This window comes from Paroedura picta, chromosome 1, assembly GCF_049243985.1.
Source record: "Paroedura picta isolate Pp20150507F chromosome 1, Ppicta_v3.0, whole genome shotgun sequence".
Lineage (NCBI taxonomy): Eukaryota > Metazoa > Chordata > Lepidosauria > Squamata > Gekkonidae > Paroedura > Paroedura picta.
In genome coordinates, this window is record NC_135369.1 from 91,134,961 (window position 1) to 91,207,049 (window position 72,089).

At 42.7% G+C, this 72,089-nt stretch overlaps 1 protein-coding gene across 2 annotated transcripts in view; it reads left to right on the forward strand.

The window, feature by feature from the left end:
• Positions 1 to 837, forward strand: part of C1H6orf118 (chromosome 1 C6orf118 homolog) — an 82,564-nt gene extending 81,727 nt beyond the window's left edge. The window contains exon 10 of one of the 2 annotated variants that reach the window (XM_077347903.1): positions 137 to 837. In XM_077347903.1, coding sequence (XP_077204018.1) covers positions 137 to 182 — 46 coding nt within the window. In that variant the 3' untranslated portion in view covers positions 183 to 837. The remainder of the gene's footprint in view (positions 1 to 136) is intronic. The other variant, XM_077347907.1, reaches the window with a different exon arrangement.
• Positions 838 to 72,089: the final 71,252 nt, after the last annotated feature.

The window sequence follows — 72,089 nt, forward strand, 5'->3', positions numbered from 1 at the left end:
ACTCTTAATTGTCATTCTGACCCTGCTGGTTGGGTAAGTTAGGAGGAGAAGGTAGCACTGCCCCAGGGTCACCTAATGAAGTGATTGAGACCCTAGTATGAAAATCTAATTACTTCACCATTCTTGCTTTTGTCAGGTGGCTGCTAATGATATGCAGCAAGCAACGAAGACTGAGTGAGTAAGCGAAGTAACATGGTAGCAAGTTGCCTGGCTGTTGCTGCTGGCTCTGGTTGAATGTCTCCTTCAAAGGCCCAAACAGCCGTGGAAAGAGCCCTCCTCTCCTCTTGTTTTTTTCGGGCAGAAACCAAGCCTTGAAGACCGGCAAAACTGTTGCAGTTGTCTAGCAACATTCACTGAGGCCATCTGTTTCTTAAAGCTACAGATCATCCTGTTATCATTTTGGAGATTTTTAAATGTATTAAAAAAAAAAGATTTTCAATTTTTACTGCAGGTTATTTTTTTCCCAGGTTTGTCTTGGCTCCAGTCTCTGGGTAATGAACTTAAGACTATACAGTGTGAAACAAAATTTTAGTACTAGGATTTATTAATCAAGTTAGAAACCCAAGGCTTTTAGTATAGCCTTAATAAAATCAATCAATCCATACATACATGCTAATGCCTGCACGTACCAGACACATTTTGGCGTTACCACCTTTATCAATGGTCAGGCGTCAAATAAAACCAGCATATGTAAAATATACAATAAATGCAATAATTGTTGGCTCCTTTACATAAAAAGACATATTTAGGACTATGGACCTCTGAAAGAAAAAGAAGAAGAAAAGCTGTGTTATAATAGAATCACAGAATCATAGAGCTGGAAGAAACCTCCAGGGACATCTAGTTCAACCCTCTGCACCTTGCAGAAACTCACAACTACCTGACTACCCACAGTGACCCCAATTTCATGCCCAAGTGATCCCTCCACCAAATATCTCCAGAATCCAGCCTGGCCTGGAGGAAATTCACCTGCCATCCCACAGTGGCAATTAGCAGTTCCCTGGGTATGCAAGGAAGAGCCACAAAAGACAGACACTGGCTCATCCCTTCCTGCCCACCCACTCACCATCTGCCTAAGTTCATAAAATCAGCATTTCTGTCAGATGACTATCTAGTCTTTACTTTAAAAATTCCAGTAGTATCATATAAATCAATTAGGGAAACTTTTTTTCAAAAAAATTGGTGAACCAGAAGGCCAGATAAAACAATTTGAGGCCTCTAATATTTCAAAAACTAGCACCTATAAAGTTTATAAATATGAAATTATTCCAAATTCCCATATGCTAATTATGTTGTTACACTGCAATTTGATGGCCAGAAATATCATCTTATTTTCAGTGTCCAGAAAGTGTCTTGTAATCAGGAGCCAACCTTTGTCAATTGCTATTGTATGATTATTGTTGTGATATTTGTATTGTTTGATTACAAGTTTAGAAGGTTTATTCTAAGCTTTCAAGGATACATTCATGAAGATATGACATATAAATATTCTAAAGTTATGAACTGTAATGCTCCCAATCCATATAGTTTTGCTTTTAGTCATAATAGGCATTAATATAAAATCAAAGTCCTCTTGTTTCTCCCTCTTAGATTTTTCCAACCTGCGATTGCTCCCATGTCACGCCCATCTCTTAAAATACTGCAGTTGAACAGTTATAAAATACATTGCACTTTTTGAGAAACAGGGTTTTATAAATACAGCTGAGGACCTGGGAGCATATATGAAAGTACTCTTGTCTTTCTCAGGGGTTATAATGAGCTTTTGTTCTGCTTCCAACAGTTTTTAAGATGTGGGAGTGACTTGAAATCGTACTGTGTGTAGCTAAAATGTAATGTTAGTTGCTGAGTAATGGCACTAGTGGTCAAAGGAAATAATTGTTAGTGATGTGCCAGTTGACCTTGTACAGCATGATAATGTTCTTCCAGGGATACAGGTAATAAGGACATGATCTATGTAGTGTTAAGAAGGTTGAGTGGTGCAACTGAATTGTCATCATGAAGATAAAGTATCCTGTTCTGCTAAACTGAATGGGCTTTCAGTGCTGGTGGCTAGTAAGCTCAGGCAAGCACTTTTCCAGGCTGTGAATCTTCTTTAATTACTGTTATTTTGCTTTGTACATTCTTGGTAAAGTAGCTACTGTGGGGAGGCTTGCTGCCTGCCACATTAATACCACCAGGTACATTTCTCATGCATATGAGCACAAACAAAACAAGTCCTTGCAAGTTGCAAAGTGTTGATGTTCAACTGATGATTCATTTACAAATTAATCCCACAAATCATTTAGCAATAACATCAGTCTCCCCAATTTTGCCTTGTGCAGTAAGGGGAACATGTTTTCCTTCACACCTTATTCTCAACTATTTCACTGTTGAGAACCCCCTGAAACATTAGTCAGGCTTTGAGAAACCCTGGAAGTGATGTCAGCAGGCCACAACTTCCTGCCATGCCCCAGAAGTCACATGTCACCAAAACTGACATCACTCAGACACCCTCACCGGATGTGACAGCACCTGGTCACTTCCACAGAACAGGAAGAAGCAACACATAAATATTGTCAGAAGATTTGTGAACAGAACCATACCTGGACTCTGGGCTGGCTACCAGTTTGATCTTTTTCACCAAGGGAGCCTGCAGTGGAAGCCTGCAGAAGTAGGTCCAGGGCAGGTCTATGCCACTCTGTTACCCCCACCTCTCTCCCACACCACATCACCTGATAATTTTTAAATTAAAAATATACAAATTAATGAACTCCCACCCAACTGGTGAAACCCCTCTGGGGCTGTTGTGAAACCTCAGGGTTTTATAAAACCCTGGTTGAGAAAGCCTGCCTTAGAAGAATGGAGAGTCAGTGAAATGTGCTGCTGAGATGATGTATAATCACACGCCTCCTACATTTTTGGCTGCAGCAGCAACTCTCATCTACCTAATGTGTGACAGCATAGGTTTAGCCAGTTGCTGGAAAGAGCAGAGTAGGAACATTTTACCTTCTAGTCTCAGATTGTAGGTTTTGTAATTACTCTGTGCTGTGATGTCAGATGGAAGACTGAATCAATTCAGTTGCTGTTATGAAACTGCTCTGCACAAATAGGCTGAAACAGGCAGGAGGATCAATGCACATTATGGAAAAGAGGAGACTTGGGGAATAGAGTATGGTGGGAGGTAACCTGACTTACATCATGACTGGTGGGCTTATTAGTCTGGGAATGGGGCATGATGATGCCCACAGGCCTTCTAAGAGCATCTTTAATCTATGCTCAGTGTGGTGTAGTGGTTAAGACTGGCAGCCTCTAATCAGTAGCACCAGTTTTGTTTCTCCATTCCTCCACATGCAGTCAGCTGGCTGACCTTTGTCCATTTACAGTTCTTTCAAAGCTTTCTCAGCCTCTCGTACCTTACAAGGGATCTGTTGTGAGTGGAGGAAGGGAAAAGTGATTGTAAGCTGCTTTGAGACTCCCTTAGGGAGTGAAAAGTAGAGTACAAAAACCAGCTTCTTCATAATGGTAAGCAACTTATAGCGAGTTTAGTGTTTTGAAATTTTGGGTCTGGGAGGGTGGAGTTGCTCCAGTAAGATGACTAGTGTAAGATCACTTTTCAAAAAGGGGCCCCTACCCTGAAATAAGGTTGGTAACATTTAGTTAAATATTTTACAGATCAGGCAATCAAGTTTCATTGAGGCCCTTACTTCAGCTCCAATACCGAGTCATATCTTTATTCCAGGTTGGCATGGGGCAGTTTTTGCTTACTGGAACTTATAAATTGAAGCAGTTTACAAATTATAAAGTCACAAACAATCCAGCACAAAAATATAACACAGATCTGAAATACATCAAGACCTTCATCACTTTTAGACCTATTACTACAAACATCAAACAAGCTTCCAGTAAACAGCTATATTAGCCCAGGCAAAATCCAGAGAAAGAGCTTCCATCAGGAGAGTTTCCAGATGTGTTGAAGGCGTCAGTGGTTCACCCTCTACTGAAAAAAAAAGAAAGAAAAAAAGCTTTATCTGTGGGACCTAGACAATTACTGTTCCATCTTGCATTTCTGGGGAATGATCTCACAAAGCCTAAGGGCCCTGTCAGAGTTTTCACAGTTCCACAGGACCTATAAAATGATGCTCTTCCATCAGGCGTTTGGTTGAGCCCTGTGTGGTGGAATATTGACAAGGTCCCTCTTCTGAACATCCTGCTATGAGGTGTGAGGCTTTCGTGGCTACCTATTGGCCATTGAGCTACAAGGGGGGGGGGGAGGTGAGGGGCAGGTGGGTGAGAGTTGGATTTGGTTATTTTATATTATTTTATATTAATGTAAACCACATCGAGCCAGCTGGCTGGGGGTGGTGGTCAACCAACCAACCAGACAGACTGACAAAACGATGTAATATCTTTTTCTAGAACCAATTAAAAATTATCTAATACATGGTATACAGAAGTTGTTTTGGAATTACTTAAATTTAGGTCATAGAAATTTGGCAGCTGGAAGAGAATGAACTAAGAGGAGACAGTGCATATGGAATTTACCCAGAACATGAAGTAAAACTACCCTATTGGTTTTATTTCACTTTATACCTCATGTATCACTTTAAATTTATCTCCAAAATTGTTAATACAAAGACTATCAAGTAATTCCTTTGCTTTTATCCTACAAGGGAATCATATTTGGTATCAAAAAGATACAAAAGAAAGTTGACAGCCTTTGGGATTTCAGTGGAGAGACACCATTTTTCATTTTGCTTGCTTACAGGAAGAAAGTGCAACCTGATGTCAAAGGCATCATATATATCTGCTTGTCAGGTTGCACTGTGTTTATAAATGCTGGCCAGAAAAGTCCTCAAAATCATAGCCTGAAACATCTCCCCTCCCAACATTTTATTTTTAATATACCACTTATTAAAGAGTTAAAGAGTTTTGGAGAACTACTGGCCCTCCCCATTAGAGATACCCCCGAGTATAAAGACTAGTTCCAGGAGAACTGAGGGCAATTCAAAACTAGGACTGTTGATGTTGGATACTGTCTTAAAATGCTGATAGGTTTTAAATATTTTAATTTTCAATGTATTGTTTTAAATGTATTATTGATGTATGTTTTTAGATGAGCAGGCTTGCTGGGAAAGTGGTTTATAAATAAATACATTGTTTTGTCAAATTTTGGTTGGAAATAAAAGATATTAGGTGGATAGTAGTTTGTTTTTGGGTAAAACATTGTTGAAGTTCTCAAGCTCATCCGGACTCCTCACTGGGTTAGATGGCAGAATGTTAAAAATGAGGGGAGAAGGAGAAAACTTGCACGCTGTTATGTGTCACTTGGTTGGTCCTAAGAAAGGGCACTGTGTGGGATTATGTTCTGCTGTTTTGGATTGGACTGTGGAACACGCAGGGCTCCTAACAAGTTTTTTTCTAAGTGTAGAAAGCCTCCAAAGCACATTGATGCCAGGTGTGAACCTCACCAGAATCTTGTAAGGAATTATATTAAAGGAGTTTTATTAAATCACTGATAACATCAGCAACACCTTATACAGTTGCTTCTACTTAGATGAGCATTGACAAAAGAGAGAAAAATTAATAGGAGAAAATGATAGCTCATCCATGGCAGGCTTTTACACAACTGACTTGGTGCTTTTTTTTTTTTTTTTTTTTTTTTTGCTTCTTGGAGACAGCTTCCTGCTACATCATAATAACCACTGGGTGTTGCAAGAGACCAGAAAGTTAAACTTCTGTCTATTCAGGCTGTGGCTGATTATCCAGAGAGTCGTCTCCATTGAATAAAATGGAGGGATGGGGGCACCCTCTTCGGGAGCCCCTAGATATGGACCCCTTGGACCAATAATTTTGAAATTTGGAGGTGAGTCAGGAAAGAGCCTCCTGGAGATACTCTAAAAGTATGGAGAATGTACACAAAACCCCAACTCCCCCAGGCTCTGGGAAAGGTGGGAACCCTGACATTCCCATTATAGTCTTCCATTGACTTCCATGGGCGCTGAAACCGAAGCGGCCAAATCAGGTCCTTCATGATCCCATAAGGGGTGGCGTTCAGAAGCACTATGCATCTATGATTCTAGGCATTGCAGAGACATATGATTTTATATATATATATATATATATATATATATATATATATATATATATATTAGCCGGCATTGCGAGACCTTTGAACTGTATCAGAATATAGAGGAAGGGGATTGGTTGCCTAAATTGATTGACAGGCAGAAGCGTGACACATAAGGCAATTTGCTCTCTTCTGCCACTTCCAGAAGTAGGTGAGGTGGATAAGACATGCAAAAAGGAGGCAGACAAAGGCAAGACAGCCAAAAGGCGATGAGAGCCTGGGAGGCACAATATTATTTAGCGCTTTGCCATTCCAAGAGCAAGATGCTATTTTTACTAATATGCAGAAATGCCCTTAATAATATAAGAATCAATATTATAACCAATGAATAGAGATGGGCAAGAATCTAAAAATCCCAGTTCTATTCAAGGTTTGGGTAGCCCTACAAACTAAACCCTGAATTGAACTGGGAAAGAATTTTCCTGAACCAAACTGGTCTGTTCAGACCTCCTTTCGCCTAGACACAGTCTGCCATGATTGGGAGAAGAAGGGGAACCATCCAGGAAGGGTTCAAAGTTTAAAGGACTGGCAGCCATTTCAATGTAACATCTCATGGGTAGACCTGGCAGTCTTTTAGGTCTAAATGGCTGGTAGCCATTTCATGAATCAATTTTGTTTTCTTCTCATTTCCTGTCAGCTGTTAGGTTTAAATGGCTGTGAGTCATTTCACTAATCCATTTTGCTTCCCCCTGTTTGGGGGAGGAGTTAAGTGGATGGGTTAAATAACTTGCAGCCATTTAAATCTAACAGTGGATGGGTTTATCCACCTCAGTGTTAGGTTTAAATGACTGGCAGCCATTTCATGGGTTAGTTTCACTCCCTCTGAGTGGGGGCAAACAAAACTGACTGCTGAAATGTTTCACAGCCATTTCATCCTAACACAGTGGTTCTCAAACTTCCTAAGGCTGTGACCCCCTATGGGTCGCCGAGGCCTCTGCTGCTGCTAATACCATACCACTGCTGCAACTGCACCGCTGCCACTACCGTGGCTGCCACCACCAAGGCTACTGTGCCTCTGTGATGGCTCTGGCGTGGTGGCAGCATGGCACGGGTGGTGGCAGGAGGGCAGCCCCTGGGAAAAGTGTCAATCGACCCCCCCCCAGGGGTTGTGACCCCCAGGTTGAGAACCGCTGGCCTAACAGGACAGAAGAACTGTCCCCAGAATCTGGCAGTGAGGTAACTCACCATTGCATGCATACCTGGCTGGGAGAGCTCTTTCTGTGGAATGGTTAAACTGCTGGCAGTAATTTCATGGATCAGTTTCATTCCCACACTTTCAAGTGGGAGGAAGCAAAACCAGCCAATGAAATGGCGGGTGTGCTTGTCTGTTAGTCTGTAATGGATGCGGGCCATTTCACCAATCTGTTTCACTTCCCCTCACTTGAAAGTGGGGGATTGTGAAATTGATGAGTTAAATGGCTTGCAGTCTCTTGAACCTTACAGCTTATGCTGTCAGGTTTAAGTGGTCTGAACAGCCAAACTGGACAAAAGTCCGGTAAACGTTCAAGAAAGACAAAATGGGTCATGAACTGGTTTGTGCCCATCCCTACCAATGAGTTTATGAACACAACATCAATTAGAAGAAATATATTAATTGCTTAACAATCCTAGCAATAGATGTAGAGATTGTTTTAATTAATTAGTTAATTGTGATATATTTAGGGTTAATTTACATAATAAAAATATTCTTTACATAATTTATTTCTCAACCGGCTTTCTGAATCTTGGCCTTTGGTCCCACCCTCTGTCCAGATTTGCCACTCCTAGAAATTAAGAACTCTGTGCTGTGTGCTCTCTCTTTCTCTTGTACAATGTGTCTGTGTGGCCATCTATGTGTTTGCCTGTACATTTCTCTTTACTCTTTACAAGGTATTCAGTAGTCTACAATCTGCATTTAATTAACCATTTTCACAAAGATGCTATTGCCTAGCTCCTTTGTTCAGTTTAGAATTTAGCTCTTTAAAAATATAGCAGATTGTACTTTTATGGTGTTTTTTAAAAATATATCTTTATTTACTCCTTATTTATCCCTTGTGAAGGCCCCTCTAAAGACTAGTGACATACAGTCTACCTGCCTTTACAACTGTATTTTCTGCTGTCACAGAGACCTCTGCTTCTCCTCTACTTAAGGAGGTTACGACAGTACTAAATGATTTTTTTTCTGTTCACCTCCGTGCCATTAGTCAGTTATTCAATAAGTCTGAGAAGATGTTTTCTCTTGCGATGCAAAGGGAATGTGGAATCCAATGTCTTCAGCAGAATTGTCACAGCTACTGAATTCATTAAGACAGGTAGGCCTCCATGAAAGGTCAGGAAGACTAACCTTTTCAGCTTTACTGCTCCTTAATCTCATTAGCTGCCTTTTAAAAAGTTACAGTATCTTGTTTCAAGGGATGACACAGGCTAGAGCAGCAACCTAAAAATAGCTGCCAATTTGGCCTCAGACCATCAGAAACAACTTCCTCAATGACAGAATGGCTTTGTGAAGTTCCTGTATATACTATCAAAATGATCAGAAAAAGGCATTAACTAATAATTAGACCAGCTTTGCTGAAGTATAACAAAATCCCAAAGCTACAACACTCTTTGCACAGAATCCACAGAGACTCAACTTCAAAGATGACATAACTACCATCCATAAACAGTATCATTCCCAAAATGTTGTGTAAACTCCACATCCAGTAATTATTAAGGAGAAGTTGAGTTAAACTGCATGTTACATGGGAGTCCCATGACTGCCTTTTCTAGCATTCTATTTAGAAATGAAATGTATTTGAAGGAAGCTGCCAATTTGATCTGCGTAGTGACACTGAGAAAGGGATATTTAGTGCTTTCCCCTTAAGTCATTTTCATGATGGAAATAGTGCTTCCGTAACTACTGCTTACCACACAGGGGAATTTCTTCACAGGGGAAACAGCTGCCAGAAGGAAGAGCCTTTTATAAGAAAAAATATCATGGGGAAAGAATTAAGCACCTTCTTCCCCAGTGCCATGGCTCCGTAAAAGTAGCAGCTATCTGCAGCTGCATTTCATTATAAGAGAAAACAGAGCAGCCTGTGTCAAACTCACACAAAGGAAAATGGTAAGGAGTCGGTAAGACCCGAGCGAGAGTTATTAATCCCAGGCATTCCCTGTCTGAATTTTGCCTATCATCACCACACAGACAGAGAACTGAAAATTCAGAATTGCAGACATCAAAGTGCACCAAAATACACAAACACTGCAACTACTCATAGAGTCCAGCCCTCAACAAGACACCGCATGGTAAGAAATGTGGACCAGGGCTTAACTTCCACAAGATGCTTGGAGGCTGGGGAAATCAATCCACCTGAGTGTGGGACGTGCAGTCCTAATTGTCTGTTTACTCTCCCTCCACCTGAAGAGAAAGCCCATAGCCCTCCACTTCCACAATTATCCAACCCAGATGGATGATCTCCAGTGACAACTGGACTGAGGTGGGTCAGCATTTCTGATGTTACTCAATCTCACAGCAGTGTTTGATATGGTAGACCAGGAGTTTTTTGCTTGTCAAACCTCCTTCCTCCATGGTTGAGGTCAGAGGTCACAATCAGGGAGAATCAGTCACACTACTGCCACTCACTTGTGGAGTTCCATAGGATATGGTTGTCTCACCAACGTCCTTTAACATCTTTATGTGTCCTCTTGCTCAGCTAGTCCAGAGCTTTGGGCTTGAGTATCACCAATATGCAGGTGACATCTAGCTCTATCTCCTGATGGATGATCAGCTAGATGCCCCTCCAAGTGCATTAGTCCAGTGTCTGAAAGCTGTGATGAAGTGGCTCAAAGCAAGCTGACTCAAACCAAACCCTTCAAACATGGAAATCCTCTGGCTGGGAACAAAGGAACCAGATCAGGATGCATGCCTTCCCAGGCTGGACAGGGTGCAGCTTACAGTTGCACAGTCAGCCAGGATCCCAAGAGTGATTTTTGATGCCTTTTTAATTATGGAGGCTCAAGTCAAGAAGGTAGCACAGCTGGCATTTTTCCACCTGTGCGAAGCAAAGCTACTAGTGCCCTACCTGGCCCCCAAACCTCTAGAAATTGTGATCCATGCAACGGTCACCTCCAGACTTGATTACTGTAATTTGTTGTATATGGGCCTGCCTTTGACCCTGCACCAGAAATTACAGCTTGTTCAAAACGCAGCTGCTTAGGTTCTCACATGAGCACCATGGAAATCCCATATAAGATCTGTTTTGTAGAAGCTATATAGGTTCCTGGTTTAATTCCAGATCCAGTTCAAAGTCTTGATTCTAACCTTTAAGGATTTATGTGGTATGGGCCCTGTGTATCTGAGGGACCACCTCTCTGAATTCATTCCCAAGAGAGCACTTTGATCTAGTAACACCAACCAGTTAAGGATCCCTGGCCCTAAAGAAGTATGCCTGGTTTAAACCAGAGCCAGGATCTTCTTGGCCCTGGCTCTCAGGGTAGAATGAGCTCCCTGGGAGATCAGAGCCCTAATGGAACCCCTCCTCCTTTCTCCCCTCCTCCACGGTGTGGCCTTGCCCCCGGGCTCAGAAGCACACCCAGAAGCACACAATTTGGCCACAAATTGTGAACTGTTTGGAAGAAACCAAATAGTCTTACAAAGCCCAAGCGGACAGGAAGAGGGTGGCTGCTCCCTCCTGGGCTGTGGGGGACTTTGCCTATTTGTCCACAAAGAAGCCTTCCCGCAAGTTGGGACCTAAGTTTGTGGGTCCCTTTACTGTCAAGCGCCTAATCAATGCTGTGACTGTAGAATTGGATCGGCCTAAGACTTATAGACATGTTCATCCTGTTTTTCATTCCAGCTTGCTGAAAAAAGCCCCGCCTCCAGATGATTGGCACCCTGCTCCTGCTGCTCCCATCCCTGTTTTTGTGGACAAGGACACACACTGCGAAGTGAACTAGATGTTGAACTCTCGATGTCATAGGGGGAAACTGCAGTATTTGGTGGACTGGAAGGAATTTCCCATGGGAGACGGAGAGTGGGTGGAGTCGGGACATGTGTGGGCTCCTAGACTCGTTAGGGAATTCCACTGTAAATTTCCTCAATGTCCCAGACCAGTGGATGGTGGGTGAAAGGGGGGGAGACCCTCTTGGAAGGGCGGAATGTCAGGATCAGCCCCCTGATCTCTGCCATGATTTGAGATTGACCAGAGAAACTCCATGTTGGTTTGGTGTGCTTGCAGAATCTTTGTAACCTTTTTTATAACCCTGAGCTATTTCACACTACATTGTGTATTCTCTCCTGCTGTGACACTTCCTTGCAAACGTTGCCCTCTACTTTGTTATCTACAAAGAAGGTTACTGATTTCACCAAGGATGGCTGGAGCCAGAGACGGTCTGGCAGGAAACCCAGGAAGGCACCTGGCAGTGGGGGTCATTCCACCCAGGGAAAGAGGGGACATTTGGGCGGGAAGAATGCATTGATAACTGCTTGCTTGCCGTGTATCGATTAGATTCGACTTCAGACGTTAGAGTGTTCAGAACTACTTCCAATAAAACTTTCTATTAACCCAGAAGCCTAGTTGTGAGTCTGTCTGCTTTTAACATACTGCAGGTGTACACTTGGGAATAATCTATTGCATGGATTATGTAAATTAGATGGGTCTTTCCCATGCTATTGGTGCCTTCTCTCCATACAGGGGAGGCCAGCATTACTGATCCTGGTCACATGGACACAATTGTCAGGTGAGCATTCCTATAGCAGGGAAACAGGTCATACAGAAGCTGTTCTCTCACTGCACTTGTAAATAAGATCTGAGATTCTTACAGCCTTCACAACATCTTGGTTCAGTATCTGCTCTTCATACTTAGTCTAGATCTCCGAGATTTGGGAAACATACACTGTTGCTGATGTTGCCCTATCTCCCAGTCATCGCCAGTTTTGCTTCCATTGGATGTAATCATGCTCTGAAGGCATTGATGAGCACACATCCAGAACTTTGACATCATGTGATAGAAAATCCTGATCCCAAAGCTCTTATGGAACATGCAGCGATTGTTTTGATACAGGTCTATCAGCATCCTCTGAATGGACAGTCTGTCCCCTGATATGTTCACTTGATTACCGTTTTATTACAATAAACTTTTACTGCATCTCTAGGCCATAGAGTCCATGGCAGCTGGTATCCTTTTTAGCATAGCAGGCTAGCAAACAACCCTTAGTCTTGTCCAACAAATCTTCCTTTTCCATTTCTGTGTCAAGTGATGCAGCTCTCCTAAATCAGATAATGAAAGCCGCTGCTATTAATTACAACCTGCCATAAAAATGAGCAAATGTAATAGACTTCAGTCTTCATTTTACACATTTGCTGTGGCTGGGCTGTATATCACTGTAGACTTGAGGAATGATCTTACAAGCAACTAGAAATGAAAATCAAATGACAAACTTAACAGTGTACCTTTTGTGCTAATGCTGGATGGATGTGAAACACAGATTTGATCAATGATACCATATGTATTTAAGAGACCTCCCTGCCCATAATCCTGATCCAATTAAATGGGACCCCAGTTCTACAATGTGTGTAACTGAGATGACTCACAGTCTGGCAGGTACAGAAGAGAGTAATAAAGGTCCTGCCATTGCTCTTTTATTAATCCTGGCATTTTTTTACAACATACTATAATTCCCTGAGCTGATTTTTATCCATTTTTTTTAACATCAGGCACTGGGTTGGACTCAACAGACACAGTGGAATGATCACTGGACTTCAAACATAAAAATATACATTACCATCTTTCCCTTTTAGTGCTTCAGATGGAAATCATGAAATACAATTTTATACTGTGTTTTCTTCTTAATACATTGCCTTTAGATCTTCCTATGACTTTTCAATGAGCTTTGGTGAATAAAAACTCTAAATGTATCTTATAAGGAGCTTTAGCATGGCAGGAGCCCTTCCTGTATCTTAAATATTCGGGGGTCACCAGCATTGTTTTGTAAACCCAATGCTTTCACTCCTCGAATGCTTTCTCCACCAAATGTGTGTATGTGTATGTGTGCATGCATCCATACATATTCAGTGACAGTGGCTTTTACTTATTCAAGGGACTCTAAAATATGCAGAAAAATATGGCTCTGCTAATTAACCAGAAGAGAAAAACATACCTTACCAAATGAACAACAAATAAAGAAGCAAAGGAAAGATAGGAAATTGCTGGGCAGGGGAACTGTTCTGGGAACACAGAAGACACAAATTTCTCTTTTTGGCTTGAAAGACCATGGTTTTATAGATATGCACATGCAAAGGTGCATAATGTAGGCAAAACCAAACCAAAACCCTCCCCTTTCCTGCAGCCAGCCAACCACAGGGAATGAAGGGAAAAACCAGCAGCAGTCCCGCCTGTGGAGACTGAGCAACATCCAGGTCAAACATCCCCTACCCATCAGGTCTGCTGGCACCCAGGGAAGAGATGTGCAGAAGCCCTATGGGTATCAGCCTCTCTTGGAGCTCTCCCTAGGCACCTGAAATGCAAACAGCAATCTCCCAGCTGGGGAGATGCCACTGTCATGCATACCCAGCCTCTTATGGAGGCTCCCAACCTGGAAGCCCCATGGGATCCACCCATGACCAAACCTCCAGCTGTTACAAAAAGTAACAAATCGAAGAACAAACACATCTTGCATGGAGTAAGGACAAACTAATAAAAACCTTGACTGACATATGTTAAAGGATAGGAGGGCAGGGAAAAATCCCAATGGCATAGGAAAGTAAGAGGTCACTTGCCAGGATTGGCTGCTCTTTTAAAGCTGGCCCAGGGAGTGTGACCCCACCCTTGTCCCATGCCACACTCCACTGTGATGATACATTGTTCCTACTGAGCTGCTGAAGCATGGGAAGAAGATTCTCCTTTGGGCCATGCCAGATGTCACTCCACCTGAGCAGTGGTGGGCTGTTCTGCTAATGGTGGCAATCACGCTTAACATTTCAAGCCCTTGAGTTCTTATAGAACAGTGGTCCCCAACCTTTTTATTACCAGGGACCGGTCAGCGCTTGACAATTTTACTGAGGCTCGGGGGGGGGGGGATAGTCTTTTGCCGAGGGACATCGCCACCGCCTGAGCCCCTGCTTCGCTTGCTTTCCCACCGGAACCCCTGACTTCCTGTCGCCCGCTGTGCAGTGCCACGCCAAGGGGGAGCTCTAGCCATGGCGGCTGATGGAGAGCACCTTAGGTGAGCCGTCAGCAGAGTGGCAGGGCGCTCCCAAGGCAGCAGTGCCGGGGAGGAGTAGCCGCGGCCTGGTGCCGACTGACTCACAGACAAGTCCCGGTCCCCAGACCAGGGGTTGGGGACCACTGTTATAGAATATGCACCTTATAGATATGCAACTAAGGGGTACAAGGGCGATTTCCAAATTGTTCCATTTCCCTTTCCTGCCCTCACCTTCTTTATCTGAAGCTCAATATTGGAATCCATCATTTCTAGGAAGCATCACCCTAGGTTTGATCCAGTTTGCTTCTTAGGGTGTTTCAATTCCTTGCTCTGGAGAAGGTGAGGTCAGGGCTCTCCATAGATCTTGGGCAGGAGACTGACCTACTGAGGAATCATCTATACCCATCACAGTGAAGGTCACAAAGCTGGGCACCCCCTAGGTCCACCAATGTAATATCATCTGCAAATGCAAATGGTCTCAAATGCAAAGTCTAATTACTATCAAGCCTCTAGGTGAACTTGATGACTTTTACTGATTGTGCCTCAATGTCCCTTACCAGCCTGCCTGTGTCATGTGTGAAGTTTCTAGCCTTTGTATCCACCCAGGATTTCCCCTGCTTGGATGAAATGATCTTTTGTTCCTCTCCAAGGAAGACCTTCCTTAATCCAGCCAGAGCCAGGACATTCGCCGATGCTCATCTGTGACCAGGACAAGTTGCAGATTTTCATTGACCCTGAGTAGAGAATTTCCAAGCAGCTCACTTCCTACCTGCTCACCCAAGAGTCTTACTTCCTGCCTGGGCATTTTCCCCTGCTATGTTCACAAGCCTTCCTGCTGCCTATGCTCACAATCTGCTGCGATCCCCACAGCCCATTCCTTGATGGCACTAGGCAGTGCATGCACCTGGATAAATAGATGGCAAAAAACCCACGCATGAACTGGCAAATCAATAGCATGTTTGGGGAATTGGAAGCAGTGAGCTGCACTCAAAGCCCTGGGTTCTAGCAGCTGAAGCTCAGTCCTTCAAAGATGGAGGTCCTATGGTTGGGTAGGAAGGGTCCAAGCGTTTGTCCAACCTGCACACTATCCCAGAGGAGATCAGGACCCTAACATAACTAAACCAGTCCAGCAGGGCCTGCAAAAGGGAGCTCCTCCACCAGGCATTAGGTTGAGATTGACAGAAACTAAACAGCATTTACTGGGCCCCCAAACCTCCCTCTTTGAACCCATGCAATGGATCTGACCAACCACAGGCCTGTTAGATTGTTTGCCCTGTTAAAATGTTATCTCCTCTGTTTGTTGTTATTATTGATATTATTATTATTGTTACCTTCATTTGTTATACTGTCCAACAAACAAACAAACAAACCTTAAATCTGTGTGTCAAGCTATTTTCAAATACCAGGTAAGCACCCATGAACTACAACATATTTTATTTTACCTAATTACATGGTACTGGCTACTTTAAATGTTTATATTTGTTAAAGGACATCTCAGAGTGCACATTAATTGTTTAAATCCTGTGTGAATCAGTTCTTAACCTGAATTGGTTTAGAACAGTTTTACCCAAAACTTGCTGGTGCTGGGTTTTATTTTTTTTTGGAGGAGGGTGGGTGGGCTGTGAATTGACAATGGCAATAGAAAGCCTTATAAAATTGAAACATTATATTCTTTCTACCAAAAGGATGTTGGGCTCACATAAATTTCACCCATTTATTGGTACTTTATTTCTGAGACAGTGTTGCACAAATGCAAAATCTGTACACTTGCCAGGAAATAATCGGGTTTTTCTAAGAAGGCAGCAAGCCACTCTTACAAGCAACCCCAGACTTTTGCTTCTAATTATCTTTTTTGTCACATGGGTGCATCTTTACAAGCTCTGTGCACCCAGGCCTATTGGAATTAAGTGATAAAGCCTACCTAGGGACATGCATGTCAAAATGTGGTGGTTGTGTTTGGAGAAAACACAAAGAAGCAAACACAACAGCAGAAAAAGGGTCAGTCAGAGCAGCAGAGAAACAGCAGATGCTAAAGAGCTAATCTCAGATGAACGCTCTGTATAAAAGGAAGAGTTGCTTAAACCAGTGGTCCCCAATCTTTTTATCACCGGGGACCGGTCAATGCTTGACAATTTTACTGAGGCCCGGGGGGGGGTAGTCTTTTGCTGAGGGATGTTGCCACGGCCTGAGCCCCTGCTCCACTTGCTTTCCCGCCGGTGCTCCTGACTTCCCGCTGCCCACTGGGCAGTGCCATGCTGAGGGGGAGCCCCAGCCATGGTAGCCGCTGGAGAGCATCAAAGGTGAGGCGGTGGCAGAGTGGCAGGGCAGCCCCCGAGGCAGCAGCTGGGGAGGAGGACGAGGAGGAGCCGCGGCCAGTACCGACTGATCCACGGACTGGTACCGGTTCCCAGACCGGGGGTTGGGGACCACTGGCTTAAACATCTCACAATTACATTTTACTAGTGCTATTTTGTGTTAAAATAGTTTAACTGCTCCCAACATGATTATTTAATATTCATTCAATTCATTTTCATCAAGCCAAGAATGCAGATCCTTCAGATAGCCCATGCAAAACCTATGCTGGGCATAGATAAGACTCAAGATAGGCTGCAAGCCAGGTTCTACTGGAAAGAACATGCAGGACTTTTGCAAGACCTTTCCAGTGGGTCAGTTAGTGGGGAAGGCCAGAGACAAAGCTAAGGGATCTCTGCAACCCAGCCATACCTCTAGTGGCAGAGCCATTCTCAAAAATTGGCTGGAATTTGTAGGAGAGGACAGCAATGGGTTATGCTACCTGAAAGAGACTTCCTGAAGGAGACATGGAAGGGCAGAGAGTCCACTGAGGACAGAGATGTCATCACTTACTTGCAAGAGCTACAAGAATATCTACAGGAGCTACAAACTACTGCTGCAGACAGCCTGAGATGGTTCATAGTATGAACTGTGGCACATGGATACTTTAGCCTCTGGAAAAGCAAGATGGGATTGCTGTACGGTTCTGAGAGGAATAAATTTTCCAGAAATTTCCCAAGCCAGAGTTGGCAACCTTTCAAGGAACACAATAGTTAGTGAGCTATAACAAGGGAAGCTAAATTTTAGTATATGAATATTTTGGTTTTATTGTCTTTAGATCTTTAGAAGTTTAATGAAGTTCTTCAAATGTTGTCCTTATCAATATGTCAAGTTGCCAACATGGCCAAGTCCACCTGTATTTATTTATTAGATTTCTATTCTGCCCTTTCCTGAAAACTATTTACAACAAGAAAGCAGCAATTGCATATAAAATATGTAATATATAAGATAATATAATTTATTAACAATATAATATAGAGAAGTGAGTGCATGGATGAATTCCAGGAAGGCCAATATGACAAGATCCACAAACACCTAGTTTTTTAAATCCACAAACACCTTGTTTCTTTAAATGAAACAAAGTCTTCTGGGCCAGATGAACTGCATTCAAGGGTACTAAAAAGGGTACATCTCTGAACCTCTGTCCGTTATTTTTGATACTTCTTGGAGAACAGGTGAGGAGCCAGACAATTGGAGGCGGGCAAATGTTGTCCCCATCTTCAAGAAAGGGAAAAAGGAGGATCCGGGTAATTAACAACTCATCAGCTTGACATCTGTAGCTGGCAACATTTTGGAACAAATACTCAAACACTCGGTCCTTGAGCAGCTGGAACTGAAAGCTGTGATTTCTAAGACTCAGCACGGGTTTTGCAAGAACAAGTCATGTCAGACCAACCTTATCTCTCTTTTTGAAAAAGTAACTACATTGCTGGATCCGGGGAATGCCATGGACAGTTTATCTGGATTTCAGTAAAGCTTTTGATAAGGTTCCACATGATATTCTTGTTCACAAGTTGGTAAAATGCGGTATGGATCCTAATTCTGTCAGGTGAATCAATAACTGGTTGACAAATCGTACCCAGAGGGTACTTGTTAATGGTTCAGCATCTTCTTGGAAAAGAGTGACAAGTGGAGTACCCCAAGGATCTGTCCTGGGGCCTGTGTTGTTCAACATATTTATAAATGATTTGGATAAGGGATTAGAGGGGATACTTATTAAATTTGCAGATGAGGGGTAGCAAACACAACTGAAGACAGCAACAGAATACAGGATGATCTTGATGGGTTTGAGAAGTGGGCTAAACTGAATAAAATGAAGTTCAATAGGGACAAATGTAAAGTTCTGCATTTAGGTAAGAAAAACCAAATACACCAATATAGGGTGGGGGAGACTTATCTTGGCAGTAGCATGTGCGAAAAGGATCTAGGAGTCTTAGTAGACCATACATTGAACATGAGTCAGCAGTGTGACTCAGTGGCTAAGAAGGCAAATGCGATTTTGGGCTGTATCAAACAGAGTATCGTGTCCAGATTCCGGGAGGTGATGGTATCACTTTACTCTGCTCTGGTTTGGCCTCACTTGGAGTACTGTGTTCAGTTTTGGGCAACCCAATTGAAGAGGGATGTAGACAAACTGGAGCATGTCCAGAGGAGGGCAACAAAGATGATGAGGGGTTTGGAGACCAAGACATATGAAGAAAGGTTGGGGGAGCTTGGTCCGTTTAGCCTAGAGAGGAGACGACTGAGAGGGGATCTGATAACCATCTTTAAGTATTTAAAAGGGTGCTATAGGGAGGATGGAGCAGAATTGTTCTCTCTTGCCCCAGAGGGACACACCAGAACGAATGGGATGAAATTAATTCAGAAGAAATTCCATCTAAACATCCAGAAGAAGTTCATGACAGTTAGAGCGGTTTCTCAGTGGAACAGGCTTCCTCAGGAGGTGGTGGGTTTTCCATCTTTGGAAATTTTTAAACAGAGGCTAGATAGCCATCTGACAGAGAGGCTGATTCTGTGAAGGCAAAGGGGTGGCAGGTTACAGTAGATGAGCAATAGGAATGTGAGTGTCCTGCATAGTGTAGGGGGTTGTACTAGATGACCCATGAAGTCCCTTCCAACTCTATGATTCTATGATTCTAAGGCCTCTCTGAACAGGTCTGACTTGCAAATCTTGTGGAAGACCTGAAGGGTTTGAACCTCATCTGGAAGGCCAAGGTAGAAAAGGTTGGTGTAGAAGAGCAGTGCCTTCTAATCTGGCAAACTGGATTTGATTCCCCACTCCCTCTCATGCAGCCAGCTGGGTGACCCTGGCCCCGCCATAGCACTGATAAAGCTGTGGTGTCTGTTGTGGATGGAAAGGAAAGGGAAGGTGATTGTAAGTTGATTTGAGACTCCTGGTAGAAAAGCGGCATATAAAACCCAACTCTTTTTCATCTTCATCTTAATCTTCTTCTTCTCCTTGTGACAGCCAAGCAGACCACTTAGGGGCCCAGTACCACCAACATGTGTGATGATGAATACTGAGTATAGCAGGGATTATAGTGAGAAAGCTCATATACCTCATATACCTTGATCCAAGACCATGTAGGGCTTTTATAGTAAGTTCCAGCACCTTGAAGTTGATCTGGAAAATGATAAGTCACCAGCGTAGCTGCTGCAGCACAGGATGGATGTAAGCAGCCCAAGTGACACCAGCCAACAATCTGGTGGCTCCATACTCAACTATCAGAACAGCCTCAAACTACAGTAATCTACATTATAAGTGACCATGTTCACTGTAGGAAGGTCAGAACAAGATAGGCAGAGGTAAAATCCAGCCCTCAGGTAGGCTCACTGCAGATGGTAAAAGGCACTCCGCGTGAGTTTATCAAATTTCCAGACTCCTGGTGGGGTCCATCAATATAAATGGAACCCCACCAAGAGCAGGGAGTTGTATGTTGCCAACAGATCCATGCCAAGCAAGCTATACAACCTCAGTCTTAAAAAGATTTAGCTTCAGCCAGTTTTCACTCAACAAGTCTACCACAGTATCTTGACACTGGGATAGTCCAGGGAGAGGAGATTCCCATGATCATCCGCATACTGTGTTCATCTGCATACTGATCGCACCCCACATCACAACACCTTAGGAGATTAACCAGAAGGTGCATATAGATGTTGAATAACATCAGCAACAGGTTCACACCCTGAGGAACACCACAAACAAGTGGTGTACTAGGTAAACTGTCACTGAACAACCTTCTGTAAATGTCCCTGTAGGAATAAGGAAAACCACTTGTAGTTCCAGGGAGGTGATGCAGTCAATCAATATCAGGTAGACAACCATATCAAATGCTGCTGACAGATCTAGTAAAATCAGCATTGATGATCCACCATAGCCCAGTTGATGTCAAAGATCCTCAACCAGTGCGACAATTGTGGTCTCCGTCTCATTCCCAGGTCTGAAGCCAGACTGGTATGTGAAAATTTCATTCACTGCCCTCTCAATTACCTTCCTCAGAAGCAACAAATTTGAGACTAGGTGATAATTGGATAGCTCTTCTGTTATAGAAAGCACATTCCCTGAGAGTGAAAAAAAGCTTATGTGGTTTACCATCTTCATCTTGTTGATAATGTTCCTTCTAATCTTCATTTCCTTCTAATCGTTCGTTCTTTGCTACCTAGTTTACTATCACCCAGTTGGCTTTCAAGAAATGTGGAAAAGTAGGGAACACAGGGCAAATGATTCAGGTTTTCATATTCCAGGTCCAATATCTTGTTTCTATGTTTTCAGACCAACCAACCGACTGCTTCAGTCACACAAGCAAAACCATGATGGACCCACAGTCATGTCTGCCATTCTGTCCTGTAGAGCAGTGACCCCCAACCTTTTCCAGGCTGGGGACTGCTAGCAGGGGTGGGGGAAGAGGGCAGCCTGGAGCTGTTGCGCATGTGCGTTTGCGCCCCCGCTGGGGGCACAGCAAGTCTACCCCGAGGAGGGCCAAACCGGAGCCCGGAAGCAGCACCTGATGCTCCCAGCTGGGAAAGCAGGAGGGTGCTAGGACTGGGAAGAGGCAGAGGAGCAGCCCCGCTGTGGGAACTGTAACCTAGCCAATTAACAACAGGCTGCTGCCTTCCACGCCCTCGCCCATTCTGCCTCGCTGTCTGTCTGTCTGTCTGTCTGTCTGTCGCTCACGCTCATTCACCAGCAGCTGGCACCTCAGCCCCCAGAGAGAGAGAGAGAGAGAGAGAGACCCCCGCCCGCAATGCGCCCAGGCACCACGCGGCATTGCCCCACTTTGGATCCTTGCCTGTCCCCCAGGTTGGATGGCTGTCCGGTGGCAACTCCACCAAGGTGATGGCTTCAGGTGCCAGCCATCTCCCCCAAGGGCCCCGGGCTCATGGCAGGCGGGCAGACAGGCGGTGAGAGAACTTGCATGCGGCTGACCCTCCAGCTGCCACAGCCCCTTCCCCACTCACACTCCCCGAGCAAGTCCAATCGATCCAGGGCTGAAGAAGACATGCCCGGTCCGCGGCCTGCCTGCTCGGAAAACGAAGGCTGGCCGTGAGCTCAAGCGAGTGCAGGTCTGGGAGGTGAAGGAGAGCCAGTGCGCTTCCCTCCTCTGTTTCTCCCACACACACCCTCCCCACAAAAAGAAGGGGGGAGAAGCTGGCAAACAATAGGGGGAAGGAGTAGGGGAGGGAGTTGAGCCTGGAGAGGAAGGGACAAACAAAGTCGGTGAGCCAGCCGGCTCCTTGCCTCTGCTGGCAGCCCAGCTCCAGCACTGCTGCCGCCCCCACCCACCCACCCACCCTTTCTCCCAGGCCAAAGGTGCTCCCGCATTGGCAAAGCATCCCTGCAGCTAGGGAGCCACGTTCCTCCCAGAGTGCCTCCGGGACCACCGCCACCCCCCCTTCCCTGCGTGAAGACTGGAAAGCTGGCTGCCCAGCAGGGAAGCATCACGTCCAGCCCGACACGCAGAAAGGCCAGGGCATTGGCTGGGGCTTGTTGCCTTGGGCACTGCTGAGGGCCACGCCTCCCCCCCCACAGTGAGAAGCTTGCCAGGCCACAAGCGAATCGGATGCTTCGGCGGCCACTTCACTTGCGGCCTAGCGAGCTTCTCACTTGGGGGGGGGGGCAGGGAGAGGGAGGTTTGGCCACCTCCGGCCTGCTACCAAGACTTTTGCAGCCTGGTAGCGGGTCACGGCCCAGGGGTTGACGACCCCCGCTGTAGACGACAAGAATGCATAAACACATGGCCCCTCTCTAGACTGAGTGTGCACTTTACAGCATAACCCAAGCCAGACATTCAGGGGGCAACCCAATCTCCTGGCTTATGAACAAGTGCACAAAAAAGTTCCATCTCTTCCCAGTAGTTTGGCAGATGATGATAAACAGTCTTTTTCCTGCCAGTATGTAGCATATGAGTCAGTGCTACAGAAAGCACATGCACAAATCAGCCTGTAAGGTCAGCATTGACAGGGCCTGGCTACTTAAGAGGCACATCAGCTTACAGCTCCTCATTTCTCAAAGAAAAGAAAGAATTGGATTCCAGTCTATGGTCTCTTTTTGTGTGTGTGTATGTGGGGTGTGCGGAGATAACAGTTTCTTTTGTTTCTGCAAACTCTTATGTGCTAACATGAGCTCCTCTCCCTCTGGAGAGTTGCCTCTTTCTAGGTTTTTTTCCCCTCCACATGAGCAAAGATGCATCTAAGAGGATTGGGAGCCAGTGCCAAAATGTGCTAAGCCTTGTAAAGTGGACCCTCTGGCCTTATCCAGCTCTGTACTGTGATACATATGCATGTTGAATGGAAGGTGACAGAAAGAGGGAGCTTGGGCCAGAAACAGACCAATTTTCACCTTCATGGTCTAAAAGGCAAAAGAGATTAGAAGAATTAAAAGGATGAAAGTAAGCTTTTGGGCAGTGTTAGACAGGCTACTTCTGCAGCGCCAGGGTGCCATTCTATTTCACCTCAAGGAGGTGCTGCTGGTGGATTTTGTATCAATTCTAAGGAAAGGCAACTTCCCAAGAGGAGTGGATATGGCTGAGAAAGAAGCTGTTGTCAAAGACCAGGAAGCATAACTATGCCTGAGGAGTGAGAAGAAAACTGGTAGGACAAATGTGTTCATGTTTTTCCTGACATCCCCTCCTACAATTCTCTTCCAAATACTGTGCACTCTTTCATTCTTCCAATTCTTTCTCCATCCCCTCTCCCTTCATTCCTGTTTGCATTAGCTGTAATGGAATTTGATACTGCATGAATAAGCATGAGCTGTATGAAAGGGTGGTATAAAAATTAAATGAATGAATGAATGAATGAATGAATGAATGAACGAATGAATGAATAAATAAATAAATAAATAATATGGCTGATCCATTGGATACGGTGGTGAATTCTGCTGGTTGTGAAAAACAGTTGGAGTAGAATGGTTATCAGTCTTGCAACTTAGACATGTGCCACTCTAGCGAGAGGCAATCAGATGTGTAATGCAGGACCTCTGTTTGGATACCCAAATGATTGTGAAAATGCTTGACAATCTCTCACTCCATTTTTGAGAAGAATCAGGCATCTGCATGGAGCACCACTTTCACATGTGACATTTTATTTTCATGGTAATGGGGACAGCCTTCTCTGTTGTGACATGAAGAATCTTGTAGTCTGAACTGGGTTTACAATTTTATTGCTTTGCAGGCATTATGGTTTCATAGTTCTTGGTGATCTAGCCTTCTCTTGGCTACCGGAATGTCTCTCTTCATTGTTTCTGCACTACAGTTTCAGACCTGCCAGATTTCTATTAGGTGAGCACTCTCCTCTCCCAGTAAAGACTCGGGACAACCATGTATGGGTTGAACTAGGGTTTTATTACATGGATTCTCTGCATCATTGCAGAATTTATCATTTAACTTTTGAGGAAGGATGCAACTGAAGCATCTCACAGCTACCTCCAGTCTGAAGAATCCCACTTTGGCTTCAAATCTAGTCAGTGTTAATAACAGTTGTCTTTATCCTAAAATCTGAATGACTCTCACTAGAGTGTCACATGTCTAAATTGCTGTGCAGAGCTGGACAGAATCAATAGCCATCTACTCCAATAGCCATCTACTATATGTTTATCATAACCAGTAGGATTCAAATCTCTAGGAATTTCCTAGGCTATGGTAGACAAGCCTGTATGACATTTATCCTAAACTGCCAATAGGCTAGAATTCCTCCAGTGCTGCCAATAGGTTCTCATTCATTTTTGAACAGAGGCTGGCACAATGGCACCCATGGCTCAAACTGCCATTACTGGTTTTGAGGAAAAGAAGAAGGCTTGGTTTTTATGCCCTGCTTGTCATTATCTGAGGAAGTCTCGGGATGGCTTACAATATCCTTCCCTTCCTCTCTCCACAACAGACAACTCTAATCGGACTGTTACTAGCCCAACCCTGCTGACTCTATATGGATGAGCAGGGAATCAAACCCAGCTCACCAGATTAGAAGCTGCTTCTCTTAATTACTAAACCAAGCTGGCTTTTGTATTCTTTAGTATAGTGGGATTCATTTGAAGTCATAGAATTGCACCTGGCTATAGAAGGGCCTCCTTCTTTGCCAGGTTTTCGTAAGTTATTGAGATTCTTGGCATGAGAATTCCTTTCTTTAGATCTAAAGGGGGGAGGAAGAATTACAAAGTAGACATCACACTGGCCATCTTTTTGCTGTTAGTCATAAATAAAATAGCACCTCCCTAAGGGCAATGGTGGAGACTATATGGGCAGATGCAATATTTACTACATATTCTTTATGCCTTTGTTCTGTTTGCTTAACCAAATGGGAAGTGATCAATTTGCAATGCAGACTCAGCCAGAGAAGATAAAGAAATAGAACCTCTTTCATGTTTCCCAAAGTGGAAAGGCTTGAAAAATAAAACAAGAAAAGTGGCATCTTTCATTTCCACCCACTTCTCTGCTTGTTGCTCACCTCCTTTGCATAAAAGAAACCATAATGCTTTTAAACATGAACATTAAGATTTCTATAGTAGTTTCAAGAACTTTACCTTGAAGAATTTATATAATCAGTTTTCCTTCACTTGCTTTTGATGTACTATTAGCTTGCTTTAATATGAATAATATATTACAGTGTCTTTTCATTATACATGAATGCAGCAGCTTTCAGCATGCTACATACAGGGAATTTACTTCACTCTGTTTTTGTGATTTATATATTTACACTAAAACAACAACCAGTCTCTTTCCATTAGGGCCACTTTTTCACTCAAAATGTTTGCCAGCCATTTTGTGTCCTGAGCAGGGGAAGGCACAGTTCGCAGTATCTTGAGTTTAAAGGAAAAGCAGCATGGGAGGAAACACTCTGGAAGAAAGTGGTAAACCATGATTCCTTTCCTTCTACAGTGCTCTTCATTTCCCTAAGAAAAATATGGTTTTGACAGCTACAAAACAGAACCTTTGAAAGTGATCCTAGGAATTCCTAAGGGCACTGGCCATTCATGGCCATTGAAGAGCACGTGCTCCAGTTCTTGTGTTATTATGTAAACCGGCCTGAAACCCCAGGGAGGTTTTTTCCCCTCCACATATATAATAAATATAATAAATAAATAAATAACTGCAAAACAGATGCAGAACTCCAAACAAACTGCAGAGTTGCCCAAATCCTTTACATACTTATCCTAATTATTTGCCTCGAATACTCCATGATGCTAAAGGGAATGGCACAATTTTTTGTAGTTCCCTGAATTGTTTTAACAGTTTTTTCGCTGGCTGCTGTTTTGCATTGCTATTTTTTTTTACTCTATATCATGAAACTTACTAGGCATTACCTATTATAGCTTACTCAAAGGATCTCTCCTGAAATTGTATGTTTCTGAAATTTTGCAAATATTTACTATTGGACATTTCAATATTCCAGACTTCTGCTCTGATTTGCTTTTCCCAACAAATACCCCTCTTACCCTTTCTCCTTTGGTCAATACCATTCATAATTTTCCATTGAGGGGTAATTTCCTCTTCTCTCTTGATTATAACTCTGACGGTGTTTAGCTAATGTAAGAATGTTCAGGCAGATTCTGCACCGGTGGTGCTGCCGCTGGACAGGCTCTGTTGGCCCCCGCTTTGAAAAAGGGAACGTGGATTCTTCCACATTCCCTTCACATGGGGCAAATGAGGGCCTGATCCACAGCCAGCCTGGGAGGGGGACAGCCCGGTGGCAGCATCATGTGGAAGCAGGGATTAGCCCCACTTCCATGTGAGCTCCCTCCTGGCTTTTTCCGCCCTTGTGGAATCGGTCTCACTGAGGATTTTTTCTGGGTTCTTCCTTCAGATAAATCATTGCTATTCAAAATCAGTCCTCAGAAAGCACAATGTAACTTTGAAAACAGTCACTGATGTGTCAAGGAAGGCACTGCAAGCTGTGTCTGTGTAATTTTTCTTCTATTCCTTGAATTGCAGCCAGCAACAAATCCTTCAGCTCCAAGCAGAAGTGACACAAAGGAGCCAAGTGTCATAATGGGATAGTAACAGCCCTCATTTCCTTCTCCTTGTTCATGTTCAAGCCAGGTTTCCCCTCTACCAGTCCCAGCTCCTCTCCTTCTGACATTCCATCATTTCAGCTTATCTGTGTCCCAGGAAATTGTATCCTTGTGCTTTATTACAGCAAACAGAAATATTTCCAGGATATGTACAGCTGTGCTCTTGAACCTGTGACATTTAAAGGGCAGTAGAATACTAATGAGACTAATAAAATAGAAAAACGGCTTTACCTAAGTCGGGATGAGAGCAAAGTCATTTTGACAACAGTACTCAGAAGGGACTAGAGAGAAGGAGGTAGTGAGGACACAGATAAGAAGAGAAATCATCAGAGTAAAAGAGAATTACAGCATACATGCACAGCGTTTTTGATGGCACAGAACAAACAGGAGGGGCGAATAAACTCCTTCTCACTTTTGAAATGGATTGTTTGTTTCTCTCTCTCTCTTTTTAAATGAAGGTGCTTCCACAAGCAGTTTTCTCATTAAAAGGGGACTTGGACCAGTCAAACAGTGAGTGTCAAAAGGAATCCATGTGCATTACAATCCCTCTTTCTATAAAAATATAAGAGCCCTGCGGATCAGGTAAAAGGTCTGGCTATCCTGTACAGAGTGGGATTTATGTACAAGCAAAAGAAACTACAGCTTAGGGCCTCCGATCATGAGGAGCCTCTAAATCAAAAAAATAATTGCAAAACATTACAAATTTTTTGGTAATGCTACGGGGCCTCTTAGACATGTCATGTCGTGTGGTCTCAGCATATCCTAATCCAGCCCTGATCCTATTTCCTACAGATGTCTAGAAGCAGTGGAAGAAAACAACAGCCCAACCACTGCTGCCCCAGAATCTTGTATTCACTGGCATACTGTTTTGACCAGGGGCTCTGTCCTTCAGCTATCGTGTATCATAGCTGTTGGTAGCCATATCCTTCATGAATTCATCTAAACCCATTCTTTAAAGGACAAGATGTATAATTAGGGATGTGCATTTCGGACCACTTTGGGCAGTAGTATCTCTACATCCCCCTACTCCCCGCCCCTCACTCATACCTTCTTATGAAAACTGGGCCCTGAGAAAGGGTTATTAGCTTTAAAAAGGGTCCCAGAAAACAATAACATAGAAGAGAGTGAGTGATTGTAAACACAAATGAATAGCTTTATTGTATGCCAAATAAAATAAAAAAGTTAAACTGTAAAGAACAAACACTGAATATCTGAGAACTAATTCCCAAAATAATCACACATGTGATACCCCCACCAAGAGGGTATGTTTGATGAAAAGAAAAAGGAAAGAAACTGGGAAATTACAGTGAAGGGACATAGAACCTGAAATCCTGGGCTTGAGATCGAGAGAGTTGTAGGGGTGCTCAGATAGTAGTGGAAAACCTGGCACACTTTTAACTGAGCTGGGATGGTCCTTTTATGGAGAAGAGTCCCATAGCTGGACACAGGAACCTACTTTCTGAGGAACATGATAAACTTTTTTCAAAGTTTGAATCTCACCAGCTGGTTTAAAGTTAACTGCTGTCAAATTTTGGACAGGAAAAGTGGGGGAAACATTTTGATTAGGCTGATGTAAGCCAAATCTGCATGCGCACAAAGGCAACATGATTGACATGCACAGAATAACACACCATTGTTTTACAAGGGTCCTCTGGCATAGTTGGTGTGAGTGTATCTATTAATTATGCCCAAAGTTCAACCAAACAGTATAGGTAGTGTGTGTGTGTGTGTATGGGGGGGGGGGGACTACTGTGCAAGCACCAAGCAGTTTGTGAGGCCTTGAGATGTTTGCCACACGAGTAAACTAATCCTGGGCTTAGCTCAGTTGTTCCCATTGAATGCAGTAAACTCTTCTGGCAAACTCATTAGCAGTGAAATTCACAGCATTCCTTCTTTTGGGGGCACCTGCCTGAAATGAGACTAGATGGACCATTGATCTGATTCAGCAAGGCTGCTGTGTTCTGATTATGGCAGGTTTCCCCCTCATCCTGTGTGTATATGCTTGCTTGAATTATTTTTAACTGTATGAATAAGGTTTTAAGAAATGCAGGGCTTTGGTAATTATCACGTGAGTTTCAAAAGAATACAATAATAATTTTGCTCTTTCTCCTGGCAGTTTTGGGTGATGTAGCTATCACTTCCTATTTCAGACACCTGTTGAGCTTGCCTTCTTTCTCTGCCTGGAGACTAAAAATGAGAGAATCCAAATGTTCTAGTATCTTGGGATCTCAGAATCTGAACTATCCGTTATATTTTTGGCCCACAAGGCCATACTTCCAATCAAGAATCCTTTCTTTTCGTTCTTTCTCTTTACATTCCCCATAGTATGGTTTGTTAAGCATGATTGTAGGATTAGCAAAAAAAGGTGAGGACAAATTCCACTAGGGGGCGGTTAAGGATAACTAATCTCTGCCAAGGTCCTGGTGTGATCCATGTGAGCTTTAAGAATTGCTTAGATTGGACACCTATGGATTTTTCTGGCTGGTTCTGGTTGCTAGCAAACAGTTATCCTTGCTTCAGCATGGCCTTCAGTCATCTCAGCAAAGAGAGAGAAAGAAGAGAAAAATAGCTGTTTTTTATACCCAGCTTTTCACTTTCTGAAGGCGTCCCTAAGGCCCTTTATGCACAGCCGCCGAAACGGCGATTTCGGGTTCACATGGAAAACGTGGAGGGGGAAGACACGAAGCAAACCGCTTATGCACGGGACAGGACACAATGGCGGCAAAACCCAGAGTAACCGATTATGCACGTGGTGACCCCGGCGCCACTTCTGGTTGTGCCCTGGTTGCCCGGAAGCTCCGCTTTCTTCCCTGTTTCGCTAACGCTGCTTTTTTGGTGACATGCACCGAATCTGCTGCCAGTTGCAGCCGGCGCCATGCATTATCGGTGATTTTAGGCGACGCCATTCCACCCTGAATACGGACCTTCCCCTTCGTGCATAATGGGCCTAAGTAGCTTACAAACACCTTTTCCTTCCTCTCTCCACAACAGATGCCCTGTGAGGTAGGTGGGACTGAGAGAGCTCTAAGAGAACTGCTCTGCAAGAACAACCCAAAAAGAAATGTGACTGGCCCAAGCCTCCTCTTGCTGCAGCCAAAGGGTTTAGGGCAGGATGCATAGTGCTCATTTTTGAATAACAGGCCATGGAAGAACTTAGATGGACAGATGCTTGTCTTTATTCATGTAGAAGGACATATATGCACAACGAGTATTCCATGTGCAATGCTGAGACAGATCTGGATGTACATTTCTGTCTGTGCTGCAATGTGCATCCAAGCTCTAATGCATGGCATCTAGGAAGGAGGGGTGCATCTTAGCATCCAGAAGCACCAGATGTATGTGACTAGCTGCCACAGCTACAGCTGGGCAGGGGCAAGCAATTGACATTCCCATGGCCATCCTGGGACTTTCATAGTTGAGCAGGGATGTGAACTTGGGCTTTCTGCTTCCAAACTGAACTCTCTAACTACAGACCTTCAAGATCAAGACAATTAGCGATAAAACAAAACCAATTATGAGGGCCTTTGAAAACTTCAATGTGTATAGTGACAGGGGAGGTGATTTTTTCCACTAGTAGGCACACTCAGAAAACACACACACACACACACACACACACACACATGCTATTTCATTCTCTCATCCAGAGCCACAGATATTTATTTAGAAAATGTATATGCTGCCTCTTCAGAGACTTGCTTGAGGTTGCTCACAAATGAAGCTCTACAACAAAAGCAAGCAAGCCATCAAAACTTTATAAAATAATTCACATGCAATAACGATAATACAATAGTCCTCAGGCTAGATGGAGGCTACAACACAACTTTAAAAACTGATGGAACCCCCTCAGTTAAAAGCCTGGGTAAAAATAAATGTTTTGGTCTGGTGGCTAGAAGAAAGTATGGTGGGTAGGTACTAGGTAAGTCTTTAGGGAGAAGGCATTCTAAAGGCAAGGTGCTGGGAAATGCACTGTTTCTGGGCATTGTGATCTGATTTATACAGGCACAGAAAGCAGGGCTTGAAAAGAGGATCTTTACTAGCAGACTGGACAATGTGGAAGGGAATGATCTTTCATGCAACCCAGCCATTTTAGGACTTTAAATCAGCCCTTTGAATTGTGCATGGAAACACACAAGCAGCCAGTGCAGATCTTTTCATACAGGGGTGATATCTTCCTTGCTTCCAGCCCCCAATAATTGCCTGGACAATCTAATAGGTGGCTAGATTGTACTTTTCTAGGAATAGCCGGCATATCAGCTGAAGGTGATAAAAAATGCTGTATGCCACAGGGGGAACCTGAGCTAGGATCAAACTGCACCCCCAAGAGCTGCCCTTTCAGAGGCAGTGTAAACCTCTACAGGGTAGGCTGATTATTGAGTTCTGCAGCACAGATGGTCTCTTTCCATTTGGGCTTCAAATAAACGGATGAGAAATCAGCAGAAACTTCTATAAACCCATCTCTGTAGAAGCATTGTTTATGTTTTTCATGTTAAATGTTAGCACTCCAAATGAATACACTGAATAAAAATAAGAAGGTAAAACAGCTTTCCAGATTTGCTGTTTTGACTTCAAGTTTGGTGGTTCAGGTCAGTTCTTTTAAGAGGCACAAAATTGTGGCTGCTGATTAAACTAGGGGATGAAATTTCTGAGCACGAATGTGTTCAATGTACAGACAAATGTCAACAGGAAAAAAATAGCATCAATATGGATACCAGATACCTCAGGGTCTGAGGACTATGTCACTTTTTATTCTAACCAGCACTTCTGTTGAATTATTTTATTTCATTATAATGATGATCCAGACTGATACTTCTTGAGCTGTAAACTAGTAGATAGGAACTCAAAGAGACAGGAAAGGAAGGGATTTGTTTCACAGTTTTGGAAATACAAAGCTTTTTGCAGTCAGTTTTGGGATTTCTGTTCTCCAAATCATTTTGGCCAAAGTTTGCTAACTTGCTGTTTCACCTGAATTTCATCCCATAATTGCTAAGTCTTCTTATATGACACTGATAAGATGATTTTCCCCTTCATTATTATCATCTTATCAGAATTGTTCATAGTCAGAAAACATGTAGAAAAAAAAGTTTCTCTCCCTAGCCTGCATTTTTGTGGGTTGATCATTCTTTTGTTCTACTGACAACATAGTTCATCATCAAGTGTTATAAATGAAGAGATAAGACCTATTGAAAGGAAAGGGAATCACCACACAGTTTAGAAATGTTGCATTCACAGGAAGGAACTGTGCACTCACTTAGATATTATTATATGCATTTGAACAAATGATTTAATCATTCAAGAGTCATGATCAATCAATTAGGAAAATGCTAAGGGTTAAACATTTCAGGAACAATCAGATCACTAAAGTTGGGGCAAGTGACAAATTCCAACAGATTTTTTGTGTGTGTGGTGGGGAGTGGGATAAAAGGAAGGAAGGAAGAACAGTGAATAGTAAGGAACAGGAAATACTAAAGAACCAGAAATATTAGCAGATGTGCAGGTATCCATTTGCAGTACCTATGAGGGAGGTGCAGACACATGTGGAACCTTACTGAATACTGGTGGGTAAACTGTTGGTGTTTTATCCTGAGTCATTGCATAGGGGCAGCTTTGAATCAGATGCAGGCTAATAAAGTAAATGATATCAGACTTAAGGTGTCCCCCATTCTGGATGAGGTTGTACTCCCCTTGAAGGAACAGGTCTGTAGGTTGGGGGGACTCTTGGAACCCAGGCCTACTACTAGATTCTGCACCAGTTCAAGTGTTTGGAAACTGGAACTGGTGCAGAATGCTATAGCCAGGATGTTGACTGGAGGAGTGAGTCACAGGGACTATATCATTCTAGCAGGCCCATCTACACTAACTCATCATCTGTTTCCAGGCACAAGTCAAGGTGCTGCTGGTGACCTTTAAAGTTCTATATGGCCTAACCCTAACCCTAACCCTTAGGGAAGTAGCAGAGCTGTCAAGGATTATAAATATCATAAACTTGAGTATGAGGAAAAGAGCTACAAAAAAAGACTCTTTAAACTTCCAACCATTTATAAACTTTGGTTAACAAAAATTCAACCTTGATTAGTACAAACATCATTGTTTTGGTTTGACCTAGTATGTCCCCTCTATTCTTGCAATGTTGGATTGTTTCCCTGTAATGATACATAGAAAAATAAATGTAACAAAATTAATAAAATAAAATAAAGTCAAGCTCTCCCTTTTGAATAGGAGCTGTTGTGTCACAAATTAAAAAGCTTTTAGTAATCCCTTTGATGGGAGAGAATCAGTTCTCCAGGCGATGGGATTCATTCATGCACTTTTGTTCTCCTCTCTTTTCCTCCTTTAGATGCAGTTTCTGGTTTAGCAACTCCAGCAACGTAAAAAACGAAAAGGTATCTATGAACAAATGGAATCTCGCCTTACAGTTCCAAACTGTCAAAGTTTCCTGTTTTTGAGGTGCTTTGAGATTCAGTCCCGAAACCATTCCACAGCCTAATTATTATAATTCTCTTGGAGCTTAATTATTGGGAGCTGATGCTGGTGCACACAAGCTTAGTTGGCAATCTGGCTGCATGCAGCTGGGTAGCAGCATTGTACTTGGCAGTGTCACACACAAAAAAGAATCCACTTGGTGAAGTCATCTCAAATAATTATGCTTTAAATATGCACTCTTTCTGCCAAACCATGTGCTACTGAAACACAGAATCCAGATGCCATGGATTTTCTATTCACTTTGGCTTCAAATCTGCCATGTGCAAGAAGAGGTACATTATAAAATTTACCCCTTGTCTTTTCCAGTGCAGGAAAGCTTTAATTAGACATAAATGAGTTTGATCAATGAATCATTAACTTCCATTAAACTTTAAGTAGATTTCCTGACCCGGCTACTTCATTCTGAATTTAATCTGGTACACACTTGATAATTAGAATAAAGAGGATGAAAGCTGGAGGCTATCCTTCTCAGTCTTTCACACAAAATGGAGTTGAGTCAGCTAATAAGTTTAGTTATAGTCAGCTTATAAGGGCAGGAATGGGTTGTAAAGTGTAATTTTCCTAGCAAAAACTGATTGTGAAGTGGATTGTCTCATTGTTTGCTTTCACAATTAGGTCTGGAATAGCCCATCTCAAAGCTTTAAAATGTCTAGCCAACCATATCCCTGCCCATGCAACAGTTACTGTTTCAGGTTATGTGGCAAAGTTTTCAGTGAGTAGCAGATTTTCATGTCTGGTCGATGGCTAGCTTATCTTCAGTGGGAAGATTTTGTTAGATTTTAGATGTTGACACACTTGAAACTTCAGGCAGGCAGTACTGACATTTTTCAACCTTATTTTTTAGTCCCTATACTTATAGCTTTCCCCACTAAGGGCTTGGGGGGGGGGCACTAGATTTTCTTCACCTATTAGCCTTGCCTTCATGAGAAATTCTTTCCGCACAATGACCAATGTTGCCAATTGGTTTCACAAAGTGGAAACGCTATTTTAAATAGTGGAATCTCGGCGTTCCGCATACCTGCCTTTGTAATGGAATCCAGTAGCATTTCAAACAGGGGGCTGTGTTGTGCTTGGGGACTTAGGGGAGCTTTAAAGCAGTTCTGTGGAGGGACTGTAGCCAGAGAAGTCTCGCTGGGTGAATGAAGCCTCGCTGGTCCGTTGCTTTCCCCGCTCGCTCCGAGGAAATAAAAATGGCGATCGCTTCACCGGAAGTTCGGAGGAGAGAGCCAGGGGGAGGGACTTTGTTGCAGCTGCTACATTGAGAACGCACAGGTCTTTTTCACAAGTGTTGCAGGTTGTTGGCAGGAGTGTAGTGATTTTCTGAGGGCGAATCCACTTTTCTGGATTCACCGGAAAGTGCTACAATGAAGCAATTTTAGTGCTAGTGTTGCAGGACTGTTGCAGATTGTGTGCGACATCATGCGGAATGGCAAATTAGTAGCGTTTACCATTTGCAAGCCTTCTGCTACATTGAACTCGTGCGGAATGGCTCTTGGTATCTGACTCACAAATTATTGCTGATGGTTAGTCAACTGTCACCAGGCTTCTTGATGGAAATTCTAGTTGCCAAAGGTAGCTACCCTGCCATTATTCATATGATCACATATTCTCTTTAACTGTAAAACAGGGGACTATGTACAGCACCATTCACATTGCTGAGGGCAACCCCAGGTTTGCAGAAAAGAAAGGAAATACAAATAAATGCCCTTAACAGGGGCAGAAACAAAAAAATGAGCCAACATACTGTCAAACTAAAAGAATCCTGATAGTTCAAAGACAGAGCATAGATTCAAGTTCTCTCTCCCTGGCAACTTTTTAGAAAGGGAAGAAAGTAAATGAGTCTTGGAAAGTATGTTGCAATGTACCACTGATTTAAGAAAGGAAATTTGTCAGCAGAATTCCTGCATACTTTTTACAAGTCTTTAGTCATTTATTCAGAGGTTTAGAAACACCTTGAATAATCATCATTCATTAGACAATCTGTAGATAAAGTTGAGTTACTGGTGATCCTTTGCACTTGTTCTTTATCATCAGGATATGAAGGGGCAGATAAAAAGAAAAGAAAGTGACTTTTGCAGAATTAGTCTTTCAGATTATTCAGTATATTGTTCTAAGAATGACATTTTTAAAGGCATATAGCAGCTGGAGTTAGTAGAAGTACTTTAATTAAAAAAGAGCAGATAAGCCAGTGGTAAAAATAACAAGACTTTTCTCCTGCCATGATACTTACAATGACTAGGAAAGACAATGGAGGGGCAGTTAATGGGGGAAAATGTAATAAAGAAGAGGCAGCGTCCCACACCATCTCCAACCATGTTAAAATATCTCCAGACAAGACAAAATAGTAGCGCCTGAATATTTTGTCCTGCAACTGTGCTGGAAGGTCTAAAATGTGCCATAAAACAACACACACACACACACACATCCCTTTAGGACACTGGGGTAAATACAAGGATAAAACGAAATCCCAGAAAAGAGTGATCTGCCCACAGTGATCCATATTACATTGCACCCAAGTTAGATTGCTTTAATGAGTTCCATTTGAAAATGGTCCAAAAATGTTAATTGATCCAAAAACTACTGGCAGGATTGATTATAGAGATCTGCTCTGGTTCCCCATCTGTTTCCAAGCACAATTCAAAGTTTTGGTTCTTACATTTAAGATCCTGGAGAGCTTGGAATGAGGGTACCTGAAAGACCCTCTCTTCCTATACTATCCATACTGTCAGCTAAGATCTGCCTTTAAGCCCTGCTGTGCCTCTGCTTGGAGAGGTAACATTGATGGTGAACAGAGAGAGTTCATTCTCTGTGGTGGCACCTTGCCTCTGGAATGCCCTGTCCTCAAGGCTCATTTGGCATTTTTACTTTAAATAGGGGTTTTATCTTATAGCTTTTTAATGGTCTGCTTCTGTTTTATACGGAGCACTATGGCCTAATGGAAGAATCTCTGCTTTGCCTGCAGGTTCAATCCATAGCATCTCCAGTGTTTTTTTTTTTAACAGGACCAGGTGATGTGAAAGACACCTTCATGAGACCCTACAGGGTAGCTGCCAGTCTGAGGATACAATATCGACCTTGACAGACCAGTCAGTAGAAGGCAACATCATGCATGGCCATTTATATACTGCTTATTATTATAATTTGTTGTTGTTGTTAGGTGCGAAGTCGTGTCCAACCCAAGGCAACCCCATGGACAATGATCCTCCAAGCCTTCCTGTCCTCTACCATTCCCTGGAGCCCATTTAAGTTTGCACCTACTGCTTCAGTGACTCCATCCAGCCACCTCATTCTCTGTCGTCCCCTTCTTCTTTTGCCCTCGATCACTCCCAGCATTAGGCTCTTCTCCAGGGAGTCCTTCCTTCTCATGAGGTGGCCAAAGTATTTGAGTTTCATCTTCAGGATCTGGCCTTCTAAGGAGCAGTCAGGGCTGATCTCCTCTAGGAATGACTGGTCCAAGGGACTCGCAAGAGTCTTCTCCAGCACCAGAGTTCAAAAGCCTCGATTCTTTGACGCTCGGCCTTCCTTATGGTCCAATTTTCACAGCCCTACATTGCAACTGGGAAGACCATAGCCTTGACTAAACGCACTTTTGTTGGCAGGGTGATGTCTCTGCTTTTTAGGATGCTGTCTAGATTTGCCATAGCTTTCCTCCCCAGGAGCAAGCGTCTTTTAATTTCTTTGCTGCAGTCCCCATCTGCAGTGATCTTGGAGCCCAGGAAAATAAAATCTTTCACTATCTCCATTTCTTCCCCATCTATTTGCCAGGAACTGAGAGGGCTGGATGCCATGATCTTTGTTTTCTTGATGTTGAGTTTCAAGCCAACTTTTGGACTCTCCTCCTTCACCCGCATCAACAGGCTCTTTAGTTCCTCTTCACTTTCTGCCATTAGAGTGGTATCATCTGCATATCTGAGGTTGTTGATATTTCTTCCTGCAATCTTGATCCCAATTTGTGACTCCTCTAATCCCGCCTTTCTTATGATGTGCTTTGCATACAAGTTAAATAGGCAAGGTGACAGTATACAGCCTTGCCGAACTCCTTTCTCAATTTTGAACCAATCAGTGATTCCATGTTCAGTTCTCACTGTTGCTTCTTGACCTGCATATAAGTTTCTCAAGAGACAAATAAGATGCTCCGGTATTCCCATTTCTTTAAGAACTTGCCACAATTTGTTGTGCTCCACACAATCAAAGGCTTTAGCATAGTCAATGAAGCAGAAGTAGACGTTCTTCTGGAACTTCCTAGCTTTCTCCATGATCCAGCGTATGTTGGCAATTTGATCTCTAGTTCTTCTGCCTCTTCGAAATCCTGCCTGTACTTCTGGAAGTTCTCGGTCCACATATTGCTGGAGCCTAGCTTGTAGGATTTTGACCATAACTTTGCTAGCATGAGAAATGAGTGCAATGGTGCGGTAGTTTGAATATTCTTTGTCATTGCCCTTCTTTGGGATTGGAATATAAACTGACCTTTTCCAATCTTGTGGCCATTGTTGAGTTTTCCAAATTTGCTGGCATGTTGAGTAGAGCACTTTTACTGCATAGTCTTTTAAGATTTTGAATAGTTCAACTATTATTATACCCAGTGGCTTTTTTTTAAAGGCAACTTCCAGGCCAAGATCTACTATATAGTGAAAAACAGGACACAATGGTTTTACTAATAATAAACAGGTTTAGAAGTGAATAGATTATATAAGAGAAAATGAAATCTGTGGAAATACCTTGTATGCTATTAGTACCCCTCTCACTTGTAGTTCTCCACAAGCCATACAGAACTTTGGTGATTGGTGCTAACAGGAAGTAGAAATGTACCCCAATGAGTCCTGCTTCATTAGACCATCTTTGTCTATGTGTATGTGTGTGTGCAAAAGTGAAGCTTGTAGTACAGCTCTAATGATTTCCATACCTGTTGAAAAGGATTGCATTTCCTATGGTACATTTCTAATAAGGGAATGAAAAGACTACTGGGAGCTGTCAGTCAGCCAAAACCTTCTGAAGCCTTGAAGCATTACTCTGAAAAGATGTTCCGTTCAGCCTGCAGTGATACTACAAGTGTCAGCTTGTCACATTTTATTTCCATTCATACAATGCAGGGGAAACAACAGACCTGAAAGGGACGGCACATTTGCCCACCATCCTGTAACACCCCCTTCAGCAAGCATAGTAGCGGCAGCACCATCTGCATTGGCGCAGGAGGTGATGGGAGAGGAAGTGACCCTGTCATCCTGCTGCCAAAGGAAGGAAATTGGAATGTTTACACTCTGTCAAAGCTCCCTTTTCTTGAACTTACCACCAGACCTGGAGCTGCTGCACCTGCTCTTGTCTGCAATGAGGGAAATATAAAGTAGAACTGCTGGATAGACATGGAAAGGGAAGGCAGCTGCTGCCTGGCCACCCCTCCCCCAATCACTGCTTCTCCAGGGATCAAGCCCCAAATAACATTCTGAATGCTTTGGCACCAAGCAAGCTCTTATCCATGGGGGTGGTATAGTCTGTTGCACAAATCCAAAACATTTTGACACATGGATAGTTGACCAAATAACCAAACGCGTTTCAACACTCCTTGGGGTCCTTCTTCAGTGGTCTAATATTTAAATACACTCATGTGATGTAATGGGGGCTCTAAAGTGGTAAACAATATGAATGGAGAGGCTCCCACACTAATGAAAAATATCTCCCTACGTTCCATGAGAGGGCATCTACAAGGGTGGCATTTTGAAGAATAAATATTTCAGTTGGAGGGCCCCAAGAGATATATTTGGATACTTTTCATTAGTGTGGGGAAAATTTGTGATGAAGCTAAAAGAACATCTTAGAAGACACTTATGAATATTTATGAAATGGCAGTGAAGGCCATGAAGAATCAATACTCCTTGGGGTCTCTATTGCCTCCACTAGATCTGACCCAACACAACTTTTCAAAACAATTCAATCATTAATGTTGCTTATGAGCAGACCAGAAAACTTTGATTTGGCCATTAGCTGTGAGACTTTTGCAAGCTTTTTTAGCAGAGAAAATCTTGTTGCTCTACCCTGCTGGACATAAAACAATTCTGCAGGGTCTGCAAGATCCAAAGGCCAGACCAGGGGGGTTGGCCTGCTACCTTTCTCCCCCCCACCACATCTCCCAATGACTGGGCCAGGTAGGGAAGTCCACCAGGGTGGTGGGCTGCCTCCATTTTGTCCCCTCCTCCATTTCTCCCAAAGGCTAAGCTGGGTAGGGAAGGCAATGGAGGGTGGGCTGCCTCTTTCCCACCCTTCCAACTTCTAAAGGACAGGCTGGGCAGGGAAGGTAATGGGGGAAGGACTCCCTCTTTCCTATCCCATATCTCCCAAAGGCCAGGCTTGGCAGGGAAGGTCACGGGGGGGGCTGTCTCCTTGCCCACATCTCCCAAAGGCCAAGCTGGGTGGGGAAGGCTGTTGGATCCCCCCAACCCCTCTGAGGAGAGGAGAGGTTCTGTTAGTAAGGACTCCTTGGAGGAAAAGCTTTGCCAGGAGCTCTCAGCTTCACCTGAGCCTCAGCTGGATGAGAGCTTAGCCCAGCCAGATGTTCAACAGACAGAGAACTCTGGCCAGCAGGAGAGAATTGAACTGCAGACAAACCAGGGCTTAGATTCTAAAATTGTTGCAGGAACTCCTCATTCCTCTGCCCAGCATTCAGCTGCAGCTCCCTGCCTTGTCAGCCCACCTGGCTCATCTGAGCCAATTAATACATTTCAGTTATATGGTAGAAGAGAGGTCCAGCCTAAAAAGCACCACACCACGTTAGCAAAACAGTTGCTGACTGTAGAACAGTGGTCTACAACCTTTCTGTTGCCGTGGACCGCTGCCACATGGGGGGGAGGGCAACCCGGGCCTCACACATGCATGGCAGCCCTGGTGCAAATGCGCATGCACGGACCTGCCACACATGTGTGTTTGCGTCCTGCGGGGCTGCAAACATGCACACGGCAGCCCCACCGGATGCAAACGTGCATGCGCTGCAAATCCGCACATGCGCGTTTACGCTGCTGGCATGCCGGCAGCTGCGCTTCACTCTCCCTCCCCTCCCAAAGCAAGAAGCTTGCTGGGCTGCAAACTAATCGGCCACTTTGGCAGCTGATTTGCTCGCGGCCTGGCGAGCTTCTTGCTGCAGGGGCCTTCACGGCCCGGCACCGGGCTGCAGCCCCGGGGTTGGGGACCACTACTGTAGAAGACTGGGAGTCACTGCAGAGTGAGGGCTGAGAGGCTGCTGACAGCCTATATTAACTTGAGACTGGGTGGCCTGGGTTGTGAACACAAATTTGCAGATACCTGTGGCCTGATCCTTCTGCTGATGAAGAAGAGTTGGTTCTTATATGCTGCTTTTCTCTACTCAAATGAGTCTCAGTGGCTTACATTTGCCTTCCTTTCCTCTCCCCACAACAGACACCCTGTGAGGTAGGTGAGGCTGAGAGAGCCCTGCTTGGCCAGAACAGCTTTATCAGTGCTGTGGCGAGCCCAAGTTCACCCAGCTTAGACTTCCTGAAGGAACCCTTGACACACTGGACTGAGTTAAGATATTCATTGCATTCTGTCTGTCCATTAGCATTCTGTTCTTGAAATAGTGATTGTCCCTGCTTTCCTGTCAGCTCATCTGTGCTTCCTTCCAGGAAAGAGCTGAAACCTTAGACCAACACAGGAGGCAAAGGAAGCAGCTGGATTACTTCTCTTGCCTGGGGGAGATGGAGGGTGGGGAGAGGCTGAGAATGGGAAAATATACCAGCAGCAGGACCTTTCAGAGAGGCGAGTGCCTCTTCTTCCTGGAGGCACCAGCAGAAGAGGAAAAGGAGAACAGATGCCCCACAAATGGCACTCAATAGGAAGTGCTCACTCCCTATTGGCAGAACCTCCCTAGAGAGGACCAATCAGGTAGGGAGTGAGTTGTCTTCATGCTAGTTGAACTTTATTATGTTTAGTGATAACACAGGATTTTATATCTGTAATAATTTCAATAATTTTAACAATTACAAGTTACTGTTTTTAAACTTGTGACTGTGCCATATGTTGTAAATTGCCCTAAGCCCACGAGGGAAGAGCAGTATAAAAATACAATAAGTTAATACAGTCTTCATTACAAGTAGGGAATGGCTCTGATAACACAAAAGGGCAAGCATGGTATCAGGAATTTTGCCTATTACATCATATAATATCCACACTAATCAGATTAGGACACAGATTATCAAATCTTCCTTTCCAATTTCTGTGTTTATGAGAAGTCCAGAAGGTTGCAAGCCCTCTTTCTTTAAACGTACTTATCACATCTCATCATGTTAATTCATCTTGTGTGTGTTTTTTGTGGTCTGATGATTTGTGAATTGTGAACAAATCTAAAACAGATTGCTTCACAGATACAGGTCCTCTGGAAGACTTTTTTTGTGTGACCTGTCCTCAATAAATTTAGCTCTTAGTTTAACAATATGCACACTGTATCTTTATAGATTGAAGTGGGTAGCTGTGTTGATCCAAAGCAGCAGAACGAAGTTTGAGTCAGTGGCCCCTTTAAGACCAATAAAATTGTATTCAAGGTCTGAGCTTTTGTGTGCACATACACTTGTTTAGATATAGTGAAACAAGACATCCTCAAACATTACATACAGGCTGGGGGGGAGGGCGGTTAGTTGCCAAGAAGGGCTAGTTAGAGTCCATAAGGACTTGGATCCTAACTACCTGCCAGCAGAAGCTACTGTGCTTACCTCTCCCAAGGAGTCCCTTCTGATACCTGGAAAAAAGATCCCCAGTATCACATAGATTAATAGCTATATGTATTTTGTGCATGTGTGTGCATGTAAATTTGCCATTCCCCTTGTTCTGTCAGTGTAATGACAGTGTCAGAAGAAGTTGAAAGAGTGATTTCATCCCCTTCCACTTCAGCCCCTTGATATGAAAGATTATTATTAATCCAGGTAGGTAAAACAGATATCTACTTTTCAGGTCCCAGAAGCAGCTGGAAGACATGTATATTTCTACTATTGGCAGTAGTTAGGATACACTGTGGGTTAATACCATTTTCTACCATTTTCTCTATAAATACAGTATATCAAGATTACCATGGTGCATCCTACCCTCCAGTGCAACTGAACTAGATCAAGAAAATAAGTCTCATCCAGAAAACAGGCACTTGTTGGGACAGTCATCATCTTGTGCAGAAATGTATGGGTCCACTGATACCTAGAGAGCCCATGTAACAGGACACTTTCCTCCCATTGTTTCAGCCAATGAGGCCAGTCTTGGCTGGCATTATTTAATTGCCCACAACAGCTCCAGCGCCAGACCCTCCTAGTATCTTTTTTTGCACATAGGAAATTATAGCCACAAGGTACAATGGAAGCATCTGGTTTGTACATATATATATATATATATATATATATATATATATATATATATATATATATATATATATATATATATATATATATATATATATATATATATATATATATATATATATATATATATATATATATATATATATATATATATATATATATATATATATATATATATATATATATATATATATATATATATATATATATATATATACTATTTAAAGCACTGCATACAGAGAGTGTCATAATGTACACTAACACTGAAGAGTCTCCCTCTGCTTAAAAGTTTGAAAGTTCTTTTGCTTTTTACTGTCTAATTAGGAGGTAATTGTGTGCAATTAGGCCCTCTTTTTGATCACCAATATGTTAACAATAGAAACTCTACTTTTGAGGGGATGCAGTTTATTTGATGAAGCATGGTAGACGAAGGTAAAGACCATTATATCAGAAGAGCCAGCTGTTTCTTTCCATTATTGACATTAATTAGTGCTTTGCATGACATTCTCTGCAAAAACTGAATGTAGCTGGGTTAGACAGTCCAACTGTATCTTCTTCCATTTGCTTAGCAAACATTTGCTTCCATTGTTTTCAGTAATCTGAAGCATGGACAGTTTATTAACTTATTTATTTTTTAAAAATCTTAACCACCTTTCTTCTTAAAGGGCAGTCTAGACAAAGTTCACTTAACAGCAGCTAAAATGAAAGAACATTAATCAGTCAGTCAGTCAGTAACCTTTTATTGGCATAAAAAGAACATTAATCAAAGCAAAAAATATAAACCAAGTGAAAACAAAATATGTGACTTTAACCTAGAAATTCCTCACAAGCAAGGTTCAATCAGTTCCTTGTTACTGAACCAAATTCTGATACCCCCTTCCATAAACTGCACTATCATGTGTGCCCACATTTATACATCAAGATAATACACCCAAGAGTGTTCTGATTTTCCTACTGACCAGGCTATCACTCGTCAAAATATTCCTGTGTCTGGAAGAGAAATTGCAAAAGGTCCTTAACCCTTGGCATCCATTACCAGACTAGCAGAGAACTTCAGAAGTGTAAGGAAATCATGAGAGCCATAAATCTCCAGGAAAGGAACGGACAAGTTCATGTTCTTCATTGGGACAGTCCAAACAACTAACAATACCAAGCCCCTCCCCCCACATGCCCCTTGGGCTGAATCTCTGCTCTGCAACCCTATCATTACCTTTAAATCGTGAAAATGCCTTGCACCCTCAAATAGCTGAAGGCTGTACAGCAGGCCAGAGTCTGCACTTACTTTGTTTATTCCATTGTCAATCCTGTTGAATTCAGATCGCTTTGAACTCAATTCTTCCTCTCCCCCCTCCTCCCCATTGAAACATGAAAGTCTTCTGCACATGGTTAGGGAGGCTCAGAAGGGGGGAGGAAGCCAAGCCTCTTTCTTTCTTTTCTTGAAGGGGGGGGGGAGAGGAGCCAGGCAGGGAGCCTCTTTCTTTTCTTGGAGGGAAAGGGGAGAGGATCGAAAAAGGCAGAGGAGGGAGGAAAAATCCAGGACCAACAGAAATTGAGAGAAATTAGGGGCTTCTCCTTTATGGCAAGCATGTCACATGACCAGGTGTAGCCTATCAGAGGTTCTCTACCACGGAGCTTTCTTTCCCAAATGGATATTGAGGATTAAAAGCAATCTGAGATATCGCTCAATAAAGGTAGGGTCACTCCGGATCAATCCTGCTTGCTGCAGAAGGAAATTTTAAATCGCCCAAAATCCAAACGGAAATCGCATTCTGTGTAGAGGGCAGGGACTGAATCGATCTGGGGTTGGAATAAAAGCTCCATGCAGTTTACACCCAGGTAAGATTAAAGAACACTAACCTGTGTGCCCCATGCCAGAGATGGAAATAAAAGAACCATCCTCTCCAACAATCCCCTACCCTTCTTCGCAGATGCTGCACTCTTGTCCCAGCACCCTGATGGTAACCAGGAGGCAAGCAAGCTACCTGCAGGGACTCAAACTACCACCATGGCAGCCAACTGGGGAAAGAGCACGTGGGCCACACTGGGTTGGTAATAATTTTTTGGGTTACTTTCTCCATAACCAACTTGCTCTCCTTTTGCTCCTCTGACAAACTTGTCCTCTCAACTGACCTGCATTTCTGTGCATCATGCTGAGGAAAGAGCAGGAAGTCTCTTTTTTGATGCTGCCTCAGCCCAGGAACTTAAGGGAAGAGAGAAGATCCCCTTCTTCTGACAATGACACATGAGAGGCTTTTGAAAGTTCAAAAATAAATAAAATATTTAATTCAATGTAGAGGGGGAAAGGTTAGGCACAACCAGGGGTAAAATGTCTGAGGCGAATCAATAATAACTTTGAGGTAAGTTTGTAAATTCACAAACTCCAGTTAATGTGTTTTTAGTGAGTAAGAGTTTTAAGCTTTTCACAAAGTCTTGGAAACGTTGAGATGAGAAGCTGTCTTCTAAAGACTCCAGTTCCTTTTCTTGAGTTTACCTGACTATTCGGGTTTCAGACGGCATATACTACCAACTATTCCAAATCCTCCTGTTAACTGTTGAACTATGCAAGATCTGTAGTGTGCATGATTTAAAAGCATATGAAGAATATCTTACATGAGGCATCAGAGAATCATAGAATATTTAAAAAAATATCTCATCCAGCAATGTGATTGGCTCATTTGGAGAGTTCCTGCTCCTTTGAGCACACTTCTTAATAAACAATCCATTAATCATGCAGCTGGTGCTTAGATCCTCTTTACATAGATAAACTCTGCCAACATTAACCAAACAGGAATCACTCCACTAGAACTTCTGTCTCTTTTTCTGGCCCAAATGGGAGTCTTCAGCAATTCTCCTTTCCTCCTTGTCAACCTTCCCAGTCGTCAGTCAGTGTTAAACTGAATTCTTTTCAGCAGTCAGTTCCCAACTCTTTCTTCTTAACTGATGCTATCCAATGAAATCTGTTTGAGAGCCTTGTCACTCAAAGGCTTTCCGGCTTTGTGAGGCACTCACTAGCTTTTAAAGTACAGTCCATCACAGCATATTATTCCCATTCTGCAATCGTATTGATTGTAGCAATTTACACATTATAATCTTCTTTGAATTGTAGTGCGAAATCAAGTATTTAAGTGTCTGAATTTTTCCAATCACTTTTGAAATTCAAACCTGAGAGCTAATTTTAAAACTTGAAGTATTAAGCCCAGTTGTCCATGTACCACAAACATTTTAATATGATGTAGAATTCCATCTTATAGTAACTTGGAATTAGTAAAAATATGCCTTAGGATTTTTCAGAGAATTTGATTGAGAATTTCCCCCTGCCTTTCATTTCAGCTTTACATTCCATTCAGCAGAAACCATTGTGCATGCTTTGGTTTCCAGTTTTCATGAACAATTAACAATATCAATTTGTGTTTGTTCAAGCACACCAATAGCTAAATTCTGTTTGCAGCTGTTCAATGGTCTATTTCAGTTTTATCAATGATGAATGTCAAGTGGTATTTTTATGACTGATAGGTTAGGTATTTGAGGGTGTTTTGTATGTGCACACTTCTTTCTGCCCAGAATATATTTTGATTTCAATGCCATCGAGTGTAGGAATAGAGAAGATTTCAAGTATATAATTTATGTCAAAGAATAACTATTTTTTCTGAGAGTAATTAAAGACATTTTATATTTGCTAATTAGAGAGAAAATCTCTTTTTATCTTCAAAAATGGCAAGCCTTTACAATTGTCGGCAATTATATATAGTGCAAGAAAGTAAAAAGTATGGTTGTAAGGATAATTTTGTTCACAAAAATGTCATAGTTGTTACTAAGTTGTTGGAAATGGGGGAAGAAAATTGAGTACCACTGTAGTAGCACTGTGTGGTACTGCCCCATTGCCTTTAAATGTGAACAACGCTCTCTCTCTTGAGTGTTGTCAACACCAACTTGAGTGTTGTCAACAAAGAAGTATGATAAATAAATAAATAAATAAATGCACCATGGTCTCAAGTCATGTCAGATTTTTTTCTATTGCATATAGCCATAGGTCAGGACATGTCTTCAATTTCTAAATAAAAAAGGAATGCTGGCAGGGGCTGGGACTAAGATTGGCTGCTGTGCTAGAGACTCCATACAAGAACAGATACCATACTCCCCTCCCCAAGACTCTCTCCTTAAAGACAGGAATACAGGGACAGGGAAATACTAATGAGTCTCAGTCACCTGGAAGTGTAGGTGCATGTGCCTGTGATATAAAAGTACCAACATCGAGATGGTGAGTCTAAATGCTCTGGGATCCTTGAATTAGAGCAGGGTAGCGATTTAATGCTGGGAGCGGCTGAGGGCAAAAGAAGAAGGGAACGATAGAGAATGAGGTGGCTGGATGGAGTCACTGAAGCAGTAGGTGCAAACTTAAATGGACTCCGGGGAATGGTAGAGGACAGGAAGGCCTGGAGGATCATTGTCCATGGGGTCACGATGGGTCGGACACAACTTTGCACCTAACAAAGTGATTTATCAGGCACTGCCCTCAGGCAAGCGTATTTGCTCAAATGCTGCTTTTGTGCATTTTTAAAAATATTTTAGTACTCCAAAGGAAATGGTTGCATAATCCACTGTATATCTATTTAGGAATGATATCAATTTAAAAGAACATCCTCTCCCTTCATATTTCCAGCTATCTACTTTGGGTTTAGGTGCAAACTGAAATGTTTAACCTGCCCAGACATTTGGTTATACTTGATGGATGTTTTATTCTATGAGTTCTAGACACTGCTGTTGGATTTGCTATTCTTTGGAAGAGTGTATTATATATTTCTTTCTATTTCCTGGTGGGTTCTATTAAATACGTTGATCTGGAATAGCCCCAAATGAAGTTATTTAAGAAATAAATGTTTATTTACAAAGAATGGGTAAATGTACTATGGATTTGGATAATTAAAGCTTAGGGCAATGTTGCTGTCAAGTTCGGCAAACCAAGGGTTTCCTTTGCACTAGCCCGCAGAGGTTGCCCTCCCATGTTTCTCCTTGGCTAATGCTATATGTTACTTGACATTCCTTCCACTTAGCCCCCTGTTGTGTCCTTTGGCCTCTGTGTCTCCATTCCCTTCCCTTGTGTCATTCTCAAAGTCTGGCACTGTGTCAGTTTTTTTGGTTGCTTTCCTTGGTGCCATATTTCATATGCTTGGTCATGTGGGAGCTGCAGAGAAGGCCTGGCTCTTCCCTGTTGTTGGGCTCTCTTTTTGCCCTCAAAGCCCCTTCTCCTGCCTTATTGCTCTATCAGCCTGGCTCTGATACCTCCTCAGACACCTTTCCCTCCCATGGGGTCATTTTTGCTTCTCCATTGGTGGTGGCACTTCCCATGCTTTCCCAGCTAGTTAGGTCGGATATTTCTCTTGGGCACCTGATGCTGCTGTTTTGCAACTGTTGCCATTAGACATGAAGGAAAGAACCATGTACATGCTGTCCAACAGCTTTGACTGCTATATCTTATAGTGAACCCTGTAGCTCATCTGGAAAAATGCTATATAAAGTAGCAACAATACATACCTCCCTTCACCAGAACAGTAGTCAATGTCTTGTACATGGCAAGGGCAGATACTATTGAGAAAAAGAGGGCATGCTTATATCTATAACAGATTTATACCCTCCTGGAGCTGGAAGGGAGGATTTGTGAATAATTGCTCCTTTATGCTAAGAGTCTTCTCTGATGGTGTTGTGAACACATGTGTCTATTCCGTGGCTTTTATGAACAAGCCAGTAGATGGTCTTTGCTTTTTATGTGTTCTAATGCAAGGACTGCAAGTTTGAGAAATGCCAAGTAGCGCTCCCATACCTATGATAGGATTCTGGTTGCTGTAGGCATTATAGTGGCGTATGGAGGTTTCGTATAGCAAATCAATGAGCCCACTTATTAGATTCTTTGCCCCATTGATCTTGCTTGGATTTGAACCCTGGGCCTTCAGGCAAACATCCATAGTGTCTATACTAATCCTATGAGCTACTGAGTTTTTAAAAAATGGTTTGTTTTGGGCAGTTTTTGTTCTAACACACTAGTGGGAATTACTGGGAATAATACTGCTAACTTTTAAGACTCCAAAAGTATAGATGAAAAATACAACAATCTGAACATTCATCTACCAAACCTGGTGACTACTTGGAGCTTGCCAATGATCTTCTTTGTTTCAGAGAACCTTTATGATTCAGAATTAGAGTAACTGTTTTTACCAAGTTACATCATTACCACTGTGTATTGTTTTTCTGGGGCTTTGTTTTGTCATTCCTTGCCAGGTTTTAGGAATATCCTTTGTTAATTAACCTTGTTGGGTCTTGGTGGGTTAGTAGAAATGGAGCACAGGATAATTTCTACAGAAGGGATCCATTTGTACAATCATACATATGTCAGTCCTTGGAAACATATTGAGTCATTGAGCTTCACAGAGAGAAAAGTTGCTTGGGGTGATTAGGAACAAAGACACAGCTGGAGAGGAAAAGAGTTAACATTGTTTCTCTGCTCCAAATGTCTCCCCTCACTAAGAAGATTTGGATTTTTAGTAAAAAGGCATCATGTCACATTAACACATTAATGTGTAATTCATAGTTAGCCCAAGAGAGAAAGATTTGTCAAAGATCAGATATTCAGAAGACATTTGATGCTAAATAAATAAATGTGGACACACATACACAGCCAGCTCATTGTATGAATTGGGTCCCTATTTAGCCTGGTCCAGTCTAGCCTGATCTCATTAGATCTTGGAAATTAAGTATGGTTGGCACTGGCTAGTAATTGGAGCAGAGGCTTCTATGGAATACTAAGGCCATGGCACAGAGGCAAATCACCTCTGAACATCTCCTGCCTTGAAAATCATACAAGATTGCAGTAAGTAACCCGTGAGTTGATGGCACTTTCCAACACCATTTAATATTGCTCAAGAAAGTGGTAAAATAACAGTAGGGATGTATGATTAGTGGTATAATGGTGGGGGTCTGCTATAGACTGCCAGACCAGGAAGAAGACTTGGATCAGATCCTCCTAGACTAACGTTCTCAGAGAAATGGGACCTAGTGGTCATGGAAAATTTCAAATACCCAGATATCAGTTAGAAGACCAGCTCTGCTACAAATTAAAAGTCCAATACATGCTTGAATTGTTTTGCTGACAACCAAAAGTGGAAGGGGCAACTCAGAGGGGTCTGCTGTTATAGACTTGATTCTCACCAATAGGGAAGAACTGGTTGATGAGGGAAAAGTTGAGGGCACGGTTGGTAGTAGTGACCATGTGATTTTGGGGAAGAGAAAAGTTGTACATAGTCACACATACAGGCAGGACTTCAGGAGAGCAAATTTTAACAAACCTAAAGTTATGTTGGGTACAATCCCATGTTAAAAAAAATGTAAGGAGATGAAAGTTCAAGAAGGTTGGGAGCAGGGTTGTGCACAGCGGCGTCCAAATCAGCCATTTCACTGGCACTCGTGCCTCTTCCCCTCCCCTCCCCCCACAGAGCACGGTAATGGTTGCATTGGTCTGGAACGGCCGATTCGGATGCCGCCACACACAGCCCTGCTTGGGAACTTCTCAAATTTGAAATACTGAATGCACAGTCACAGGCTGTGAGAAGGAAAACTGGGAGAAGCCTAAAGAAACCAGGGTGTCTCCATAGAGAGCTTTCTCTATATGTCTCCATAGCTTTCAAAAGAATTGAGTAATAAAAAAATAATAAAAAAAGAGTCGTTTAGGACAGGGGTCCTCAATCCCCGGTCCACAGCCCGGTACCAGGCCGCAAAGACCATGGTACTGGACCGCCAGCGGCCGCGCCTTCCTCCCCCCCCCCCGCAGCGAGAGGGGGGGAAGAAGCAGGCACGGCTGCCGGCACGCCAGCGACGCAAACGCACATGTGCGGAGCTGCCGCGCATGTGTGTTTGCACCCCCTGCTGGCGAAAACGCACACGCGCGGCAGCTCTGCGCATGCACGTTAGCGCCACCTAGTGGCGAAAATGCACATGTGCGACAACTGCGTGTGCGCGTTTGCAAGCAGCGGCGGTGGCTGGGCCGCCGGCTCTCTCCCACCCTCGGAGGCGGTCCCCAACTACTAGAAGGTTGGGGATCGCTGGTTTAGGAAATTGAAGGAAGACCTTATAAACAAATAACCAATGTTTGTAGGGAGAGTGTGAGAAAAGCTAAAGCTCAGTATGAGCTTAGGCTAGCAAGAAATGCTAAAAACAACAAAAAAAGGGTTATTTAGGTGTATTCAAAGTAAGAAAAAGAATAGGGACATGGTAGGACCATTGTGGGAATAAGAAAGTGACATTGTAACAGGTGATGAAGAGAGGACTGAATTGCTCAATTCCTACTTCTCAAATCTTCTCTTCTGAGGGGAATCATGCTGAATGTGGTAAAAAAACTTCATGTGATGAGGGATGGGAGTTGTGGCCTAGGATCACCGTAGGGGTAGTCCATAAATGAAACCAAATCATCTGGGCAAGATGAATTGCATCCATAGGCGCTAAAAGAACTTGCAGATGTAATTTCTGAGGCTCTGTCCATTATTTTGACAAATCTTGGAGAACAGGTAAAGTGTCAGAAGACTAGAGGTGGGCAAATGTTGTCCCCATCTTCGAGAAGGGAAAAAAGAGGATCCAGGTAACTACCGACCCATCAGCTTGACATCTATAGCTGGCAAAATTTTAGAACAAATCATCAGACAGTTGGTCCTTGAGCAGCTAGAGCAGATGGCTGTAATCCCTAAGTCAGTATGGCTTTCCCAAGAACAAGTCATGTCAGACTAACTTTATCTCTCTTTTTTAGAGAAAGTTATTACCTTGCTAGATCAGAGGAATGTTGTGGACATAGTTTACCTTGATCTGAGTAAGGCTTTTGATAAGATCCCACATGATATTCTTATTGACAAGTTGGTAAAATGTGGTATGGATCCTATTACTGTTAGGTGGATCAAGAACTGGTTGACAGATCATACTGAAAGGGAGCTTGTAAATGGTTTGTCAAATTATTGGGGAATGACAAGTGGAGTGCCTCAGGGATCTATCCTGGGTCCTGTGTTGTACAGCATATTTATAAATGATTTGGATGAAGGAATAGAGGGGGAACTTATTAAATCTGATTACACTAAACTGGGAGGGGTAACAACATACCAGAAGACAGAATCAGGGGCTTTTCGCACACCTTCAAAATCGCACAATGGTTGCCAATTGAAAACGCTACTGATTTGCCATTATGCACAACGTCGTTGACAATCTGCCACACACCTGAAACCGATCCACAAAAAGTGCTTCCTTGTAGCGCTTTCAGGGAAATCCCCAAAAGTGGATTCACCCTCCGGAAAGCGCTACACTCCTGCAACCAATCTGCAACACTAGCGGGAAAGTTCTGTGCGTTACCATTGTTGTGGTTTCTACAAAGTCCCTCCCCCTGGCTCTCTCCTCTGATCTTCCGGCGAAGCGATCGCCATTTTTTTTTCTCCGAGTGAGCGAAGTTCAACCCACCAGCAAGCCTGTTTAGAGGCTTCCCCGGCTTCAGTCCCTCCCAGAGCTGTTTATTCACTAAGTACAAACAACAGACAAGCCCGTTTGCTGATGTATTTTCCCTTTATTTTTTACACTGTTTTCGGCCGAAAATCGGGCCTGTGAGGGGGGGGGGGTTTCACTTGGGGGGAACGTGGCAACGATGAAACGACAGCTCAAACACACCTGCCAGCTGATGGGTCTCTCCGGTGCAACGAATCAACACATATTCATTGCAATGGGTGTGTTTTTTTTTTAAAAAAACCTTTCTTAAAGGGAAAGGGGCTGTTTGGGAGCATGCTAACGGCTGCCCATTGGCTGCTTGACGGCCAGGGGCGGGACGAGCTTGGCAATAGCGCTTCCTGTCTAGCAATTTTTGCTGAGACCGGAAGCTTGTGGGAAACGATAGAAACGCAACTGGATTCCACTACAAAGTCAGGTATGCATAATGACGAATTGCACTATTTTAAATGGCGATTTTTCGTTCAGCAAACAATTTGCTACAAGGATCCCGGTGCGGAAAGCCCCTCAGAATACACGAAGATCTTGACAGGTTGGAAAACTGGACTAAAATTTTTTTAAAAAGAAATTCAGTCATGATAAATGTAAAGTTCTTCATTTAGGTAGAAAAAATCATATACATCACTGTAGGATGGCGAGACTTCTTGGCAGTAGTATGTGTGAAAAGGATCTGGGGGTCTTAGTAGACCAGACACTAAATATGAGTCAGCAGTGTGACCCAATGACTAAAAAGGCAAACAGGATTTTGGGCTGCATTAAAAGAAGTATAGTGTCCAGATCACGTAATGTAATTTTAGTGCTTTACTACGCTCTAGTAAGACCTAACTTGGAGTACTGGAGAAAGATATAGAGGGCTGTTCAAAGGAGGGCTATGAAGATGTTGAGGGGTTTGGAGACCAAATTGTCTGAGGAAATATTGAGGGAGCTTGGTCTGTTTAGCCTGGAGAGAAGATGACTATGAGGTGATAAGATAACCATCTTCAAATACTTGAAGGGCTGTCATAGAGAAGATAGAGCAGAGTTGTTTTCTGTTGCCCCAGAATGTTGGACAAGAACCAATAGGTTGAAATTAATTCGAAAGAAATTTTGGCTAAACTTCTGGAAGAAGTTCCTGACAATTAGAGCGGTTCTTCAGTGGAATAGGCTTCCTCAGGAGGTGGTGAGTTTTTCTTTGGAAGTTTTAAAGCAGAGGCTAGATAGTTATTAGACAAAAATGATGATTTTATGAACTTAGGCAGAATTTGAGTGGGTGGGCAAGTAGTTGTGAGTTCTTGCATTGTGCTGGGGGTTGGACTAGATGACCCTTGAGGTCCCTTCCAACTATATGATTCTATGATCTGGAAGAAGTTTCTGACAGTTAGAGCAGTTCCTCAGTGGAACAGGCTTCCTCGGGAGGTGGTGAGTGCTCTTTCTCTGGCAGTTTTAAAGCAGAGGCTAGATAGTCATCTGACAGAAATGCTGCATTTATGAACCATGGTAGATTGTGAGTGGGTGGGCAGGAAGGGATGTGCCAGAGTTTGTCTCTTGTGGTCCTTCCTTGCATACCCTGGGAACTGCTGATTGCCACTGTGGGATGAAAGGTGAATTTCCTCCAGGCCAGGCTGTATTCTGGAGGTTTTTGGTGGTGGGGAGATCACTTGGGGTCACTGTGGGTAGGTAGGTAGTTGTGATTTCCTTCATTGTGCAGGGGGCTGGAATAGATTACCCTGGAGATCCTTTCCAACTCTATGATTCTATGATGCATATGCAGAAGAAAGGGGCTTTCATATAAAAAGACTTGTGTTGCAGACTTTGTCTGTACCATATAGTTGTACTATATGGAAAACAGCATCCAACTCTTCACTCCTCTTGCTCCCACTTCACCTTCATTGCAGCTGAGTTATGGCAACCCCATAGAGTCATAGACACCCTGTTATTTATTGATGGTCTCCCATCTAAATACTAACCAGAATTTATCCTTCTTAGCTACCCAGCTTTGATGAAACAAGGCTACCCTGGGCTATCAAGGTACACATCTCTCCTGTTCTAGAAAGCATATTATTGGATTCTTGAGGCCTAGAAGGTCAGTAACTGTAAAGGTCTTAATTTGTTCTACACTGAAAACTGTGACTTCAGATTTCACAGGATGAACATAACTCATGAGCAAGGAATCAATATTTTCACGCTCACCGTTAGGCAAAATTGGGTTTCATATTGGTAAGCAGATCAAATTAATGCTTAGATCTGTAGTTTTGTAACTACTAACACTGCAACTTTAATTGCTCCTAGAATCTGAGATTAATCACTCTGAATTTGTCATATAAACAGTATACCTGAAAGTAATGGGTCAATTCCTTGATGCATGAAAATGGTTGACACAAATATTTTCTCCTTTTTTTCTTGAGAATTGAATCTACTGTAGGCTATATATGCATTGATATATTTTTTTTCTCCCAGAAGCATAAAGATATGTGAGAAAACAAGCCTGCATCTAAGGGGGGAAATAAACATCACAAGGAAATTGATGGGAAATTTCTCACTGCAGGGAAGAAAGACTTTTGCAGATGTTTGTTCTAGCTTGCAATTTTTTAAAGACTTGACAATGAATGTGGCTCTCTCCATATGCTGCTTTTGCTGTGCAGCTGCTATTGCTTATTTTCTATTAATTAGACTTATTTTAATAGACCAATTAAATAAAGCTCTTCACACCTACACCACTGCCATTCTGCACCGGTCAGCTCTTCTTCCTTAAACAGTTTGATTCATTTTTGATATATAAGGGAATCCAACATGCTCTTTAACAGGGACAAAATATATTGATTATTTTCCTGTGTGCTTTGGAACAAGACAGTTTCAGTAATTTTATTTATGATTTGCTAAAGGCAAAGATACTAGGATTATAAATTCATTTTCCGCTTAGTACTTCAGCATGCGTAGAATGTTTTAGGCTCCCAAGCCTACATTATGGGGAGATGCTAGTCATCCTATGTTTCCCTCTGTACATACTTGCCCAATAATGTAAAAGTCACATTATCTTGTTTTGCTGAACTTTGCTCTGCTTTATTGCCTTGCAGTGGGGTTGGGGGAATGATCACTTGAGGATGTTACATCACTCTCTCGCCATTGTAGTTTTTTTATTTAGAAGATTTCTATACTGCCTCTTCAAGAGACCCACTCAAGGCAGTTGACAAAACAAAAGAACTGGAGATATGTAAGTCACACTCCCTATAATGTGTAGTAGGGAGCCATGGCCCCTATGTTGATCAAGGGCAGCTTTATGACAACTGTACTCAAGCATATGTCTTAGAATACTTTCTGTAGCTACCTACTCAGCCCCAGAACAAATTTAGAGTACAGTGGCACCTTTAAGATCAACATATGAACTTTCATGTGCACACACACACACACTTCCTCAGGTACAATATTGTATTTGAAGACGTGTGTATGTGCACACAAAAGCTAAATTCCTTGAATAAAACTTTGTTGGTCTTAAAGTTACCACTGGACTCTAAATTTGTTCTGCTGCTTCAGACCAACACAGCTACCTGCTTGAATCTATGCAGCCCCAGGTAAATAGGGACTAGCAAAAAGCTCATGCTCCACTTTGAAGGGAAGTGGTAGTCCGACCCATCCCAAGAATCTCTGTATGAAAAAAAGACAGTGAGTGTTATTACTGACAGGCTTCAGTACCTACGAAATCAAAATATTATGGTGGAAGAGCAAGGCAAAGTGGAAAAAGAATCAAACAAGAGTATAAGAAGGACGGTCTAATAATTAAACCAAAACAGAGAGAAACAGACCTATCCAATGGCAATACAATCAATATATTCATAAAAGAAAGAAAAGTGTCCTTTTTTGTAGTTTTCCTTATTTCTTTATTCTGTAGGACTTCTTATATATAATAATAATATAATACTGTTCACAGACTCACATAGGTATGGGGATACCGGTCTGTATACAGTCACTGTATAGTATTATGTTCACCCTCCAAAGCAGCTGTTTTCTCCAGCAGAACTGATCTCTCCTTCCTCTGGAACTGGACTCAGAGGGTCACTGTGGGGGATGAGTTGTCGGACCTTGCTGGGCTCCCTTATGGGGTACTGCAGGGGGTGATATTCTTTCCCCTACACTTTTTAACATCAATATGCACCCTGTAGCCCAGCTGGTCCAGGGCTATGGGCTGGGATGTCATCAATATATGGATGACACCAGCTCTACCTCCTAATGGATGGCCAGCCAGACTCCCCCCTGGATACAATTGCCAGATGTTTGGAAGCAGTGGCTAGATGGCTCAGGCAGATTTATCTGAAACTCAACCCCTCCAAGATGGAGTTTCTGTGGCTTGGTAGAAGAGGGCAGGACCAGGAATTGTGCCCCCCATGCCTGCATGGGGTGCAATTAACACCTGCACTGTTTACCAGGAATTTGGTGCCTCCCTGTCTAGGGAGGCTCAGGTCACAAAAGTAGCTTGGATGGTGTTTTTCCATCTGCACCAAGCATGTCTACTAGCACCTTACCTGTCCTCTGACCACTTGGCTACAGTGATCCATGCAATAGTCCCTTCCAGATTAGACTTCTGTAACTCATTCTATGTGGGTCTACCCTTGGCTCTGACCCAGAAATTGTAGCTGGTACAAAATGTGGCTGCAAGGGTCCTCACTAGAACATCATGGAGGGCCCATATTTAGCCAGTGCTTCAATATCTGCACTGGTTACCAGTCTGCTTCTGGGTCAAGTTCAAGGTACTGGTATTGACCTTTAAGGCTTTATGCTGCCTGGGTCCTACTGATCTGTGGGACCGCTTAGTTGCTTATGCTCCCTGCACAGCTCTTTGCTCTGTGGGTATGAATTTGCTGGTTGTCCCAGGACTCTGGGACATTCGTCTGGCTTCGACCAGGCCCAGGGCCTTTTCAGTCCTAGCCCCAACCTGGTGGAATGAGCTCCCGGAAGAGCTGAGGGTCCTGCCGGAGTTGCCAGCTTTCCACAGGGCCTGCAAGATGGAACTCTTCTGCCAGGCGTATGGTTGAGGCCAAGGCAGCATCCTGGTGCTACCATTGGAGGCTCTCCCTCCCAATGTTTGATTAGATCAGGTCCCTCGATCCTAGTGTAAGAGAACTAACCCTTGGGCAGAATAGAAGGGAGTGAAGATTAGGGTTCTTAAAGGAATTAGATTGCTATCTGATTAATTGTGATTAATTTGTAATTGTTGCTATGGGGTATTTTTATGGGGTTTTGTTGTATTTTTATTACTGCTGTAAATTGCCATGAGAGCTCTGAAGAGCAACAATAAATAAATTTAAAAATAAATAAATGAATAAAAATAGTCTGGAGATTACCTGTAATTTTGGGGATCCCCATGTCCCAAATGAGGTTTGGGATCTCTAGGCTGATAGAATCAATATTTCTATTTCTAGAAATAGCACACAGATCCTGAAATTACGCAAGGAGGGCAGGTGATTTGTAGGAACAGAAAACAACTAAAATAGAACACATAACCCTGAACAGCTTGGGGGACAACAGGAAATGCTGGTTGAAGTAGTGAAGGAGATACCTCCAGGCACAACATCTGCTGTAAAGGTAGATCAGCATTAAGTGAAGAAGAACCAGGACTAGTAGCTAATATTGGGTATTCACAATATGGGGACATGTGGACAAGTATTATGTATATTACTGCATTAATATCAGTTTATTTAATTCAGTTCTTGGGTTGGAGAAAACGTAGACCAGACAATTCATTTGGTGGATTTATTGATTGTGGTTATGTTTTAATATATATATATTTTATATATATAAAATATATTTTATATATATAAAATATATAAAATATATATAAAAATAGAGAAGATGTATAGTGATAAAAGGAACTATGTTAAAAAGAGCTGTGTTCTTAAGGCAGGGGTCCCCAGTCTTTTCGAGCCTGTGGGCTCCTTTGGGATTGTGACATGGTATAATAGGTACAGGCACAAAATGGCTGCTGGAAGAGATGGGGCCAACCATAAAATGGATGCCAGAAGAGGTGGAGCAAACCACAAAACTTTATGCTTACTTTTACAGGCAACTAGCTTGGGGAAGAGAACTTTCCTCCCCCTTCTTTTCAAACCAGTTAGTCTCCTTTCCTCTCAGGAACTTCTTTTCTCTCAGGAGGAATAGAAAGAAACTAGGATGGGGGGAGAATGGCTTTACTGTCCCCCCTCCCCCCCAAAAAAATCCTACAGCTAAACTCCCTTTGTTCCCAGCTAGCTGCAGCAGTGCAAAGGAAAGAGAATGCTGGTACATTTGAGCAGGAACACCTGTTCTCAAATATGCTGACTGTTTTTCTCCCTTCTTGCAGCAGGGTATTAAAAGTGGCAGGTTTGGGAATGGGAAGAAGGGGCTCCATTCTGAAACAATATCCACACAACGTGTATCATCCCACTTGGGATAACCGTAATAAGAAGATCCCCTCACCAACAAAACACCATTGTTTTTTGTTTCAAATGCTTTTACTCTCATCACTGTCTATAGCAGATGGGCATGCACACATAGCAGGAGTTGCTACAACAGAATAAGAGGTTCAGACACAATAGAGTATGTACTTAAGAAGCAAAGAATCTCACTAATGTAAATTAGGTGGTGGTGGTAGCTCTGGCAATCCCTGCATTCCTAAACCTGTGGCTGTCCATCCTAGAGTTTGCCTGGAAATTGCATCATTGCACTGGCAAAACTAGTACCCCCACCATGATCTTATCCCGAGCTCTTCCACTGGTTGTGAAGAGAAGCCTATCAACCCTAGTGCAAGTGTTCTTCCATTTCTTCTCATTTCCTTCCTCTACTTGTGATGAATGGGGCAAAGCATTTGAGCAGGGCACTCAGCATGCCTGGACATTTGGGGGATAGCTCTTGATTGCTCTAGATATGTACATTTATTATTTTCTTATTGAATGGAATTCTTCTCTTTGACTGTTTCCACAGTCATTAAAAACTTCGCAGCAGCACTAATTACTTCCATTAAAAAACTCATGATTGTGAATCCCAAGAAAATGCAATCCCCCCCCCCCCCGCCGGGAGGGGATTTGCAGTAACCTATAATGGAAGATCTAGAGCCTCTTGTGGTGCAGAGTGGTAAGGCAGCTGTCTGAAAGCTTTGCCCATGAGGCTGGGAGTTCAATCCCAGCAGCCGGCTCAAGGTTGACTCAGCCTTCCATTCTTCCGAGGTCGGTAAAATGAGTACCCAACTTGCTTGCTGGGGGGTAAACGGTCATGACTGGGGAAGGCACTGGCAAGTATTGAGTCTGCCATGAAAACGCTAGAGGGCATCACCCCAAGGGTCAGGCATGACTCGGTGCTTGCACAGGGGATACCTTTACCTTTACCTTATAATGGAAGATCAAAAGTTGCATTGGATTCCTCCATTCATGGGCCCCCTTTTGCTTTGATAGCACCTCTTCCTCCTTGAACCACACTGATTTGCATCATTGAATTAATCATACTCATATCGAGGGTTAAAAACTGAGACAGTGAGTATCTTGTCCAATACCATACAGTAAATTCATAACTGAGATTTTATTTGAACCCATGGCCACAGCTAACACTCATATGCAGCAATTTCATCTGTACTTACAGAATCACAGAATCATAGAGTTGGAAGGGGCCATACAGGCCGTCTAGTGAGTCCAACCCCCTGCTCAACGCAGGATCAGCCCAAAGCATCCTAAAACATCCAAGAAAAGTGTGTATCCAACCCTTGCTTGAAGACTGCCAGTGAGGGGGAGCTCACCACCTCCTTAGGTAGCCTATTCCACTGCTGAACTACTCTGACTGTGAAAATGTTTTTCCTGATATCTAGCTTATATCATTGTACTTGTAGTTTAAACCCATTACTGCGTGTCCTCTCCTCTGCAGCCAACAGAAACAGCATCCTGCCCTCCTCCAAGTGACAACCTTTACATCTCATTGCTCTTCAGAGTGTGACAAATGAAAGTCCATTCAGGGAGATTAGGCATGCCCAGTTCTACTTAGGATCAAGATATTAGTTGGCACTGATCTCCACTGAATTTAAAGAAAGTTCCTTATTTATTTATTTAGATTTATATATCGCCCATTTCTTTTCAGCTCTGGGCAGTTTACATTGAACATTATATAACTTACATGGAATGATATACAGACTGTAACATCAACAACTTTCAAATAAGGCATAAAAAGATGACAAAACCACATTTATAATATAAATAACAATTAACATAACATTGGGATGTTAATTCTTTCAGTCATGGAGGGGGCCCAGCAGGTGTTCTGGTCTGGGGCCCAGCAGGTGTTCTGAGTCAGTCGGCCTCAAGCGAATGCCTGGTGGAAGAGCTCCCTCTTGCAAGCCCAGTGCAACTGTGGAAGTTCGGGCAGGCCTCAGGGAGCTTGTTCCACCAGGTGGGGGCCAGAACCAAGAAGGCTCTGGCCTTTGTTGAGGTCCAATGGCCAGGGATCCACAGCCAGTTGGAGGTGGAGGAGTGTAAGACTCTTTTGGGGGTATAGGCAGGGAGGCGGTCTCTCAAATACACTGGGCCCAAATCGCGTATGGCCTTAAAGGTGACTACCAGAATCTTAAGCTTGATCCGGAATTCAACTTGGGAGTCAGCCAAGTTGTTAGAGTACTGGCTGGATGTGGGATCTCCATGATGTTTTCGTGAGAATTCTGGGTGCAGCATTCTGCACCAGTTGTAGTTTCCAGATCAAGGATAAGGGTAGGCCTGTGTAGAGTGAGTTGCAGAAGTCCAGCCTAGAGGTGACTGTTGCATGGATCACTGTGGCTAGGTGCTCTGGGTCCAGGTAGAATGCTAGGAGCTTGGCTTGGCGGAGGTAGTAGAATGCCAGCCGCAGTACCTTTGTGACCTGGGATCACGCCCAGATTCCTGGCAGAGTGCATTGGTGAGAGCTGCACACCTTCCAGGTTGGGCAGACGCGTTTCCTCCCATGGTTCCTTCCTACCCAACCACATTACCTCCATCTTTGTAGGGTTGAGCTTCAGGTGACTCTGCTTGATCCATTTTGTCAATGCTTCCAGACATCTGGCTAAGGGTTCTGGGGGAGAGTCAGGGCGGTCATCCATCAGGAGGAAAAGCTTGGTGTCATCCACATGTTGGTGGCAGCCCAGCCCAAACCTCTGCACCAGCTGAGCCAGAGGGCACATAAAGATCCTAAATAAGATAGGAGAGAGGACTGCTCCTTGTGGGACTCCACATGTGAGCTGGTGTTGGTTAGATACTCTCTCTCCTATCACTACCCTCTGTCCGCGGCCCCGGACAGAGTAATTTATTCATGAGTAAGCATAAATAAGATTGGTCTGTTATCTGCTGTACTGATTATAGAAGTGATGACCAACATAGTACTTGTGGGTGCCATGGGGTCCACTGCTGTCTTTTCTAGCTCTACTTCCTTCATCTCCAAAACGTGTATTCCCAAAGTAAAGAGCCAGTCTTGGCTCTTTCTGCCACCTCTTGGGACCATGAGGTACTTCAGAAAAGCCCAAGAGTCATATTATCTTAATCTGCATGACCTACTCAGAAACAGCAGACTCCATCGTAGAAGGTCACTTGGCTAGGAATCTCACAATGGTCCCAACATACATGGAAACCATTCTGGTTTGCTGCATCTCCGCTCCCAGCAAACATTGATGGTGGCACCCATTTTATAGTGTATGATCATACAAGCTGCATAGCAAAAGAAATTAAAGAACAATCAGAACATTTCCCATCCTCTCTTAAGCACTTAAAATCTAAAGAAAACATGAAAGTAAGAAAAAAGCTATTGCCTTAAACACAAAGAAACAATATGAAGCACGCACACATCCCCTCAATAGGAGGACTGTATAAACCTTGAAACTGGGGAAAATACTCTATAATTTGTTTTAAGCCTTCGGGGGGAGGCGGGGTATAAATATAAATATAATAATAATAATAATAATGAGAAGAGAGGGGGGCGCATGAAGGGAGTGTTGAGATCAGGTTACCAGTTAGACATGTAAACACACATATACACAAAAGTGAAGGAAGTTCACAAGGGCGAAAAAACACCCTTCTTCCCACCCTTTCTTCTCATAGAACAACAACAACAAAAAAAAAAAACCCACAGAATTTTACCTACATCCTCCCAGTTAGATTGGGGAAAGTTCAGTGCTTCTCAGTGGATCTCCTTAAGTGAAGAACAACCTGGCAGGCACTGGAACATATACAGGTGTATTCAATATTCTATGAGGATTAAGGCATGTTGAGTTCTGTAGAAGACAAAAGGACAGTGGTGAACATGAAAAAAAAATAGGATTCTGCATGGAACAGGAGAATACTGGGAAGACCACCAAGACTGCAGATTCTTGATTGCTAGACAGCTCAGTAAGAAACTGACAATTCTCACAACTTCATTTCTCTCAGCATTTTAAACTGAGGCCCTCAGAGCTGTTGCTGAGCAGCAAGAGGCAGTCTTTGCAGCTTGGCCTCAAAGATTACTGTGGAACGCCATTTAATTGATTGCTGCAATTCCATTCCAAACATTGCAGTGTTCTAATTGATTTTCTTTATTTCAGAAGTGAATTATTTAAATTGTAGCTGGTGTTCTCCATTTTCGACATGCCAGTCAGAATTACAGGTGAGGAAAGATTGCCCCTGGCTGAAGCACTGTAAGTGGCCATGACAGCTTAGCCAGCAGTGACCGTCCCAGAAACTGGCCCTTCCTTTTCATAGATGTGGTGGGGCTGGGCTACTGCAATCTCCATCAACCCCTAAGGGCACTGTGGAGGGGAGCATGGCAAAGTGGGGCATTTAGGACTTGCATGGTCTAGCTGCAAAGACATCCATCAGGCTACTACTGATTTGAACGGCAGTCCAATGTGCACCTGTTTGGTACAAATCTCTTTGAACTTAGTAGACAAATATAAACAGGTCTGTCCTGGGTGGCAGCTGAACAAGAGGTTCTGCTTGAGATTGCCACCCTATGCACAACAGCCCTATCCAAACCTGGCATAGAGGCAGTGTAGCATAGTGATTAAGAGCAGCAGACTCTAACCTGGAGAACTGACCTTGGGCCAGTCATAGCTCTCTTAGACCTGTTCCCATGTAGTAGTTCTGTTAGAGCTTTCTCAGCTCCACCTACATCACAGGGTGTCTGCTGTGGAAGGAAATGTGTTTGTAAGCTCTAGGATGCCTTCAGGTAGTATATAAAAACCAGCTCTTCTTTTTCTTCAGAGCTGGGTTTCAAGACAGCTGGGAGAAAGGGAAGGAGGAGAATTCCTGGGTGTGGGAACAAGAAGCAGAGAGATGTCAGGAGATGACGTGAGAAGCAAGAGAAAGTCAGTGATAGTGTGGATGGGGTAGAAGTTGTTTCCCTCAAAACGTGCCACCAGATTCACCTTGTCAGAGAGAGCGCTGTCTTTTTCTCAGTCAATAGGAAAGCATTGCAAAACTGAAATTTTTGATGAAGCATGTGCAGGGTCATGTGGGTAGGCTGCCTAGTAGCCAGGTGGACGAGGGTCGAGAAGTTGCCACCATTTATCTCTCTGACCTTGCAAAAAACAAATGGGGGTGGGGGAGTACAAGTAACATCTGTCAGTTCCCAGCAGCCACTGGTCACTTGTTTAGCAGCTTTTAATCCATATGTTTTGCTTTCTAACTAGTGGAGGAGGTAGAAAAGGAAGAGCTGTTTCCTGTTAAGTGGAGGGGGAGGTGACAAATGGCTCATCCTTCTGATCCTCCCCAATTGTGGCAGAGACCATTTCTGGAGTAGATGCTTGGGTAGAAGACTTTCTCAGCCCTGTTGTGTCAAGTTTTTTAGTTGGAGCTGTTGGAGGTTGAACATGTGAACGGATGCAATGCTCTCTTAAGGAACTATGGCCTACCTGGGTATTATTGCAGTACTTTTTCTGACAGCCAATGTGGTGTTGTAGTTAAGAGTGGTGGTGCCGAATCTGGAGAACTGGGTTTGAGTCTCTACTTCTCCACATATAGTCAGCTGGGTGACCTTGGATCAGCCACAGTTCTCTCAAAACTCTTTCAGTCTCACCTATCCTGTGTTTTTGTAAAGTACACTGAATTTTAGAGGATTGATTGGCTGTTTTGACAAAGGATTATCACTGGCTGTATTTGGTTGTCACACAGTCTACTGATGTAACAGAATTGATTTTTGCTATATATTCACTGTCATGTAAGAAGATCATAGTCTGACGAAGAGTGCTTGCACTCGAAAGCTCATGCCCTGAATAAATCTTTGTTGGTCTTAAAGGTGCTACTGGAATCTGATTTTATTGTGCTACTTCAGACCAACATGGCTACCCATTTGAATCTACCTCATAGGATATCTGTTACGTGTCCTCTCAATCCCACCTTTCTGCAAAATAAAGAAAAATGCCCCAGTCCACCTTGTGGTGCAGCAAAGCACTACAAAGCTGACTGGGCCATTTCTATGTCCCCTCTGGGCCACTGTAGGATGGGCCTGCCACAGGACAGGCCCTGTTGTCCCCCCAACAGGCTAAGGGAACACCGATTCTCCTACGTTCCCTTAGCCTGGGACAAATGAGGGCCTGATCTGTGGCAGGCCCGGGAGGGGGGCCTGCCCGGTGGCTGCATCATTCAGAATCAGGGATTAGACCGTATGAAATTGGCCTTTGAGACTCCTTTGGGTAGTAAAAACAGGGTACAAAAAATTACTTCTTTTCTTCTTCCCCTATGGACCTATGTCTGTTACGCTAGTCATATAAAGCTGCATCAATAAATACCGTGATAAAATGCAGAGCTCTTTCCATCAATCTGCCCATTGACTGGTTGTTTTGTGTTTGTGTGTGTGGGTTTTTGTTCTTTTTTCTTATTGTGATTCCAGCATTCAGCATTCTGATCCTTCCTTTAATGAGCAGGGGACCCAGCCTGCATAACTTACTCATATAAGTGGCAGTCTTTCTTGACATCAGCAGAACTGCCCTCCGGACTGAGCATTAAGATGTTTGGCAGGACTGGTGTGCCAATGTATAAACAAGACCCATACTGTATCCTGCAGACTCTTTATTTCTAGCCTGCTTTGCTTTGTACAGCTGCTTGCTGCAGGCTTTTCTTTTATAATCTAGTCACAAAAAAGCAGCAGCTCCTGAATTTGTATTTGTTTTAAACATTATACATAAAGGTTTGATGAGCAAGCTGTATTTAACCAGTCGTTTATAAGCCTGAATTGCTAGGCTTTGAAGAAATGTCTTTGTGTGCTTCCCCCCCATGCCCTTCCTCAGTGCTTATGCTGCGACTGTTTCTTTGCAAACAGCACCAATTGGCACATAGCGGCTTAAACACACATGGGGGTTAGCGTTTCCAGTTTGCCTCACACACACCTGAAATGGGGCTTTCCTTTCCACCAGGTCTTTACACATTCATTATGCCCTGATAATGCATTTCCCCAATAGTACTGGAAATGCTGTAGTACAAAAGCACAGTGAGAAGCCGAGAAGGATACTTCTGTTCACTTCCCTATCTCTCGCTTGTCCATTTCCCTCCTATAAGATGTTCATGCAGACTCAAAAATAATGATTGCTTCTAAGGCCCCCAGTGTAAACAAGAATCCTGTAGCACTTGGTTTCATCTCAGGTCACAGTAAAAAAAAGTGCATAATAGCTGGGTTGGATGTGTTGGAAAGGGGGGGGGGGAGAGAAATTGTTCTTCACCAGCTGAATTTCTTAAGAGTGCAATAATAACTATAATTAAACAGAAAATGGGTGGGGTAGGGGGAGTGGGGAGACATTTCAAACTGCTGCAATTTGGTGCAAAATGCACCCTAATTATCTTCCTATTCCTGGCCCAGTCGGCTCCAAAGCTGTTTCTTCTCTCCTCCTCCTCCACCCCTTTGCTCTCCTTCTCTCTTGCAATGTCTCTTGTATAGCATCACGGCAGTTTCTGTTGATGGCAGGAGCACACTGAATATCGCAAGGCAGAGCTGCCTTGGAAGGTTTGATATTAATTGCACGGAACATTGTTACTCAGAGCACAGAGCAGCATGACTGACAAATCTGGCCTGGGAATGATTTTAGCAATTTTCTCGTTGCAGTGGTGATTATGGCGAGGAACATTATGTAGCTCATTTAGGAAGCTTTTTATTGTTTTGAATTGCTTTTTTAAAGCACTGCAGAAAGAGAAAAAAATGATTCTAATTTTTTGATTGCAACTAGATAAGCAAATCCTGATAGATTCCCATCTCCCTCCACCGCTGGCTACCTGTTTTTAATTCAGCTTCCTTATTTTCTTCAAAATACCAACAGGGTTTGGCTTAGCCTGCCTTGCCTTTGGGGGGCATGAAGTCTCAAAATGAAGAGTTTGTTAACAGCCAGCCTTAAGGATGTAGTCTATTAGCAAACCAGACTATTGTGGTGGTTGCTGCTTCTAATTTGTGTTGCACTGTTTCCATTGGAGAGGGGCTATGGCTCTTTGGGAGAGCTCATGCTTGGCATGGAGAAGTCTCCACTGGTAAGACTGCCAACTCCAGGTTGGAAAGTTCCAAGGATGAATACTAGAGGGGGTGGGGGAGGACAGGGTATAATGTCAGAGTCCAACCTCCAAAACATCCTTTTTCTACAGGGAACCACTTTTCTGGAGAAAATGGCTGCTTTGGAGATCTCCAGGCCCCACATGGAAAACTGTGGGCTATTCCGCACATCTAAAAACATAGCATTAAGCCAGTGCAATTGCTTACTGCTATTAAAAATCGTACACCCCATTTCTCACCTCCTTGCGCTCTTGCTTTCTTCTCCTGCTTTCTCCACTTCCTGACACTTCGCACAGCTGATTAAAATGGTGGAGGAGAGGGACTCACTTTACCCTTGAGTCTCCCCCTGTGTCAATAATGGCAGCCAGTAAATAATGGCAGCCACCTTTCTCCCAGCTTTAAAGGGAAAGTGATCTTTTTGTAAAAAATATAACTCCATCCCTAATGCTACCCTGTTTTGGAATTATGATACTTGAAGATCAACAGAAGTAATTATTTTCCCAATTTTTTTTTGGGGGGGGGGCTGAGAGGCATGCTTTGTGCACAAACAAGTGGGTGGAATTTTTTTTCTCTGTCTGGATCAAGCAATGCATATTCGTTGCTCCAGACAGCTTGCTACAAAAAAAAAAGCCCTGTTCCAGGGAGAAGGGAAAGGAAGGTGGGCATGAGGATGGTTGCTGGAGATGGAGATCACACTACTTCTGGCCACTTTGGTTACACACAGCTATTTTGCTAGTCATTGCTAGTTGCTCTCCTCTCACTCGCACAAATTAGTTGGGGGAATCCACTTTAAGCAATTCCCCAACTACCACTTTAAAATGGAGGATGTAGCTGCCGGTTTGCTGCTGGAACGCTGGATGCTGACGACATCATGTAAAATGTCAAAAAAAAGTGTCTGCAAGAGGCAACCCTTTCACTACATTTTCTGAGTGCAGAGTGGTCCTGCATGTACATTTGGGGACACTTAACTTGCCTCCTGGGACCGCAGTCCCAATTGGAGCTAAAAACTGATTTAAAGAACAAACACTTGTAATATTGCATTCTTTTTCTTCTATGCCATTGCTAGATGTACTTGTTTTTATCTGAATGTCTGTTAGTAATTGATATTTTGTTAAGTAGGACAACAATTTATTTATTTAAAAGTTTATAACCCACCTTTCTGCCCTTAAAAAGGTTGCCAAGACAGCTGAGAATCGGTGTGGCCAAGATGTCTTTCTGAGAGGGTGGCAGGGCATCTGCTCTGCTATCTCTGAAGCCTGACAGGGGTCAATTGCGGAAGCAATTGGCAGAAAAGAGGAGGGGTACGCAAACCCCACCTCATCTTTCTACCCAGGAAGTTCTTGGGGCCGTCTCCAATCCTTTAGGGAGTATATCTCCCTGGATTATAGGCTGTCAGCGTTTCAGGTCCAGAGGACGACTGTCATATTCTATCTCAGACTTTCTTTTCTCTCTTTAATCTTAAAGCATCTGCTTCAACCCTACACGACGATTTACTGCAGATGAACGCTGTGAACTGAGGGGAGGACATCGGCTGAATTCCAAAACATCATTTACTGCAAGTATCTCTCGTTTTTTTTTCTCCGTCTCTCTTCCTGCATCAAAGCCCTTTGTTTACCCCCTCCTTTTACTCTGCTCTGCCCGAAGCCACCTCGTTATGAGGCAGGCTAATTCTCCTAACTAAGCAGAAGAAGGACTCAAATCAACGCAAATTAATTGGCAAAAGCTCTTACTGCAATTGTTTTGGTTTTCGGAGATAAGAGATAACAGCGTGAATGGGAAGATCTCACGAGAGTTCCAGCACGAGAATATCTGCCTTACTGACTTCAATACGTCACATGCTTGTGCCAAGAACATCAGAAGATAAAACAGAGGACCTCTACTGGCCACTTGTAAAATTGTTTGAGGCTGGCTGTTGATTTTCAAGTCAAAAACATGTCTATGTTTAAAAGATTGGCTCATCTAATAGAGAAACAAACCGAAGATTTGAAAGTATTTACAGAAGGATTGCTCAAAAATATTTTCAAGGAGATCCAAGATGGCAAGGAAGAAGTCTCCAACAGGAATGATGGATCAATAACAGTGGCTGATGACAGCTTTAAACAAAGTGGAAAACCAACAGTAGAAGAGAAATCTGAAATCCTGGAGATGGAAAAGGGGATGTCGGAGTTCTGCAGCCCAGATAAGGACACCCTTTTTAAAAAGACATACAGCCATTTCAAAGCAACAGTGTACAAAAATCAATCAAAAGATATATGGATCTGCAGTGAAAGTAACTGATTTAAAGGAGCTCTTCGGGAAAAAAATTGTATTGATACTGGAGTCCAGGAGGTGCAACGGCCTCAAGATTGATCGATGCATATTCTGTGGGAAAGAGTACAACTGCACTTTCTACGCCAAAGGCCAATGGGACAGGTATATAAGTCTTTGGGAACGACAAGATGTAGCAAGCCTCGATATGAGACCCCCTTAAGAAGACCGAAAGCTCATATTGTTCTATGTTTAATGTTAAGCATTTAATCTAAACCTGGAAACTTTACTATTCTCTGTATTAATAACTTATATTGTATTCTGTATTCTATATTTCTATTTTTATGAAAAAGGGGAAGCAGTGGTTCTTTCTCTCTTGTTTCTTTTCTTCTGTAGGCATATAGGTAATATAATCGTTAGTGCCGGAAATATAAAACGGGGTTCCCCCCCTTATTCTTTCTTTATTAGTGTATTGCTATAGGGCCAAAGCTCACACTGATCTGTAGAAAATGTTTAATGTTAAGTTCTCAACTTAAATCTGAAAATATACCTGTCAGGATGGCTCTTAGAACGGGTCAAGTATAAATTGTTTTGTAGATGTATCTGTATTAAGGATAAGGAGAAGCTATGTACATCTTTAAGGCAAAGCCCTACTTTCTTTTCTCTTCATTAGGGTATTGATACAGGGCCAAAACTCATACTGTTCTACAAGAAATGTTTAATGTTAAGCATCTAACTTAAACCTAGAAATATCTGCCAGGATAGCTCTTAGATTGTGTCAAGCAGTTAACGTGAGGTCTACGATCTCTTAAGTAAGTTGATTATTAACAACTTCTCTTTTGTATATCTAAATAGGCCTCTTTTCTTAAATGTAGTGGAAATGTGGATGGCTCTTAGACTCAAACGTGAACAAGTTTATAAGCTAAGGGCAAAAGTTTATATCATTGTGTAGTTAATGTGGGGTTGTACATTTTCAAATGATGATTATATTTTATTGTTCTTTGCATTAATAACTCATACTGCATCCTATATTTCTATCTTTATGAAAATAAAAAAACTTGTATACAAAAAAAATAAACACGCACCAAGCAATTAAAAAAAGACAGCTGAGAATCTAAAACATATAATATAATTTTTATATTTTTTATAATTTTTATAATTTTTACGATAATAGCCAAAAAGCTGGCTTTTGATTTATACATATATATAAGGATACTTAAAGAAACAATGACTGTATGTTTATAAGAATTATAGGAGGTATGCACTATTGCAGACTAGAATAATGACTGTGTCCAGTTAAATATGTTCTCTTCTGTTTTGTAAAAATGGTTGATAAGCCTGTATTAATTGTATGCTTTTATATTTTAGACAACCACTGAGGAAAGCCCAATTGAAAACGGTTCAATCTGGAGACCGTTCTGGTTGTGCTTATATACATATATATATAAAAAAGAAGAGATAAGAAATGTTTATTTGTATTCATTGTGAAATTGTTTAATATAGCCTGGGATAGGTTCTGTTTTCTGTTGCAATAATTTTGAACCGTCCCCTTTTTTTTCGTGGTGTACTGAGAATCTAAAACACACAAGATAAAACTACATTATAAGACCATTAAAATACATCCTCCTAAAAATGCATCATGAAAATAAATTTAAGAGTTAAAAACAAGAACTAAAATGCATATAAAAATTGTGATACATATAAAACATAACAATTATGGAACGAGGAATCACAGAGAGAAGGCCAGTGAAACAAAAAGGTCATCACCCAGGAGACAGCAACAGAAGGGGGCAGATGAATATTCCTTGGGGATGGAGTGTGAGATTTTTGGTACCATGGGTAAGAAGATCCTCTTCCAGGTTGCCATCAGTGTAATTTTAGTAGGTGGGGGCTTCCAAAACTGCGCATTCAAAGATGACCACTATGGTCATCTTTACAAATTTGAGCTCTAAAGTTTTTTTGAATGTTTCTTTTTTAACAGACTTTCTTGAGTCTGTTCACTAGACATATAGTGCCTGGCTCTGGGCTCTCAAAACTCTTGCCAATAGTGCCTGCTTTGAGGTATTGTGAAATCAGATATATATAAAGCCTGTTCTCAGCCACCTTATTATTATTGATACTTTAGCTTTCTTACCAGGTTAAGGGTAATTTCAGGGAAAATAGTTTCTCCCCCAGAACTGTGTTAGTGAGCAACAGGCCAGGATAACACTAAAGAATACTACTGATTTTGATGCCTTCACACTCTCCGACAGCTTTTTCAAAGCTTGACTTATAAGGTTCAAAGCAATTTAGAAATTATCTTATCTGTCAAGCCTTTTCTTCTTCTGCTCACTATCCAGATATGCATAGGGTTTAGGTTAATGGTTAGCATCCACCATATGTGAGGACTTGTCCTGCTGATAAGATTGGACTGACACAGACGTGTGTTATTCGAAGTCCTACCTGTCACTCTTCTTGAGTCACTGTGGACCTCTGGCAGTTTTAAATTACCTGTGATGGATGAGAACACTATTGGAGGGCAAATGGGTATCATTTTACTTTGAGATGCCGGAAACCCATTTGTTTGGCTATCAGATAAGCTTGGAAGTGCTTCCTTGCATCAACTATGCTCAGGGAAGCAAATGAAAGAAAGACATGCACTTAAATTTTCTGTCACCAATTGATAACATGATAAAAATATATGAGAAATAAAAGTGGTTTTTAAACATATGACCAATATGCTAAATGCTTAGTGAAAACTGAAGGCCTAGCAAGATATTAGAAATGAAGGAATCAACTAATGTTGATTCTACTATATCACCAGTTTCAAGACCAAAGATTGTCAACACGGAAAGTGGAACTTTAAGAAAGTGGAACTTTAAGACTGAGTTCAAACAGTTCATTGAAAACTATCGTTTATTACTATAGATATTATGATGTTTCAATACAGATGATATTTTGAGAAGTTTAAGAAAGATAGCATATACAAATAATTTTCTAATGCTAGGAAAATACTGTTGCAAAACTGATTATCTTAATGTACTTTATGCACAATGAACACTGACCATATTATAACACCTATTATTTTTAATTAAAGATCCACATTTAAAATTTTCCTTAAATGAACTGGGGACTAATACCAGTTGAAGGTATAATGACTTTCAACTTTGCTGTCCAAATAATACAACTGCAATGTTAGAAACCTAGGATATCCAGTTTTCGTTTTCATTCTACCATATGTATTGTTGATAAAAGGACATAAGAAGAGAATCCTTGAGAGGCAGTTGAGATCTGTAAACTGAACTCTAAAACATTCTGCTAAATGAACTAATACTTAATTTATAATTAAAAACTATTCAATGCTAAGTAGTTTTAATTACAAAAACTTGTCATTTAGCACAAGTGATTAGTAAGTTCCCTCAGGCTCATTTTGGAATG